The sequence below is a fragment of the Hordeum vulgare genome, chromosome 5H, assembly GCF_904849725.1.
Source record: "Hordeum vulgare subsp. vulgare chromosome 5H, MorexV3_pseudomolecules_assembly, whole genome shotgun sequence".
NCBI lineage: Eukaryota > Viridiplantae > Streptophyta > Magnoliopsida > Poales > Poaceae > Hordeum > Hordeum vulgare.
The window spans coordinates 536,144,415-536,215,825 of NC_058522.1; the positions used below are offsets into that span (position 1 = coordinate 536,144,415).

Sequence of the window (71,411 nt, forward strand, 5' to 3'; positions counted from 1 at the left end):
AATTACTCACTAGCATGACTCTAATATGACATATTCATGTCGCAAAACTGTTGCAAGGAATCAAACATATCATATTCAGTGATCTGCAAGTTTTATGTAGGATTTTATGACTAACCATGTGAATGACCAACTCGTGTTAACTCTCTAAATAGGTATAAGTGAAGCATGAGAGTTTAATTCTTTCTACAAAAGATATGCCCCGCTCTAACAAATATAAGTGAAGCAAAAGAGCATTCTACAAATGGCGGTTTTCTATGTGTAGGGAAACAGGCAATCCAAACTTCAAAAGATATAAGTGAAGCACAAGAAGCATTCTATAAAGCCAACCAAGGACTATCTCATACGAGCATGGTGCATAAAAGAAAAAGGAAAAATAAACACAAAAGACGCTCCAAGCATTGCACATATCATGTGACGAATTAAAATATAATCCGAGTAAAATTACCGATAGATTGTAGACGAAAGAGGGGATGCCTTCCGGGGCATCCCCAAGCTTAGACGCTTGAGTCTTCCTTGAATATTACCTTGGGGTGCCTCGGGCATCCCCAAGCTTAGGCTATTGCCTCTCCTTATTCCTTCATCCATCGTGCTCTCACCCAAAACTTGAAAACTTCAATCACACAAAACTCAACAAAACTTCGTGAGATCCGTTAGTATAATAAAATAAATCACCACTTCAAGTACTGTTGTGAACTCATTCTAAATTCATATTAGCATTATATATAATGTAATCCAACTTCACCATGGTTCATACCCCCCGATACTACCCATAGATTCATCAAAACAAGAGAACAATGCATAGAAAACAGAATCTGTCAAAACAGAACAGTCTGTAGCAATCTGTATATTCCGTATACTTCTGGTATCTCAAAAAAATTGAAAAATTACGAACGTCTGGAAATTTGCATATCAATCAGAAAAAAAAGAATAAACTCAAAATCTCTTCCATAATAAAAATGAAAATTAATTTTGTGAGCAGAAAGTTTCTGTCTTTTCTCAGCGTGATCAAACAACTATCACCCAAACTAATCGTAAAGGCTTTACTTGGCACATTATTTTTAAAAACACAAAGGAATTGTACAAGGGGATAATTATTTTTGTGAGAAACTTCCATGAAAAATTCTACATTGTTTCCATGAGCATGAACACAAGTGTTCAAGGTCGACCCTCACTTCCGCAATGCATCACCTTTCAATCGCTTCTCTTTTTGAAAAAGTTTTAAGTTCCCCTCTATATTTTTTGTTTTTAAACTAAATAAAAGCACTCAACAGAAATAAATGACTCTCTAAAACTTCCGGGTTGTCTCCCAGGCAGTGCTTTCTTTAAAGCCATTAAGCTAGGCATAAAGTGCTCAAGTAATGGATCCACCCGGATCCCAAGGTATATCAAAGCCAATTTTAATTAGCAATGATTTGAAATTTAGTAGTGAGCACAAGGTAAAATATATCATGCAATGACGAAGTCTAACTCTCTTCCTATGCATTGTCATGTCATAAAAGAACAATTCATGCACATCAAGTAAAGGCCAATACATAGCATAAACAGTTTCTTGCAATTTTATCGTATTAGAAACATAGAGAGGTGGAGATGTAGTTCCTCTCTCATAATAATTGCAAGTAGGAGAAGCAATCACATGCATATTATATTCATCAAAATCATCATGTTTAACATAAGGGACTATAGCTAGCTCATCTTCATAAGCATCATTCATATTGGCATCATGGCCACAAGCATAGCAAGCATCAAGTTCATCAAAAAGGGATATTTCAAACGAATCCAAGGGATCATAGCATTCATCCTTCGGTAAGAACGAAGGGAAATTAAATAATGTATGAGTAGAAGAGTTACTCTCATTAGAAGGTGTACACGGGTAGCTAGTCCGCTCTTCCTCCTTTTGTTCTTCGCTCTCCTCTTCATCTTTTTCATCTAATGAGCTCACAATTTTAGCATTGTCGTCTTCCATAGTTTCCTGCAAAATAATAGTCTCTTATTGGGCAGCATAGGATTTCTCCTTAAATCGTTCAATATGGGCATTATATTCATAATTAGTATAACAATAACGAAGCATAGCCAAATTTTCAGATCGGTAAGGAGCATCATCATTATCATCACACCTTTTAAACAGAGCCTCAATTTCATAAGCACCCATAAAAGCAACAAACTCTTCTATTTGATCCACATCATAGTAATCATATATACAATTAGCATAAGAAGCCAAGGTTCTATGATCATTAAATCACAAGAAAAGGGAAGGTGTGGAGCCTTCATCCTAGAGCAACAAGTAACACCATGCCTCTTGCATAGTTCCCAAGCATACCATTTCAACAAATGGATTTGATCCCATAAAAGTTTCCCTTTTTGAGTCAAGCGATAATCCCTAAAGTATTCACGTCGATCCAACGTGTATCCCATTATATAATTGAATGGGGCTTTCTCAGGATTATTAAAGAAGTGCATAATATTTTCCACATAACGAGCCTCGAGGGTTGTAGGAGGTTCCCCATCCCCATGAGTAGCAAGTACACCTAATTTTTTTAGTATTTCGTGTTCCATATCCATAACTAAAGATAAAGAATAGCTTAGAACAGCAAATAAATCTACTTAGTGATAAAGCAAACAAGCACACGCGAGGATATTCACCCCACGCTATCTCTCCCCGGCAATGGCGCAAGAAAAAGGTCTTGATAACCCACAAGTATAGGGGATCAATTGTAGCCTTTCTCGATAAGTAAGAGTGTCGAACCCAACGAGGAGCTAAAGGTAGGACAAATATTCCCTCAAGTTCTATCGACCACCGATATAACTCTATGCACACTTTACGTTCGCTTTACCTAGAACAAGTATGAAACTAGAAGTACTGTGTAGGAGTGATAGGATAGGCTTGCAAGAAAGTAAAGAACACGTAAATAAATCTAGGGGCTGGTTAGAAAAAAAACAACTACGAGTGTCTAACGAGTGTGGAAAAGTGGTGGTAGGAGTTGCGGAATTGTCCCTAAGCAATTGACTACGTTACTAGATCGATAGCAAGTATCATGTGGGAGAGGCCTCTGCTAGCATGACATCCCTTACTTGGAATTCTATGCACTTATGATTGGAACTATTAGCAAGCGTCCGCAACTACTAATGTTCATTAAGGTAAAACCCAATCATAGCAATAAGATATATTGGTCCCCCTTCAATCCCATATGCATCAATTTCTATGCTAGGTTTGAAGCTTCTGTCACTCTAGCTTGCCAATACATAGTCCTATCAACATACAACTAACCCTATGGTGTGATCCACGCGCGCGATCATATGATGGGCACCAAAGGACAGCAACATAACCACAAGCAAATTAAACCAATCATAACAATTCATCAATCACCGATAGGACAACGGTAATCTACTCAGACATCATAGGATAGCAACACATCATTGGATAATAATATGTAGCATAAAGCACCATGTTTAAGTAGAGGGTACAGTAGGTTGCGGGAGAGTGAACCGCTGAATATAGATGGGGGAAGATGATGGAGATGTTGGTGAAGATGACGGAGGTGTTGGTGTAGATCGCCGTCACACGATGATGTCCCGGGCGGCGTTCCGGCGCCGCCGGGAGAGAGGGGGAGAGATCCCCCTCCTTCTTCTTCTTCCCTAGATGGGAGAAGGGTTTCCCCTCTGGTCCATGGTCTTCATAGCGGCGGAGCGGCGAGAACCCCTCCGAGATTGGATCTCTCTGTGTGTCCTTTTGTTTCTGCGCTCCCAGATTCTGCGTTTCACCGTCTCTTAAATTCCCGGAGATCCGTAACTCCGATTGGGCTGAAATTTTAACACGATTTTCTTCCGGATATTATATTTCTTGCGGCGAAAGAAGGGCGCCAACCGCCTTAAGGAGTGGCCACAAGCCTGCCTGCCGCGGGCCCACCCCCTAGTCGCGGCGACAGGGCTTGTGGGCACTCCGTGCATCGCCTCGCGTTGATTCTTCTTCCCAAAAATCATAAATATTCCAAAAAAATCCCCGTAAGTTTTTATTATGTTTGGACTTCGTTTGGTATGGATATTCTGCGAAACAAAAAACATGCAACAAACAGGAACTGGCACTGGGCACTGGATCAATATGTTAGTCCCAAAATAGTATAAAAAGTTGCCAAAAGTATATGAAAGTTGTAGAATATTGGCATGAAACAATCAAAAATTATAGATACGACGAAGACGTATCAGATATCATCATGACTTTGCGCGGTTCTATCAATTGCTCGACAGTAATTCGTTCACCCACCGTAATATTTGCTATTTTGAGAGAAGCCTCTAGTGAACACTATGGCCCCCGGGTCTACTTCACATCATATTTTCCGCCTTACACTTTTACTTCGTTGCACTTTCCGCCTTCAGATCTCACCTTGCAATCAATCGTGAAGGGATTGACAACCCCTTTGTAGCGTTGGGTGCAAGTTTGCTGTTTTTGCGTAGGTACTTTGGAAACTTGGCTTGATAGTCCTAATGGATTGATACCTTGGTTCTCAAAACTGAGGGAAATACTTACTGCTACTGTGCTGCATCACCCTTTTCTCTTCAAGGGAAAAACCAACGCAAGCTCAAGAGGTAGCAATCTCCATCATCATGATCTCCATCAACGTGTCGCGATCGAGGTTGTCGTGCTATCTATGCTATTACTACTAATGCTACGACCTAGCAATATAGTAAACGCATCCGCAGACACAAACATTAGTTTAAAGACAACCCTATGGCTCCTGCCGGTTGCCGTAGCATCGACGTGCAAGTCGATATTAACTATTACAACATGATCATCTCATACATCCAATATATCACATCACGTCATTGGCCATATCATATCACAAGCATACCCTGCAAAAACAAGTTAGACGTCCTCTAATTTGTTGTTGCATGTTTTACGTGGCTGCTATGGGTATCTAGTATGATCGCATCTTACTTACGCAAAAACCACAGCGGAGATGTGCAAATTGCTATTTAACCTCTCCGAGGACCGCCTCGGTCAAAACCAATTCAACTAAAGTTGAAGAAACAGGCACCCGCCAGTCATCTTTATGCAACGAGGTTGCATGTCAATCGATGAAACCTGTCTCTCGTAAGCGTACGAGTTATGTAGGTCCGGGCCGCTTCAATCCAACAATACCGTCGAATCGAGAAAATACTAAGGAGGGCAGCAAATCGAACATCACCGTCCACAAAACCTTTTGTGTTCTACTCGAGATAACATCTACACATGAACCTAGCTCATGATGCCACTGTTGGGGAACGTTGCATGGGAAACAAAAAAATTCCTACGCACACGAAGACCTATCATGGTGATGTCCATCTATGAGTGGAGATTAGATCTACGTACCCTTGTAGATCTCATAGGGGGAAGCGTTAAGACATGCGGTTGATGTAGTGGAATGTCTTCACGTCCCTCGAACCGTCCCACGAACCGTCCCGCGATCCGTCCCACGATCCGTTCTGATCTAGCGCTGAACTGACGGCACCTCCGCGTTCAGCACACGTACAGCTCGACGATGATCTCGGCCTTCTTGATCCAGCAAACAAGACGGAGGAGTATATGAGTTCTCCGGCAGCGTGACGGCTCTCCGGTGGTGGTGATGATCTACTCCTGCAGGGCTCCGCCCGAGCTCCGCAGAAATCCGATCTAGAGGTAAAACTATGTGGTATACGCTAGAGTTGCACGTGGCAAAGTTGTGTCTCAAAAAGCCCTAAACTACCACTATATATAGGAGGGAGGGGGAGGGTCTAGCCTTGAGGGACAAGGCCCTCAAGGTGTGCCGGCCACCAGGAGGAGGAGGACTCCTCCTCCAATTCGGTTTGGGAAGGAGGAGTCCTCCTCTTCCTTCCCACCTCCCTCTTTCCTTTTTCTTTTTCTTTTCTTTTGGTATTTTCTTTATCTGGCGTCATAGCCCTCTTGGGCTGACTCCACCAGCCCACTAAGGACTTGTGGCGCCACCCTAGGGCCTTGGGCTCACTCCCGGGTGGGTGGGCCCCTCCCGTTAACACTCGGAACCCATTCGTCACTCCCGGTTCACTGCCGGAATTGCCCGAAACTTTCCGGTAACCAAATGAAACCATCCTATATATCAATCTTCGTTTCCGGACCATTCCAGAAACCGTCGTGATGTCCGTGATCTCATACGGGACTCCGAACAACATTCGGTAACCACACATATAACTCAACTATACTAAAACATCATCGAACCTTAAGTGTGCACACCCTGCGAGTTCGAGAACTATGCAGACATGACCCGAGAGACTCCTCGGTCAATATCCAATAACGGGACCTGGATGCCCATATTGGATCCTACATATTCTCCGAAGATCTTATCGGTTGAACCTCAGTGTCAAGGATTCATATAATCCCGTAAGTCATTCCCTTTGTCCTTCGGTATGTTACTTGCCCGAGATTCGATCGTCGGTATCCGCATACCTATTTCAATCTCGTTACCGGCAAGTCTCTTTACTTGTTCCGTAATAGAAGATCCCGTGATTTACACTTAGTCACATTGCTTGCAAGGCTTGTGTGCGATGTTGTATTACCGAGTGGGCCCCGAGATACCTCTCCGTCACACAGAGTGACAAATCCTAGTCTTGATCCATACTAACCCAACGGACACCTTTGTAGATACCTGTAGAGCACCTTTATAGTCACCCAGTTACGTTGCGACGTTTGATGCACACAAGGTATTCCTCTCGATGCCAGTGAGTTACATGATCTCACGGTCATAGAAATAAATACTTGACACGCAGAAAACAATAGCAATAAAACGACACGATCCATATGCTACGTTCATAGTTTGGGTCTAGTTCATCACATGATTCTCCTAATTATGTGATCCAGTTATCAAGTGACAACACTTGCACATAGTCACAAAACCTTGACTATCCTTGATCAACTGGCTAGCCAACTAGAGGCTTGCTAGGGACATTGTTTTGACTATGTATCCACACATGTATCTATGTTTTCATTCAATACAATTATAACACGGATAATAAACGATTATCTTGTAACAGGAAATATAATAATAACTATTTATCATTGCCTCTAGTGCATATTTCCAACAATGACCAATACCTTCCGATTCACAACAACAACAAAAAGGCTATGTACACATTAATATTTGGAATAGCACATTAAAGATAGACATCTTGCCAAAATGACAAAACGTAGATCTTACAGTAGTGAGGATAATCTGCAAAGTGCAGTAGATGCCTCATCTATCTTGTGATCCCAAAATTTGAATTGTAAAAAAATGTTGTACTTGAGAATTACATATTCTAAAAAAAATGATGAGGCAATCATATAGAATATGTACAGATAGTCTGAAATTTTATTTTAGACGATACATAGTCTAAATATTCAAACGTATAATACAATACTGAATGGATATGATAAGCAGAGGTTCTTAATACAATAAGAAATCACACTGAAGTAAAAGAAACAGGCTGTTGTGCAATATAGTAATACTATCGTTATCTTCTGTTGAAAACACCACAACGCGCATCCACTTTATTGTAATTCTTGGATGCAGGCCTGTTTGGTGAGGAACGTTAAGACATGGGCTGGCCCATGCATCGACAAAGGAAAGGATAAGGAGCGCACGGACGAGGGTTTCCTCACGTCGTTACTCCCATTCCCCACTCTCAGATCGATCTGGTGCACAACACCTCACCATGCCGGCCCTCCCCTGGCCCATGGCGTCATCTTCAAGGGAGGTGGCATGATCCCCTTGTTGCCGCACCGCCCCCGTCGCTACTGCTTGACCCGAGGACACCGGTGAGGGTGAGGACCGCCGACGACCACGCGCCCCGGACGGCTGCGCGGTTATGCGCCATGGTCGCGGCGAATTGCCACAGGATGCGGCACGCCTCCGATGGAGGCGTCGGGAGGAGGGGTGGCGCTGGAGGCGGCAGTGGAGTCGCCGGTGATGCAGGAGGCGGCGACGTCGACGACGAGCCCTGGCCCTCCATCTCCTCTTCTTCCACCTTGATGGCGATGTCCAGATCGGGGACGGCGGTGTAACCGCCAGTTTCCACTTCTGCCGACGTCGGGGACAGGAGGTCGGGGACAGTGTAAGGATGGATTCGTTGCTCCAATTGCTGGTTGTTGGCCGTTCGCCATCGGGAGCCGCGATGGGAGCGTGTGCAGCGGGCTCTGCTGATCGGTCAAGGCCAAGTAGTGCCACGTCGTTGGGCGCCACATGCCATGGAGTGCTGCGCCAGGAGGAGCAGTGTCGGGCCAAAGGCCGCCACGTTCCATCTCCGTCTCGGCCGTGCACCATAGTCTCGCCGACGGCGAGCATGTCCTCATCGCTGCTTCTCTCTTATCGTGTGGCCTAACTCTCTCGGCAGAGCCGTGCTGATAACGTGTTAGAGTAAAACGAGATTGAATGAAAGTGAATGGACCATTAGTCCTGTTTCTATTGATTCTTAAGTATATATACATCTGTACGAGGTGCGAAGAAAAGACGTCTGTTCGGAGGCATTCCTTCTGAACAGGTGACCGTTGGCGACAGAGAGAAAGAAGAGACATGACTGTTCAGACACCCTTTGCTAATTAATTTCTAACAAAGAGAACCATCAACCTGCTGCTGGTGACCTGTCGAGCTCACTCCTCTGCTTCCCTTCCTAATTACTCATTCAGCAGCAAAAACACCGCTGCATAGCATTGTTAAGCTCACTCACTCGCCATTAATTGACCACTGACTAACCATGCACACGAAAAAATTATGCAAAACACCTTAAAAAATGGTGAAAACAGCCGAGGAACGGTAGCGACCAACCGGTTCTTCTTCCCGGATTTCCTCTGCCTCCCTCCCCAACAGTCCACGCCACCGCCACCAACCACTCCGGCCCGCTCCATTCCACCGACAGCCGGCGCCCGGCGGCCGCATGACGGTGTTCCGGGGCCCACCCGGCCGGCCCTCAGCGCTGGTGAGCTGGTGGAGGAGGCGCCCGCCGCTGGGCTTCGCGGCCAAGGTCTCCATCGCCATCGCGCTCGGCCTCTCCTTCGTCATCACCTGGACCACGCTCGCCCCGACCTCCTCCTCCCAGCAGATCTCCACCGAGCGCACCTACTTCGCCGCCGACGTCGCCGACCCGCCCCCCGGAGCGGCCTCCCGCAACGCCACCGCCCGCGCCGTACACAGGAAGCCCCGCCCCACCAGCCCCCGGGGCCGCAAGAAGCGCCGCTCCCCGCCTAGATCCCGCCGCCCCAATGCCACCCCCTCGCCGGACGCCGCCGCGCTGAAGTCCAACCTCACCGAGCCGGACGCGAGGCCCGAGCAGGGGCCCAATGAGCCGGAGCCGGAGTGGGAGTGGGAGGACGAGCAGGAGCCGGAACTGTCCGTGCCGGAGGACAACGCGGATGCCACGGGGAAGGCGCCCAAGGAGGAGGACGACAAGGCGCCAGCCCTGGAATGGGCCGACGAATCCAGCGAGCTAGATGGCGAGGAGGAGGACCCGGAGGCGGCCAAGAGCAAGGCTTCGAAGAAGAAGAAGAAGCTGCCGCCTCTCTTCAGCTCGGCTGCGCATTACCACTGGAAGCTCTGCAGCGCCAAGAGCGGCCACCACTACACCCCTTGCGTGGATTTCGATGGAGATGGGAGCCAGAAGCACCACGAGCGGAGCTGCCCGAGGTCGCCGTTGACATGCCTGGTGTCGCTGCCAAAGGAGTACAAGCTGCCTGCTCCATGGCCGGAGAGGAAGGAGAAGGTGAGGGGGTCGAGCATAATTTGATGAAAAATCATGATGTTTTCCTTCCTCTGCTTTACTAGGTTGTTCTTGTGTGTCTGAACTCTCAACTGTCGTTATGCACTTACCTCTGCAGGTTTGGTATGGGAATGTTGGACATCCTAGGTTGTCAAGCTATGCCAAGGACCACAACTGGCTGAATCGGACCGGCGAGCACCTTGTTTTCCCGCCGGACGAATCAGAGTTCAAAGGGGGCGCAAGACATTATATCGACACAATTGATGAGGTAACAATTGGTGGATCTTTTACATTTGCTTTTGATGCAAGGTAGTTGTATGCAGAAAGAGCTCTAGCACTCAGACTCAGTTACAGTTTACTACTGGGAAATGATATTAAATCAATTTCTGCACATTGCCAACTGATTGAACACTAAATAAGTGCAGTAACAAATGAGTATTATAATTGTCGATATGGAACAAATTATTTGGGAAATCTATACACATAGCTCTGTTCTTTTTAAAGATTGAACTATTCTGCGTAGAGGATAATTAATGTCTTAGCTGTGATCTGCTCAGATGATTTTCATCTTCAGTCTCTTGGTTCATTTGTCGATAGCTTTCCTGTTTTTTCGAAGGTCATTTACCACTGATCTGCACTGAGTGTCCTGGTATACGGATTCAAAAAATTTATTCTTACACAGTAACGCATAATGGAACAAATTAGTTTACTTTGGCTAAAACTTAAAATGGAAGATTGTTTACATCTTTTGTAATTGAAATACAAATATTCTTATATTTTGTACTCCCTCCATCCCAAAATAAGTGTTGCTGATTTAGTACAAACCAAAATAACGGAGGGAATATTACTTAGTGTGCTTAACACAATTTACATGATATTTTGTTTGTCACGTAGATGGCACCTGATCTTGACTGGGGTAAAAATATTCGCATAGCATTGGACATTGGATGCAAAAGTGCTGGATTTGGAGTTGCTCTACTCGAGAAGGATGTGATTACACTATCATTAGGCCTTACAAATGACCAAACAGACCTTGCACAAGTTGCCCTTGAACGCGGCATCCCTGCAACAATTGGCAGTCTGGGATCAAGAAGATTACCCTTTCCTAGTGGTTCATTTGATATTATCCACTGCAGTGAATGCAACATACCATGGCATTCTAATGGTATGCATATGCTGCTTCATTCCTCTCTTTAGACCCAGCTTGTCACTATTCTGCGTCACTCACATCTTGAACAACACTATGTATTGTATGAATCAGGTGGAAAGCTTCTCATAGAGATGAATAGGATCCTTCGCCCAGGAGGATACTTCATTATATCGAGCAGACATGGTGATCTCGAGAGTGAAGAAGGTATGCCACATTACTGTGTGTGTGGAGAAAAGGCTGGAGTTGCTGAAATACCGATGTCATTATAAATGAACAAGCATGTAAAAATATCACGACTTTCATGGGGCCATTACTAGTCATGTTAGTTTTATTTCCCTTGTCTATGTTTTAAATATCTTGATGAACTTTACAGGAATATCAGCTTCGATGACCGCGGTTTGTTGGAACGTAATAGCTTACAACAGTGATGATGCCAGCGAGCTTGGAGTAAAGATATTTCAGCGACCAGCCTCAAATGATGAGTATGACCTAAGAGCAAAAAAAGACCCTCCATTTTGCAAGGAAGAGCAAAACAAAGCTACTGCATGGTAGGATATTTGAGGATTAATAACTACAGTGTTTCCTGAATTATCATGTACAGTAGAGTTTGTTTGGCTTGTAAAGCTGAAATGTTGGTTTTCCTTTGTAGGTATACTCCAATCAAGCATTGCCTGCACAAAGCTCCTGTTGGTATCGAAGAAAGAGGCAGTGAGTGGCCTGAAGAATGGCCCAAGAGGCTTGAGACCTTTCCTGATTGGCTTGGGGACCTGCAGACAAGGGTGTCTGCTGACCATAGCCATTGGAAGGCTGTTGTTGAGAAATCGTATCTGGATGGCTTGGGTATCAATTGGACTAATATCCGAAACGTACTGGATATGAAAGCTGTATATGGAGGGTATGCTCTCCTTTCTGAATTCCCATTTCCCAATATATAAGCTGAATTTCTCTTAGTTATATGCTTGTTATCTTGCAGATTTGCTGCGGCCTTGTCGTCTGAAAAAGTCTGGGTCATGAATGTTGTCCCTGTGCATGCTCCAGACACCCTACCTGTAATATTTGAGCGCGGACTGGTTGGTGTCTACCACGATTGGTGCGAACCATTTAGCACGTATCCCAGATCCTACGATCTTCTTCATGCTGACCATTTGTTCTCACGCTTGAAGAACAGGTATGTTGTTGGAAGGACTAGACGTACTATAAACTTTGACTCTGTAAAATGCTGGGTGTGCTTACAGTGTTTGGTAATATATGGCTTCCACAATGTAGATGCAAGGAACCCGTTGCCATTTTGGTCGAGATGGACCGGATCCTGAGACCCGGAGGCTGGGCCATCATCCGGGAGAAACTCGAGATTCTCGACCCGTTGGAGGCGATCCTGAAATCGCTGCACTGGGAGATCGTGATGACCTTCAGGAAGGACAAGGAGGGCATCATGTCTGTAAAGAAAACAACGTGGCGACCATGAGCTATCGCGTCGACTCACCAAGCGCACCGGTTTTTGATTGAAACAGTACAGTTTTGATTCTCCCTGGTTGGTTGTTGATCTGGGATGAAGGCACATACACGGTTCGTTCATTCGTTGGCTTCCACGACCATCTACCGCGCACACGATTGTCGTCGGTCGCAGGTGTTACAGTTCGTCTTGTACTCTTGTAACAGCCTCCGTCCAGCTCTAGGTTCAGGCAAAGAAGCCTTTGGATAGATTGTGTAAACAGGGCCAACCAAGCGCCGCGCCGCGTTGTTTCTGAACATTGTAAGTTTGTAACAATGTGTAAAAGGATGTTGTAAAGCTTCTGAACACTGTGAAGGAATCTGTAAAGGATGCAGTAGAAGAGTTGATCAATTGTTTTGGTGCTCCTGAAAGTTGTAAACAACATGCAAAAAATTCCAAAGACTTTGGACTCGTTCTGAAGTTTGGCGTCTCAGTTTCAGTTTCAGCAGCCCCCTCGCGCGGCGCGCAAGGGCACAGCAAAACCCAAAACCGGAAACCAACACCCCACTCCCCCCCAAACCCCAGCCCGCCGCCGCCGCCGCGATGCCACCCTCCCCGGCGGCCGCGGCCGCCTCCGGCACCTCCCACCTCGCGCTCCTCCTCCTGCTCTCCTCCTCCTCCCTCTTCTTCCTCTACAAGTCCATCACCCTCCGACGCCTCCGCCGCAGCCCACGCCCATCCCCTTCCCCATCCTCCTCCCCCCCCGCCGCCGCCACCGCCCCGACCCTCCTCTACGCGTCTGCCACGGGCACCTCCAAGGCCCTCGCGGCGCGCCTCTCGGCCCGCCTCGCGGACGCGGGGCTGCCCGCCCGCGCCACCGACGCCGCGGCCTTCGACCCGGACGACCTCCCCTCGGTCCCGCTCCTCCTGCTCGTCCTCCCCACGCACGACGCCGGAGCGCCCCCGCCCGGCGCCGCCTTCCTCGCGCGCTGGCTCGCGGAGACCGCCGCCGACTTCCGCGCCGGGGCGCTGCTCCTCTCGGGCCTCCGCTTCGCCGTCTTCGGCGTCGGCTCCCGGGCCTACGGCGACACCTTCAACGCCGCCGCCAGGAGCTTCTCGCGCTGGCTCCGCGCGCTCGGGGCCGTCGAGGTGCTGCCCGTCGGGGAGGGCGACGTGGATGAGGGGGACCTTGACCACGTCTTCGAGGAGTGGTGCGGGAGGGTGCTTAGGGTGGTCAAAGGGGAGGAGGTTGAAGAGGAGGACGGGGTCAATGGAGAGGCCAACGGATTTGATGGGATGGAAGGGGAGGAGTCCGATTATGACGACTTTGATGACGAGGATGAGGAAGAGGAAGAGGTGGCTAGTGGGGAGGTTGACATGGAAGACATTGCTGGCAAGGCGACGGCAAAGAAGCAGAATGGGAAGGTGGAGGGTGCTTTGCCAAATGGAGGGCAAAATGGCGCGAGGGCGATGGTCACGCCCATCATCAGGGCCAGCTTGGAGAAACAAGTGAGCATCAGCTTGTTGTTACATTCTTTCTGGTATACTGAATGCTCTTGATTTGCAGATGTAAAAGTGCATCAACCTGAATTTTTGAAAGAGTCCTATGATGCCTAATGAAGATAGAGTATTGCACATTCTGCTATTTTTTTATCTATGCTTACCTGACATACATCATTGGCAAGGAACTAGAGCAGAATTTTAAGATCTCTGTGGGCTGAGGAAGTTTTTAAGCATAGCTAGGCAGCAAATAAATTAGTTTCCCTCTATAAATTTATTGAACTAATATATGTCGTGCTGGTGGAATTAATGCTCTGTGTAGAATACTTTAGTTTGACAATTTGCTATGATAGAATGAGATTGTTGAAGCAACTGTAAAGTAATCAACCAATCATCTTTGTGAAACTTCTGATTAGGATCTAAGACAACTTTTTAATGCCAGACTGATGTCTGTTAACACTAGGGTTGTGTGTATTTGGTACTCAGATCTCTGTGGTCTTTGCCTGTAAGGTAGAACTGTTCTCCAATTCTCTATCTGTATAGATGGGGTTAACTATTTATAGTTCTTGTCTGTAGTTTATGTTTTTTGTCTGTTTATTTTCATTCTACATATGGTATCTAGTGTCCTATTAACAAATCCTTGTGTTTTTTCCAGGGCTACAAAATTGTTGGTTCTCATAGTGGGGTGAAGATTTGTAGATGGACGAAGTCACAGCTTCGAGGTCGTGGAGGGTGTTACAAGCACTCATTTTATGGCATAGAAAGCCACAGGTGATGATTTTTTTTGCTTCTGTGACATTGTATATGGGAATGCTTGCTGAATACATGGTTGGACTGGTTCATACATAATCTATGTCACAGATCGGTTTCATAACATAGATCCACTCTGCAGAACATAATATTTGTATGGTTTACTTCCTTGAGTGTTTGTTTTCTGATTATTAGATGCTCAATTTTGTAGATGCATGGAGGCAACTCCAAGTTTGGCTTGTGCAAACAAGTGTGTGTTCTGTTGGAGGCATCACACAAATCCTGTTGGGAAGAGTTGGAAGTGGAAGATGGATGATCCTCTTGACATTGTTAATACTGCAATTGACGAACACAGGAAGATGGTTAAGCAAATGAAAGGAGTGCCAGGTATGCATTATTATGCCAAATCCTATTAAAGTTGCAGTGAATATTCTAGTGCCGGGACAAAAAAAGTAGATCCATGGCAAAACAACTATAACTGGCCTAAACAGATACAGCCTTTAGAAGGTTTTTAACCCTACACCAGCAGTAATCGTGGCAGAGCTGTTCCATTAAGATATGGCAGGGTCCATCAAATGTGAATTTCTTTTGATCTGTTTATTTTGTGTAATCAGCCTCAGTGCTGAGAACTTACAGCATCTCCGGGCGCTAGCACACACCCCCCACCCCCACCCCCCCGAGCTTGAAATATCGCCTCCTGGGGGCCAGTCGGCGATATTTTTGCCCCTGGGGGGGGGGGGGGGGGGGGCTCTGGTTCCCAGCCGCTGCCCCAAGTTTGCTCCCCAGCGGCCAATTTCAGACGAAAATTACTCAAATTTGGATGAAATTTAGGCGGCTTCCTCATATTTATACAAATTTTAAAATATGCATAATAAAAACCTAAAAAAACTACGCCGCCGTCGCCCTGAGGCTAGTCCATGCCAAGGAGCTTGTAGAAGGCTGTGTAGTTGCCGCCGTCGCCGTCGCTCGGTGGGTCGCCGCCGTCCTTGCTGCAGCCCTGCCCTGGGTCGGCGCTGCGGACGGGCGGGGTCGGCGCGGTTGCCTCGTTGTCGGAGAGGACGATGACGTCGCCCTCTTCGCGGCCGCGGCTCCGCTCGGCGATCTCCTCCAGCGCGCGAATCTGGTGCTTCATCTCCTCCCGCATGTAGTCGTCACGCGACCATTTGAGGCCGGCGTCGAGGTCGGCGGCCATGGCCTCATGCTCCTTCTTCATGATGATGGTCGCTGTGGGCTCCTTCGGCTTGACCAGGCCAAGGTGGCCGCGGGGAGGAGAGGATTAGCGGCGGCCCTCGTTTATGATGAGGTTGCCGCCGCGGCTGTGCCGGCCGAACGACATCTCCTGGGGCTCGGGCTTGACGGCGACGGGAGGCGTCGCCGCACCCAAGCAGTGAGAGCCGGAGGACGATGACGACGTGGCCGCCATGCGCCCGGGTAGCCAAGAGCTCCCATTTCGGTGCAAGGAAGACGGCGGCTCGTTGCTGCCCTCGAGGTGCGTGAGGACGGCATGGAGCGTGCGCCCGGGGATGCCCCACCATTAACGATGGCCGTCGGAGTTGTGGCGCCCCCTCACTGCCAGGGCGCTGTTGGTGGACCCGGCTGCTCTTCGTGGCAGCGCTGGAAGTACGCCGTCCACAAGGGATGGTTGTCGGCGGTGTACCTGGGTTGCTGGCGCGCGTCCTCCGGCAAGGACTCCCGGATCCGTGCGATCTCAGCCTGCTGCTCGGCGCCGGAGGGTGGCGGTGGCACGGGGACGCCGCCGGTGCTTAGACGCCATGCGCTCGACACGCGCATGTCCGGCGGCGTCGGGTAGTTGGCCTCATGGAGAAGCCGTGCCTCCCACTCATGGAGAAAGCGGCAGCCGAAGCCTTTGGCCGTCACTCCGTCGTCGGGGAATCGCTTCGCCATGGCCTCGGGGGAGAGAGATTTTCGGGCGGTGGAAGAGAGAAAGATGGGGAGGGGATGGATGGCGAGTGTGCGGCAAGCGGCGGCGAGGCACGACTTTTATAGCGGGGAGAAGACGTGACCGGGAAAAGACGGGACGCGCGACGGCTCGGCATCACTGCGCTGCCAGACCTTGGAAACCCAACCAGCGGCGCGGGAGCCGAGGCGATGAGAAGGAAGCCTCTCGGCAACGTGCAGTCGCTGACTCGGCGGGTCCACGCGGGAGGAATTTGGTGCAGTTTTGTTTTCGTACCGAATTCCTTTCCCCCGGGCCCCCCAGCGAGCTGGGTTCGTCCTGGGTCCGCCGGCGCCAATTTCTGCATTTTTTTTGGGGGGGGGGGGACGGCCTGTTGGGGGGCGGCTGGAGATGCTCTTAGTCTCTACACGATTAATAAAACCTCATAAATATTCTGTGAAGCTACTAAACAATTGATTGCATAATACAGTGGTTCCGCCAGGACTATTGGTTAGTACCATAATATTTATATCTTCAAGAAGTACACTGCGATCTTTAATTTTGTTGTTTCTTGCTCTCTTACTATCAGGAGTAAAACCAGAGCGACTAGCTGAGGGTCTATCCCCTAGACATTGTGCATTATCTCTTGTTGGCGAACCAATTATGTACCCAGAGATAAATACTCTGGTTGATGACCTACATCGCAGACACATATCTACGTTTCTGGTTACAAATGCCCAATTTCCTGAGAAGATTAAGGCGCTGAAACCTATCACCCAGGTAGCATTCTCAATAGACTGAACTTAAGATCCAGAACTGGGCAAAATGCCCAGACAACGCATTCTTGAGATAATTGTAATGCCTCTATGGTTGCAGCTGTATGTCAGTGTGGATGCAGCTACAAAAGAAAGTCTGAAGGCTGTTGACAGGCCACTCTTTTCAGACTTCTGGGAGCGTTTTCTGGTATATATGCAGAAATATTTGCAGATGCACGCCATGAATATGATTTACAAATACTAACTCCAATATTGTGTCTATTTCTTTGACACTTCACTAGGATTCGCTCAAGTCCCTGCATGACAAAGATCAAAGGACGGTGTACCGACTGACATTGGTCAAAGGCTGGAATGTGGAAGAGATTGATGCATATGCAAACTTGCTAAAGCTTGGGCAACCTGATTTCATTGAAGTCAAGGGTGTAACATACTGTGGCTCGTAAGTGCATTTTAAAGAAAAGAAAATACCACCTGCTAATTCTGGCTTGGCGGCTTCTTGGGTTGCTGATCTTCTCAGCTGATATTCTTTGGTAATGCATACAGGTCAGCAACTTCAAAGTTGACAATGGAAAATGTCCCCTGGCATGCTGATGTAAAAGAATTCTCTGAGGTGTTGGCAACAAAAAGTGGTGGCGTGTATGAATTAGCCTGTGAGCATGTGCATTCCTGTTGTGTCCTGCTTGCAAAGGTAGACAAGTTTAAGATCAATGGCAAATGGCATACATGGATAGATTACGACCGATTCAATGAACTGGTGAGCTTTCCTTCAAGGATAATTAATACTGGGGTTGAGCATTTGTCTTGGTGTAGAAGTTAATATTCTGCATGCATTATCTATTGGTAGGCCACCAAAATGAAATCGTCTTGTACATCCTATGGTTACATGCAAGTATTATTATATGATATGCATTAAAAAAATGCAAATAACATTACTAGATCATCTTATAATATGCATATGTACAAAATTGTGCAAAAAAAAGATCATTAGGTTTGTTGCACACATGCAAAAATATGTGCAAAAATATGGTCATATTTTTGCACGAACTTTTGCCTGTGTACATATCCTAACATGTTCTGGCACTATGTTGCTTTGGGAAATTTAATGCTGCACAAGTATTTTAAATTAACAAATTGGTGCATATGAAGTTATGGTTCATAAATTCCATGTTGAAGATTGTACTATTTTTTAGCCTATATATTTTGCCTCGTGTTTATGTACGTTCCTATCAGATGGCAGGGAGAAATTGTGATGTACTCAACTTTGACGTAGATAGAGATTGAGACGTGACCGATAAAAAAGATAGTTTCATCGGAGTTGACATTTGTTCGCCAATGCAGGTGATGTCTGGCAAGCCTTTCAAAAGCAGCGATTACATGGCCGTGACACCTTCTTGGGCCGTCTATGGCGCAGACGAAGGCGGCTTCGATCCAGATCAAGCTCGCTTCAAGAAGGAAAGGCGCCATGGAGCCGCAGCACTCAAAGGCTAACCTTGACCAATCTTGTCACCAAGCCATATGGATGAGACGGCTCATTTCATCAGAGACTAACATGTCTACCACCACATCCCAGGAGCCAAAATTTTGGAAATCAAGAATTGTGGAGAGTGGGGCTCCGGTGCCATTATTTTGTTTGGCTGCAGTGTTTGCAACATGTACCTCTTTTTTTTTTTTTTTGGGGCCCGACGAACTGTAGTGATGTTTACAACTGAGATTTTGAAAAACAGGTTAAATGGAGACTTTTCTGTCTGATTGCTTAGACTGATGGATATAGGTTGGTACCAGTGACACTTCTCTTCCTATCAAGGCCTACAATGTTGGAAGCAGCCACATTTTTGCCGAAATTGCTCGCCCCATTCAGCCCATACAGTATAGGATGTTGCTAGATAAGTACTCGTGGAGTTACACTTTGTTGTTTTTCTAGAAGACACTTTGGCTTTGTTTACATAGAGGGATCCTGAAGTTAGCAGTACCTCGATGGCTTGACCGGCTTACTCTGTTGGAATTTCCCCTTTTGAAGAAAGAGAACTTCCTCAATGATTTATGGAGTTCTTAGATAAATTGGTATTCAGATGGCACCTGCACCGGGAATATCAGTTCTGATTGCTACTCCCTCCTTCCGGAAATACTTATCGTAAGAATAGATGTATCTAGATGTGTTTTAGTTCTAGATAAATCCATTTTTATTCATTTGTACAATAAGTAATTCCAGACGGAGGGAGTATAAATTTTCAGTTTAGATTGTTGTTAAACCTGAAATATTGTTGTGTCGGTTATTTTGGTCCAGAAGTCTGATTTAGTCATGGCAGTGAGAATATTGAAAGAATTCCTGCGATTATACGTGCACGCTTACTAGCATGAAACCCAATGTCTTTTTAGCACTTGGAGGCAAAACAAATCCCACAACCCTGGACTGGGCGCAAAACAGCAGCAGACATTTGTTACAGACCCGATGAAAAACTGCGAGCAAAGTGAACAAAAGATGCAAGAGGCTGCATTTAAATCTCCCATCCTTCTTGTGAAGTCCCAGCAGTAGAATGCATCAACCAGGCACCTCATTTGCTATTTGCTCGAATAGCGCTACTCCCCAGGTCAGCGCCTCGCGATTCACCTGTTTTATCTGCAAAATAAACCATGAGTTAAGCCAGTATTCAACTAGATGGACCACCACATCAGGATCACCAATCTCATTCTCAAAGCAAGCACGATCCCAGCATTTCCAAATCGTCCACAAAATGGACGCCACCTCAAGCAGCCACAATCAACTTCCTTTCATGCTTCTTAAAACTGGGGAGCCAGGAACCAAAGAGTTCACTCACAGCATCAGAAACTTGGCCAAAGCCAAATGCGCATTTCATTATATTCCATGCCAGGAGCCACAGTAACTAACAGAAACCATCTCCACGCCATCACAATCAGCAAGGTCTGTTTCTGCACAAGGTTCCTGAATACTCTCCCAAAGAGTCGGAGTATCACCCCCCACATAAGGTTCTTCTAAATTTAACATAGTACCATCCATTCTTCAGAACATCTGCAACACCAACATTTTTAGTTAGGCAAATGCTATACAGGTGAGGATAGGATTGCACTAATGGCCTATTACCAATCCACCAATCTTCCCGAAACTCGTGTGTCTGCCATTTAACCACATGGTGTTTGCATAAATAAACAAGAAACCTTTTTTTGTTGGCAATTAACCCAGCCCAGAACTGGGAATCACAAGGTTTAATTTTAACACCGGACAGGCATTGATTCTCCACGTATTTGTTTCTTAACAGAAGCTGCCCAGACAGGGGAAATCACGTCACCAGCAACCAATTCTGCCTATTCATGAGGAACTTTGTAGTGATAATTTTGAAACTCACCTTGAGGAGACAAGCGGGTCTAAACTTTTGTATTCCTTTAGCATCCTTGCATTTTGGGATCAAGGTAACTAAGCCATAACTAAGCCTAGAGATATCTATTTGTCCACTATGAAAGTCATCAAGCAAAGATTTCAAATCCCACTTGATGAGTTCCCAGAATTTTTGGTAAAATTTAGCCGGAACCCATTTGGGCCAGGTGATCCATCTGGAATACCGCAGAGTGCTGATATGTATGCACCATAGACCCGTCGGTTAGATCTGCCAGAATGAACCAACAAACAAAAATTCCTCCTTCCCTGGGAACCAAAAATTCCTCCTACCAATAATCTTTGCACGAGCACAGCCCATCCCTGAAATGGTGGAACCTGGTGGCATCCCGAAGGATGATCTCCCTGTCCGCGACCTTGGAGATGAACTTGATCGCCGTATGGCAGTCGTTGCACACCCGCAGGTTCTTCATGACCCGCAGCGTCATGCCCTCCGGCGTGGCCAGGAGGCCGAACGCGATGGCGAGCTTCTCGCTGTGCCGGCTCAGCATCTCCTCCTTGAGCTCGTCGTCGACGTCGTGCAGGACCGACTGGAGGTCCGGGATGAAGCCTGCCTTCTTGATATCCTGCCACGTCTTGGCAGCCATCCTGTAGACAGCCTCCCTCTGCGGGTGCAGGGTGTCGTCCGCCCCAAAGACATGGACCCTGCCACGCACGTGCGTCCAGCTGAACCCCGTCTCCTTCCTCACAGCCCCGTCCTTCCTCCGCTTCCAGGTCTTCGCCGCGTCGCCCCACCTCCCGCAGGCGGCGTAGACATTGCAGAGGGCCGAGTAGGCACCGCTGTTGCCAGGGTCGATCGACAACAGCTTCTCCGCCGCGAGCTCCGCCAGCTCTGCGTTCTTGTGCACTCTGCAGGCTGAGAGAAGTGCCCCCCAGGCTATCGCGTCGGGCTCCACTGGCATCTGCCGGATGAACTCCTGAGCCTCGGAGAGCAGACCGCTGCGGGCGAGCAGGTCGACCATGCACGCGTAGTGGCTCATCTCAGGCGCAATGCTGTGCTTGTCCTGCATCTGCTGGTAGTACATCCTCCCTTGGTCTACAAAGCCGGCGTGGGTGCACGCCGAGAACACGCCCACATAGGTTATCCGGTCCGGCTCCACGCCGACACGAAGCATTTCTTCAAACAGGCCAACGGCATCTTCTCCCAGGCCATGCTGCGCCAAGGCTACGATCATCGACGTCCATGTCACCGTCTCCTTGCGCCAGCGGACCTGACCAAACACCCTCCTGGCCAATGGCAGGCTGCCTGACCTTGCGTACATGGTGACGATGGCGTTGCTGACGGAGCTGGATTGCTCCTGCAGTGACCTGATGGCCTTGCAGTGGATCTGCTTGCCGTAGTCAAGGCACGCCAGGCTCGCGCAGACGCTAAGAACAGCAGCAAGAGTATAGCTGTTTGGGTCTGGTCCGCTTCTGATCATTGACCTGAAGAGCTCCATAGCCTCGTCGTTGTGACCATTCTGCTCGTAGCCGACGATCATCGCAGTCCAGGCGACGACATCTCGATCACTCATAACATCGAAGATCTCCCTTGCACGCTTCATATCGCCAAGCTTAACATAGCCTTCCAGGAGAGCAGTGAAGGATATCACATTCAGATCGGCCACCACTGCCTGGTCCATCACCCCCCTGGCATTCTCGACACTGCCGGACTTGGCATACATTGAGATGAGCGCATTGGTGACCTGACCGACACACGGCATTCCGCTTGTCAAGATGTATGCGTGCACCTGCTTTCCTATGCTCACCATACGAAGGTTGGCGCAGGCTGACAGTACACTGGTGATTGTGAATTCATCCGGCACCATGGAAGAAGAATCCCGCAGCATCCGCGAGAAGAACCGCAATGCCTTGGCGTCAAGCCCGTTCTGGTTGTACCCCGTGATGATTGCGTTCCATGAGACGATGGTCCGGTCCGGCATGGTCTCGAACAAGGACACGGCAAGGTCCATCCTCCCCAGACGCGCGTCCAGCGACACCATGGCGTTCCAGCTCGACACGCTCCGCAGCGGCATCCTTTCAAACACGGCCCTCGCCGTCTCGGCGTCCCCGCACTTGCCGTACATGTTGAGCACCGAGTTGGCCACAGGCACGCAGCCGCCCAGGCCGAGCTTGACGACGAAGGAGTGCACCCTCCTCCCGGCCCCGCCAGCCTCCACGGCCGCGCACGAGGAGAGCACGTTCGTGAGCGTGAACTGCGTCGGCGCCAGCCCGTCCCCAACCATGTCCAGGAACGCCTCGACGGCCTCCCAGAAGCGGCGGGCGCGGTTGAGCCCCACGACCATGACGGTCCACGACACGGCGTCGCGCTCGGGCATTTCCGCGAACACGGCGCGCGCGTCGGCCAGGCGGCCCGACTTGGCGTAGGCCGACAGCAGCGAGTTCCACGTGAACACGTTCCGCCGCGCCGCGGGGACCTCGTCGAACAGGCGCCGCGCCTCCCGGAGGCCGCCGCCTCCTCCGGCGGCGGCGTAGTAGGAGAGGAGGTTGTTGCAGAGGTAGGCGCTGGCGAGGAGGCCGACCTTGACGGCGCGCGCGTGGACGGCGCGCCCGGCGCCCGGGTTGGCGGCCGCGCCGCAGAGACGCAGGAGGCGCGCGCAGTGGTCGGCGGCGGCGGCCAGCGCCGTCCGCGGCGGCCCGGCGTGGGGCTCCAGGTCCAGGGCGGCGGCATCTCGCATGTCGCGGGAAAGTTAGCGGGCCGCGGCCCACCGGATTAGCAAAACCGGCTCGCTCGCTCGCTCGCTCGCCCCACTTTCCCCAAACCGAAACCGAAACAGCCAGCTCGCCAACAGTTTTGTCCTCTTGTCTCTCTCCGCCGACGACCGAAGTCGCACGGCAGAGCACCGCCGCGCCGGCCGCCGGGGAAGAGGAGGAGGGGGAGATGACGGTGGGGATGATCAACGCGAACCCGGTGGTGCACGAGCGGCCGGAGCGCGCCGCCCACCCCGCGCACGCGGCGCTCGACGCGCTCGACGTCTTCGGTAACTACGGGATCCCCTACTCGGTTCCCCTCTTTCGTTTTTTCCTCCCTCCATTGATTGGCTGGCTTCAGCAACGGGGAGCTAACGGATTTGGGTGTGTGTGTTTGTGTGTGTGTGTGTGTGTGTGTGTGTGTGTGCAGATACGGTGCGGGACATCAAGGACCCGGAGCACCCCTACTCGCTGGAGCAGCTCAGCGTGCTCTCCCAGGAGTCCGTATCCGTCGACGAGAAGCTCGGCCACATCCAGTACGTATGCCTGCAAGATTGTGCTGCCCAACATTTCTAGTGATTGTTAGGGCACCAAGTTGCCAAATTAGTAGGGGCCGGGACTGCGAGGTAGTAGTACTTACTGCTAATTTCGCATGTTATTTGTTTAAGTTCCAGCGTTCACTGATGCCCCTATCAGCCCCTTCCAGTATTAGAAGCCAGAATCATTGTGGGTTTGTAGTGGAAATGTAGAACATATGCCCGGTTCACGCATTCCAGCTAGCCAGGTTTGGATTTACATTCGTGACAAGATAATCGTTGTCACCGATGAGCTACCAAATATGATCCTTTCTCATTTTCCATCTCACTGGAGATTCAGAGTGTGATCTTGAAAGCAGGCTCTACAGCCCTGACTGTTTTCTGTGAAAGGAAAAAAGGCGTGCAGGATTTGACTTGCCTCTGCTTGCTGATTGAGATTTTGACTTTCCACTATCAATCTGATCCGTATATATCTTCATTCTTGATACGGGGTCTGCGAGCTTCAGAATGCATTTTCTTTATTGCAAGCGGAGCATCCTCTGTTCTCTCACTGTACAGTACAGTCTGCTCGTGTACATAATCTGTTTTGTTTCACGCAAGAAATCAAGAACTATCATCCAGCTTCAACTTTTGGGGATCACTGTTCACACCTTACAATTGCTTGCAGGATAACCTTCACGCCAACTGTGCAACACTGCAGTATGGCCACAGTGATTGGTCTGTGCCTCAGGCTTAAGTTGATGCAAAACTTTCCTCCGCATTTCAAGGTGCTTAGCATGTTCCTATATTCATCGATTTCTGATTAAGTCAACTAGTTGAGATGCTTTATAAATCACATTAGGTTTTATGTAGCATATGTGCCATCAGCAGCCATTACCCAATGTTTTAGAGTTTACATGCATGTTCAATTTAGGCAATACTTTTCGTTTCCTCCATCTCTGTTTGGTGATATGCGTCATCAGCAGCAATTATCCGATCTTACATTCATGTTCAGTTTAGACAAAACGGTTTGATTTCTTTTGTCTCTATGCAGTGAAATATTGGATAGATGGAATGTCACAAATACAACCATTAGTTGATACTTGTTTTTTCATCCCTCGAGACACTTGTCACATATGTACACAGATGTGCATGTTTGCAAATTCGTAAACATTGTGTAGATCAAGAGAAGAAGACAGGCATCACAAGCCAAACACTGTAAATTCTGTGCAGTTAGAAGCTCCTATGACCTATAAGAATGTTAATAAACCTACTGAACGCCGTTTATGATGTTTTATTTATCTCCCTAGGAGGAACCATAAATCATCACATAGTCTTTTAAAATTTCTTTCTGTAGAACACTGTTCATGGATCTGTAAGTTATTTGTTCAAGTGCTTGTCTTCGGTAGCATGTTTAAGATTTGGAGCTAGCTATAATCCAAACGATCTCCACACACACAAAAAAACTTCATAATATTTTTGAACAAAACCCCCTTCATAATAATTCCTGATGAATATATTATTCAGCTATTAAGCATTTCAGTGGGAATATGATTCCTTTGTTCTTTCGTGTATGAATGTGCAGATTGACATTAAGGTTGCTCCAGGATCTCTTGCTAATGAGGAATCAGGTGCGTAAGATGACAAATACAGTACCTAACTCATGGCTAAGCTTGTTGCTTTCAGTCCAATCACAGGGCAGCATTATCCACGGAACGATACAATTAGTCCATTTTACTCTGTACCTGCTGAACCATGCAAAACAAGAACGGCAGTTGTATAGCAGAATTTGTGTTTGAACAGCGATGCTTTAGTATATGTATGTTTATATTAACATGCTGGATTGACAGTAAACAAACAGCTGAACGACAAGGAGAGGGTTGCGGCGGCGTTGGAGAACCCCAACCTCCGGCAGCTGGTGGACGACTGCCTCTGCTCGGATCACTCATCCTCCTACTAGCTCGACCCTGATGCCAGACAACCTGCCTCCTGCCTCCTGTACAGCAATAATAGGCAGGCATTTTGTGTTTTGCCGGACACTGTACCTGATTTCGAGAAAAGATAGTGTACCTGATCATGTATTTGCCATTCTTTTCCCTTAGTTGTAGTAGTATATGCTACCTGGAGGAATATCAGCAATGCTTTTCCGTGCCTGCTTATGCGCCGGTCCTTGGAGTAGTTTGTTGCAGCATGATTGATTTGGTCCTATCTTACTGGTTCTCTATTGATTGTTATTATTATCATTGGCTATTGCCGTCAGGGTTTTAGAAGCGGAATGTGATGCGCGGTTAAGTCGTGATTAGTCCCTCCCTTATCCGCTGTCACGTTTTTCTTTTAGACGCATCAGTCGCTGGTCATCAGCTCTGAGAAGAAGGGGAGCCGTGTGGTGCTCTCTCTAACCTATGTAGTCTTTGGCAATGTCAAAAATGAGGCAAAGTTGTGATGTAATAACGTGTGCGGCTTTGCTTGCTGTCCATATGACCATATGTTTATGCACCTCCGTCCATGTCGATCTCCGGTCAAAACATGACTCGGATTTTTATCATCTGTGAACTGGAAGGAACCTTGTCTCATTGACCGCCGCGACGACGAATGGAAATTTTGCATCGGATGCCAGGTTCCGTGCGATCTGGTTGTGCTGCATGTTGTATTGTGCTCGACAGCGTGTGTGCGTCAGAACAGCGGTCGGGCGTAGTACTCCGGTAGTTTTCATTTTGCTTGCGGACGGGGCAACTGACAAGTTCAGACAAGTTTCCGTCCAGCCGCGCCAGCGCAGGCAGACGATGGGATGAATGGTCCTATACCTATGCCTTGCTTGTACTTTCTCCGTTTCAAGATATTTGAAGTTCTATGTTTGTCCTAAGTCAAACTTCTTTAAGTTTGACTGAGTTTGTAGATATATAACAGTATGAAAATATATCTTACAATTCTCATACTGTTTTGCTAAGTCTTTGTTATGTCTCAATCGATGCTATATGCCTTTGATCTTACATGGTGATCAGTATAATTTTTTCTTTTCAAACTTTTCCTTTTTGTTTTTATATACTATATCAGTTGATTGAGACTTGGTTAAATCTCAGTCACTCCAACTCAGCAACTCCAACAGACGCACTAAAAAAATTATAGCACTAAAACGCGCTTTTTTAGGCATGACACGGCGTTCGCTCCAGCAGGCGTCGTAAAATGAGGCGCGGCGCTACCATTCCAACAGGCGCTGCAAAATGCAGACACACTATATTTACAGCGCCGGCGCCTAGCCCAAACATGGTTTCTCTTACCACAATAAAATAAGTCAATAATAAATAGCTCAATTATTATTACAACTCAAGCAAATAGTTTATTTTTCAATACAACAAATAGTTCAACAATACAACATGAAACATAAAAAACTAAACAAAATTTTGGCGGACATGTCGTGCCCATCACTCATCGATTAGATCCTTCTGAAGATCATCATGTGTTTCGGCACGTCGAATGGCATTGATATGATGCAGTAAATCGGGCTACCCTCGCAGACGTCCTCTGCACTCACACACGATGTCCCAACAACTCATACTGGGAATAGTCTAAATTTTGCCCACGTTCATTCTCGATGATCATGTTATGCATGATCACACAAGCGTTCATGATGTATCAAAGGATCTTTTGATCCCAAAATCTTGTCGATCCTCTCACAATAGCAAATTGGGCTTGCAAAATCACAAAAACTCTCTCCACATCTTTTAGCCGCCGACTGAGCATTGTGGAAATCAAGATTTTTCTTACCTCATGGTGCCGTCAAAGGCTTCACATTTGCCATCTGGGATAGATGTCATCCGCAAGGTACTAGCCATAGTTGTATGTATGGTCATTTACTATAAAACCCACCAGTGCAGTTTCACCATTTGCAATCTTATTCATGAGTGGTGACCAATTAATAATGTTGATGTCATTCAAAGATCCACGTATTCCCAAAAAAGCATGTTAAATCCAAGTCTTCTGATCGGCCACTGCTTCGAGGATTATAGTTGAACCTTTTTTTTGCCGTGGAATTGACCATACCATGCCTTAGGGCAATTCTTCCAACTCCAATGCATGGAATCTATTGAGCCAAGCATACCTAGGAACCTCCGAGCTTTGTTCATCTCCAAAACCCTTGTGATGTCTTGAGCACTGGGAGCTCTCAAATACTCCTGATCAAACACTTGCACAATTTCGATTGCGAAGCGCTTGACACACATGATGGCTTGACTCACACCCATTGCCAAGTGGTCATCAACCAGATTCGCCAAAATACCGTATGCCAACATACGCAAAGCAGCAGTGACCTTTTAAAATGTGTTATGCCCGAGTTCTCCGACGACATTCCTCCTTTGCTGAAAAAACCGATCATAGCTCGCCAGTTTCTCTGCAATGTGTTTGAACAGCTAAATGCTCATCCTGAAACGACGTCGAAAGTAGCACTCGGGGTATGTGGCATTCTCCGCAAAATAGTCGCTTATCAATCTATTGTGGGAATCGATCTTATCCCTCCACAATTTTTGACGACCCATGACCGAGTCATCGTGCCTTGGTTTTTTATTGACGTGTATAGCTACGATTATTTAGGGACGACCCTGTGTTTCGGGATGCCCTAGACGAACTCAATGACGTGGGCCCCTATGTACAAAGACCATATATTTTTAGTTTAAAATTTAACTATAATAATTGACTGACTCCATCGACAATAATAATAACAAAATTTCAACTTACTAAATCGACAATAATAATACTAAAAAGATAAATAAATGAAACTAAAATGACATGATTACCTCAAATAAGAACCAAGTTTCGACTGACTTCATCGACAACAATAATAATTTAATTCTTCAGAAAAAGTTTCTTCAGGCGTTTCTTGATGCAAATTAATTAAGAGCACAATCTAGATCAACATTGTCCGAGATATCCTTTTCAATGCAGCACATAGCCAAGTCATTCAATCTATCTTGCAACATAGTAGACCTCAAATAATTTTTCAGCAGTTTCAGTTTAGAGGAACTTCTTTCAGCCGAGGCTACAGTCACATGCACTGTTAAGAGGATCCGATATGCAACAGAGATATTTGGATAGCAATCTACAACCATAACAAACTGAAGAATCTCAAGCGCTGACATCAAACCATCTGGCAAAGTTGCCTGCAACACTTTTAACTCAGACGCAAAATCATCAAGATCAACATCACATGAGTTATAATCAGAAAAAAATCTTTTGCAAAAGTAGTGCAGCATTCCCGTAAATTGGCATCATCCAAGGACTTCCATTTTTTTGAATGGAATAACAAAAACCAAATAACTTTTCAAATTTCTTCAACTGATCAAAGCGAGCGATCAATGAAAAAATTGCCTTGCCAACGATGACTAGAAAGTAAGTAAGTCTGAAGGATTCTATAGCTGAAAACTGTATTTCCTCATCTTGATCATTGGTTTCATCATAATGCCTCTTTCTTTTCCTTTGATGTTTTGTAGGAAATTCTGGCTCTATGTCCATATCAAATGCAATGGCTTTTGCTATCTCAATACTAGCCTGAAAGCCTTCATCTCTGTACTTTTGAAAATATGATATTACAACTTGAATGTGTTTTATAGTAGCATCAATGCACACCATCTTTTCCTTTTTTTTTCAGCACCCGACAATTGCTTATTCTTAGACAACATGGCAGACCCTAAAATTGTGAAGAAAAGATGAATAGAGGATAAAAAGAATTAGGAATTTATAAATTAAATGATTGAAACCCTAGACATACATGGAAAAGTACTTGAATTACTAAATAAAGATGGATGGATGGACTACGTACTGGATGGATGGATGTTGTTGATTCTGTTGTTGATTAGTGATTACTTCTTCTGATTCTACATTTTGATGGATGGATGGGGCATTGGGGCCTTGTACAGCAGGGGCTCCTTCTCCTCGTACAGAATAGATGCAAGAATATTGTTGTCTGCTCCTTCTCCAAGACTCCAACGCTGCTGCTACGGCGCCAGAAATCTTATGTCGTCTCTTGAGCTTGCGTTGGTTTTTTCCTTGAAGAGGAAAGGGCGATGCAGCATAGGAGCAGTAAGTATTTCCCTCAGTTTTAGAACCAAGGTAACAATCTAGTAGGAGAATCACGTCAAGTCCAGAGTACCTGCGCAAACACAAAAGAGCTTGCACCCAACGCTCTAAAGGGGTTGTCAATCCCTTCAAGATTGATTGCAAAGTGAGAACCGAAGGCGGAAAGTGCAATGAAGTAAAAGTGTAAGGCTGAAAATATGGTGTGAAGTAGACCCGGGGGCCATAGTGTTCACTAGAGGCTTCTCTCAAAATAGCAAATATTACGGTGGGTGAACAAATTACTGTCGAGCAATTGATAGAACCGCGCAAAGTCATGACGATATCTAAGGCAATGATCAAACATATAGGCATCACGTCGGAGACAAGTAGACCGATACTTTCTGCATCTACTACTATTACTCCACACATCGACTGCTATCCAACATGCATCTAGTGTATTGAGTTCATGACGAACAGAGTAACGCCTTAAGCAAGATGACATGATGTAGAGGGATAAACTCAAACCAATGATGAAAACCCCATCTTTTTACCCTTGTTGGCAACAACACGATGCGTGCCTCGCTACCCCTTCTGGCACTGGGTGAGGTCACCGCACGGTATGAACCCAAAACCAAGCACTTCTCCCATTGCAAGAATCATAGATCAAGCTGGCCAAACAAAACCCACAACTCGAAGAGAATTACAAGGATATGAACTCATGCATAAGAGATATCAGAAGAAACTCAAATAAGATTCATAGATAATATGATCATAAATCCACAATTCATCGGATCTCGACAAACACACCGCAAAAGAAGATTACACCGGATAGATCTCCATGAAGATCATGGAGAACTTTGTATTGAAGATCCAAGAGAGAGAAGAAGCCATCTAGCTACTAGCTATGGACCCGTAGATCTATGGTGAACTACTCACGCATCATCGGAGAGGTCATGGTGTTGATGAAGAAGCCCTCCGTATCCGAATCCCCCCTCCGGCAGGGCACCAGAACGTGCTCCAGATGGGATCTTGTGGAGACAGAAGCTTGCGGCGGCGGAAAAGTATTTTCGTGGATCTCCTAATTTTTTCTGGGATTTTAGGGAATATATAGGCGAAAGACCTAGGGCAGAGGAGGCCTAGGGAGCCCAGAAGCCTGGGAGGCGCGGGCCCCCCTGGCCGCGGCTAGGGGGCTTGTGGGGTCCCTAGTGACCCCCTGCCTTGGCTCTCAAGTCTCCCGATCGTCTTCTGTTTTGGAAAAAATCTTTTTGGAAGTTTCTTTCCGTTTGGACTCCGTTTAAAATCCTCTTCTGAAAAGGGTCAAAAACACGGAAAAAACAGGAACTGGCACTTGGCACTGAGTTAATAAGTTAGTCCCAAAAAAGATAAAAAAGGCATACAAAACATCCAAAGTTTGACAAGATAATAGCATGAAACCATCAAAAATTATAGATACGTTGGAGACGTATCAGCTGCTTGCCTGCTTCGGATGCAGGTAGATCGAGACGTCGTCGTGCGTTGCTGCATAATAGTGCTGTCTGCTGATGGATGGATGTTGGATGGACGGTCTGTCGGTCGGCCGGCGCGCCGGCGTACTCAGCGGCGACAAGTCGGACAAGACGCCGCAGTAGTGAAGCCGACGATTCATTTGACAAGGGCACTCAAGACGAGGCGTTGAGCCATCGAGATGACCAGAAGACGAAGCCAAGAACAGGTTTTACGACGTGTGCTAAACTGGGCAATTGATCGCAGCCAGGCCTAACCATCTATTTTTTTGCATATTTTTTAATACTCTACAATGTGCATACATACTATATTATGGGCCCCCTCCTGTGTGGGCCCTAGGCCGTCGCCCCGCCGGCTGATAAGTCTCCGTCGTATCTACTTTTCCAAACTATTTTGCCCTTGCTTTGGACTCTAATTTGCATGATTTGAATGGAACTAACCCGGACTAACGCTGTTTTCAGCAGAATTGCCATGGTGTTGTTTTTGCGCAGAAATAAAAGTTCTCGGAATGACCTGGAAATTTACGAGGATTTTTTGTGGAATATATAAAAAATACTGGCGCAATAATCAACCGGAGAAGTGGAGCATGGAGCCCACAAGCCCACCAGGCGCGGCCCCCCCTGACCGCGCCTATCAGGCTTGTGGGGCCCACGGAGCTCCGCCACCTCCAACTCCAGTTCTATTTAGTCCCTTTCGTTCGGAAAAAAATAAAGGAGAAGAGTTCATCGCATTTTACAATATGGAGGCGCCGCCACCACCTGTTCTTTCGTTGGAGGGCAGATCTGGAGACCGTTCTGGGTTCCGAAGAGGGGAGATCGTCGCCATCGTCATCACCAACCTTCCTTCATCGCCAATTCCATGATGCTCTTCACCGTTCGTGAGTAATCTCATCGTAGGCTTGCTGGACGGTGATGGGTTGGATGAGATCTATCATGTAATCGAGATAGTTTTGATGGGGATTGATCCCTAGTGTCCACTATGTTATGAGATTGATGTTGCTACTACTTTGCCATGCTTAATGCTTGTCACTAGGGTCCGTGTGCCATGATTTCAGATCTGAACTTATTATGTTCTCGTCAATATATGTGTGTTCTTGATCCTATCTTGCAAGTTGTAGTCACCTACTATGTGTTATGACCCGGCAACCCCGGAGTGACAATAGCCGGAACCACTCCCGGAGATGACCATAGTATGAGGAGTTCATGTATTCACCAAGTGCAATGCGTTGTTCCGGTTCTCTATTAAAAGGAGAACCTTAATATCCCATAGTTTCCGTTAGGACCCCGCTGCCACGGGAGGGATGGACAATAGATGTCATGCATGTTCTTTTCCCTAAGCACGTATGACTACATATGGAATACATGCCTACATTGTTGGGGAACGTCGCAAGGGAAACAAAAATTTTCCTACGCGCACGAAAACCTATCATGGTGATGTCCATCTACGAGAGGGGATGAGTGATCTACGTACCCTTGTAGATCGTACAGCAGAAGCGTTAGAGAACGCGGTTGATGTAGTGGAACGTCCTCACGTCCCTCGATCCGCCCCGCGAACAATCCCGCGATCAGTCCCACGATCTAGTACCGAACGGACGGCACCTCCGCGTTCAGCACACGTACAGCTCGACGATGATCTCGGCCTTCTTGATCCAGCAAGAGAGACGGAGAGGTAGAAGAGTTCTCCGGCAGCGTGACGGCGCTCCGGAGGTTGGTGATGATCTTGTCTCAGCAGGGCTCCGCCCGAGCTCCGCAGAAACGCGATCTAGAGGGAAAACTATGGAGGTATGTGGTCGGGCAGCCGTGAGAAAGTCGTCTCAAATCAGCCCTAATTGCTCCATATATATAGGAGGAGGTAGGGGGACCTTGCCTTGGGGTCCAAGGACCCCCAAGGAGTCGGCCGAGCCAAAGGGGGGGAGGACTCCCCCCCCCAAACCGAGTTGGACTTGGTTTGGTGGGAGGAGTCCCCCTCCCTTCCCACTTCCTCCCTCTTTTTTTTTCTTTTCCTTTGATTCTTTATTCTTGGCGCATAGGCCCCCTTGGGGCTGTCCCACCAGCCCACTAAGGGCTGGTGTGTCTCCCCAAAGCCTATGGGCTTCCCCGGGGTGGGTTGCCCCCCCCGGTGAACTCCCGGAACCCATTCGTCATTCCCGGTACATTCCCGGTAACTCCGAAAACCTTCCGGTAATCAAACGAGGTCATCCTATATATCAATCTTCGTTTCCGGACCATTCCGGAAACCCTCGTGACGTCCGTGATCTCATCCGGGACTCCGAACAACATTCGGTAACCAACCATATAACTCAGATACGCATAAAACAACGTCGAACCTTAAGTGTGCAGATCCTGCGGGTTCGAGAACTATGTAGACATGACCCGAGAGACTCCTCGGTCAATATCCAATAGCGGGACCTGGATGCCCATATGGGATCCTACATATTCCACGAAGATCTTATCGTTTGAACCTCAGTGCCAAGGATTCGTATAATCCCGTATGTCATTCCCTTTGTCCTTCGGTATGTTACTTGCCCGAGATTCGATCGTCAGTATCCGTATACCTATTTCAATCTCGTTTACCGGCAAGTCTCTTTACTCGTTCTGTAATACAAGATCCCGCAACTTACACTAAGTCACATTGCTTGCAAGGCTTGTGTGTGATGTTGTATTACCGAGTGGGCCCCGAGATACCTCTCCGTCATACGGAGTGACAAATCCTAGTCTTGATCCATACTAACTCAACTAACACCTTTGGAGATACCTGTAGAGCATCTTTATAATCACCCAGTTACGTTGCGACGTTTGATACACACAAAGCATTCCTCCGGTGTCAGTGAGTTATATGATCTCATGGTCATAGGAATAAATACTTGACACGCAGAAAACAGTAGCAACAAAATGACACGATCAACATGCTACGTCTATTAGTTTGGGTCTAGTCCATCACGTGATTCTCCCAATGACGTGATCCAGTTATCAAGCAACAACACCTTGTTCATAATCAGAAGACACTGACTATCATCGATCAACTGGCTAGCCAACTAGAGGCATACTAGGGACGGTGTTTTGTCTATGTATCCACACATGTAAATGAGTCTTCATTCAATACAATTATAGCATGGATAATAAACTATTATCTTGATACAGGAATTATAATAATAACTATACATTTATTATTGCCTCTAGGGCATAATTCCAACATACATTACATTGACGAACTGGAGCTAGTTACATATCTCTCTGTGTTATAACTGTTGCATGATGAATATCATCCGGCATAATTATCCATCACGGATCCAAAGCCTACGAGCTTTTCCTACTGGTCCTTGCTACGTTACTTTGCCGCTATTGTTGTCACTGCTGCTACTGTTACTTTGCCGCTACTGATGTCACTACTGCTACTGTTACTCTGTCATTGTTGTTACTATTACTGTTTCTACTGTTTCTATCACACCACCTTGCTACTGATACTTTGCTGCAGATACTAAGTCTTTCACGTGTGGTTGAATTGACTACTCAACTGCTAATACTCGAGAATATTCTTTGGCTTCCCCTTGTGTCGAATCAACAAATTTGGGTTGAATACTCTACCTCGAAAACTGTTGTGATCCCCTATACTTGTGGGTTATCAAAACTATTTTCTGGCGCCGTTGCCGGGGAAGAGGATCAAGTCAAAAACAGTCTCCCGTCAACGCGCTATTTTCTGGCGCCGTTGCCGGGGAAGCATAGCTCTATTCTCTGAGTCACTTGGGATTTACGTCTGCTGAACACTATGAGGAATCCGAGAGATCCAAAAACTAAAGTCTTGCCCTCAACTACGAGGACAGATAAGGAACTGTCATCTAGCTCTGCACTTGATTCACCTTCAGTTATGAGTAAGTTTGCGACACCACCTCGTGCTAGAAATTCTCATATGTCGCATGTGCTTGATGATGCTACTTCTACTATCCATGATGCTTGTGATGATGCTTTGTTTGATACTGCTTTGCCACTAGGTGCATTCCTTGATGCACAAATTGCTAGAGTTGCTGCTAGATGTGATGATACTTCTGAAACTGCTGAGATTATTGAAGTAGAACCTGCTATTTCGCCTGTTAGAACTAGCTCTCCTAGATATGAATTGCCTGATATGCCTGAGGGTTATGTTATGGAGGGAGAGATAGCTGAGGACTTTCTTGCTTGTAAGGATAGCTACGATCTTGAGAACTTACTGCGCAAGTGGAAACAAAAATCATTGAACGCTAGGATGAAATACGACCCGAAGTTTGCTACTTCGCCTATCTTTGTGACCGATAAGGATTATGAATTCTCTGTCGACCCTGAATTAATCACTCTGGTCGGATCTGATCCTTTTCACGGTTATAAGTCTGAAATGGTTGTAGCAAATCTTACCAAACTGCACAATATAGCCACCCTATTCAAGAGTGAGGAAAAGATCCGCCACTACTATATCCTTAAGCTGTTTCCTTTCTCGCTAAAGGATGATGCTAAGACTTGGTTCACTTCTCTTGCTCCTGGTTGTGTGCGTAGCCCCCAGGATATGATCTACTACTTCTCTGAAAATTATTTCCCTGCCCATAAGAAGCAAGCTACCTTGCAGGAAATATACAACTTTGCGCAAGTTGAAGAAGAGAGTCTCCCACAAGCTTGGGGGAGGCTTGTCCAGCTATTGAATGCTTTGCCTGATCACCCTCTTGAGAAGAATGAAATACTTGATATCTTCCATAATGGACTAACCAATGCTTCTATGGACCACCTAGATAGTTGTGCCGGTTGTGTTTTTAGGGAACGAACCGTAGAACAAGTTGAGATCCTATTGAATAATATCTTGTGCAATGAGAATGCTTGGACGCCGCCCTCCCCGAGTTGCGCCGGATCCGGCTCGAGGGGCCCTCCTCGCCGCCTCCCGAGCCTCAGCCCCGCCTTGCCGTCGCTGGCAACCGCCGCCGCCGCCAGGCTCCCGCACGGGAGGACGAGGGCAACCCCCCGTGACTGCTCGTGCACAACCACCGCTCGGCCTCCGCCCCGCCCGGGCCTTCCCAACCGTCGCGGCCGAGTCGGCCAGCCGGGCCTGCCCAGTCTGCCCTCGCAGGTCCTCCACCTCCAGGCCGGCCCACCGAGGTGAGCCTCTTCCCCCCTGTGTAGCTTTAGGTAAATTCGGCCCGTTAGATTATAGGTTGATTTTTGGAATTAATATGAATTCCAGAAAAATAGGTGATAATAAAACGCGCGTATATTTCTAACCGTTAGTCGGATCGAGGTGATCTTTATATGGATTTGGTGTAGAATTTCGTGTAGTATCCGTTTTTGCAACTTGCATAAATGTTTGATGAGGTTTGACCCACTGTTTGCCTAGATATGCGTGTTGTCCTAATAGGTTTTGACCCGTATCTATTTTTTTCGCACAAGTCTGAATTGCTCGTATGCCGTAGGTTAAATGCCCATGTTTTAGGAACCATTATTCCATGTATTTTAGAGCAGTCATTAGTATTTTTGCGTGAAGGGATTTGCCGGTAGTTTATTTTCCCGTGTATAGGTTATTTTCTCGCATTTTCGTGTGGCATTATATTGTTGTGCAACCCCACATATTTTATATGTTTTCGGGGTAGAAAAATCCCATGGATTTTTCTGTGCAATTAGTTTTAGCTTTCGAGTAAGTTAGTTCGCGTGATATTTTGCTATATTGCCCTCTTGTCATTTTCGTAGGATTTATTCGTGCTTCGTTTGATTAAGTTGTCAACTAGGGAGTTGTTCTTGGGTGTTTAGACTAGCCCCTGGTATTTTTGGTTGCAATAGAAATGCATGTTTAGGTGTGGTTTGATAGCCCTCAAGTTGCTAGAAATAGTGTTGTTTTGGAGGAGCTGAAATATTTCGAAGTCTAGAATCTGTTATATTTTGTTGCTGTCTTGTCTTGCTTGTATCTTGTGATCTGTAGCTCTTTTGAGGTTGGTCCAATGGAGTTAGTTGTATCCCTTGTGTTTCTCTAGCACGCTGTAAATTTTCATGCCATTTGGAGTCCTGTAGCTATAGGTTTTGCTGCTGTCAATATGGCTTCAGATCGAAAACTGCACTTTCATGAGGTGTAATTTTCACTAAGTCTGAAATAGTGTGTGAGATGCCATTTTTTGTCTTCTTTCCCTAGTGATCCATGATGCCATGCTAGTTGTTGATAGTTGTTTGTAGTAGTGCTTCTTGCCCTCTTTCGTGCCATGCCTTGCTTGAGCATACCGGAGATGTGTAGCTCGTAGTTGTGGGGCGTAGAAAATGCTATGTGGCTGATTTTGGTAGATTGTGGTGATATCTTGCGGTGCTTGTATCTTTTGAACCGTAGCTCCATTGGAGATGATCTCTATGTCTAAATTTCCTGTCTCGATGCGTAGAATCACGTGAACCTATTTGTTTTGCTGTTTAACAATTAACTAAATGTGTTAGTTCAGATCTGGACAGAATTGTAAATTAACATATGAGGTCGTTTCGGAGGTGCTATATGTCATTTCCGACCTCATTTAAAATGCCTAGATAGGTAGATTAGTTGCGCTTCACCTCTTGCCATGTTTAATCACATTTAATAATGTCGTGTATCTAATCGGGATAGAACAAAATAATTAACGTGGAGTTTCATCAATATGCAATTCGTTGCATATTGAACTTCACTTAACGTGTAGTGTTTGATTGTGTGAATTGTCTTGCCGGGTCTTGCATGTATTCAGCTGCTCATGCATCATATGTGTTGTGCATCGTGTGGTGAATTCCGTGTGTTGATTCTTGTTTCCGGTTTCCTTCGTCTCGATAGAGTTCCGCAAGCGTGTCGGATTGTGAGGACCCGTTCGACTACGTCGGTTCGTCTGCTTCATGGAGGTATTCTTATTTCAAGTGGGATCTCAGGCAAGATGACCATTTCCCTAGATACCATTACTATCATTGCCATGCTAGTTTACCGTTTCTACCGTTTATGTCTCGTTGCCTACCACATGTTAAATATCAGCCTCTCAACAATGCCATGATTACCTTCAACCTGTTCGACCTAGCAAACCACTTATTGGCTATGTTACTGCTTGCTTAACCCTGTTGTTAGCGTTGCTAGTTGCAGGTGCAGGTGCTTCCATGTGGAGCATGGGTTCCTTGCTATATCACCATATTTAAATGCTATTTAATTTAATGCACCTATATACTTGGTAAAAGGTGGAAGGCTCGACCTTTCTAGCCTGGTGTTTTGTTCCACCTTTGCCCCCTTAGTTTCGGCTACCGGTGTTATGTTTCATAATTGAGCGCTCCTAACACGATCGGGGTTGTTATGGGGACCCCCTTGATAATTCGTTTTAGATTAAAGTTGGTCTGGCAAGGCCCAACTTTGGTACTACATTCGCCTAAACACCTAATAAAATTGCATAGGGACTTTTTGGACCCCGAGGATAATTTAATCAACCCCCGGGCCAGTGCTCCTCATGAGTGTTGGTCCCACCTGAGCGATGTCCGGCGCCCCTCTGGTCACCTAGAGGTTTAGCGATCCCGACGTCTAGCTCATCCACCGTGTCCTGAGAATGAGGTACACGACTCCTATCGGGTTCGTCGACACGTCGGGCGGCCTTGCTGGATTAGTTTTACCTTTGACGAGATATCTTATGCATCGGGATTCCGGTGATGCTTTGGGTAATCTCAGAGTTGAGGTTTTCCACCAGGGAATCCGACGAGATCGCGAGCTTGGTGATTGAGGATTTCTATGCGGCTTGTGGTAATTTGTGATGGACTAGTTGGAGCACCCCTGCAGGGTTAAATCTTTTCGGAAAGCCGTGCCCGCGGTTATGTGGCAACGTGGAAGATTTGTTTAACACTGGTTCTAGATAACTCGAAGTTAACTTAATTAAAATATGCCAACTGTGTGCGTAATCGTGACTGTCTCTTTCGTGAGTTCCTTCTCCGATCGAGGACACGGTGGGGTTATGTCTGACGTAGGTAGGTGTACAGGATCATTCATTTGATCATCAGTAGTTTACGTCCGCTATGCGTAGATCTTCCCCCTCTTATTTCTTGTACTCGTAAGTTTAGCCACCAAATATATGCTTAGCCACTGCTGCAACCTCACCACTTAACCATGCCTCACCCATTAAGCTTTGCTAGTCTTGATACCTTTGGAAATGAGATTGCTGAGTCCCCTGTGGCTCACAGATTACTACAACACCAGTTGCAGGTACAGGTAAAGGTTACTTGACGCGAGCGCGTTGATTGTTCATTTGGAGTTGCTTCTTCTTCTTCTTCTTCTTCTTCTTCATCGATCTAGGATGGGTTCCAGGCCAGCAGCCTGGGATAGCAAGGATGGACGTCGTTCTTCTTTTGTCGTTTGTTTTCGTCCGTAGTCGGACCCTGCTCTTACTCTTGATGATTATGTAATGTACTGATGTGACTCTGATGTAGCTTGTGGCGAGTGTAAGCCAATTCTATTTATATATCTCTTCTTTTCAGTACTTGTACTTGTAACGATATCCATTCTTGCGACACGACGAGATGCGCTTCTATCCCTGACGAGGCCTTCGTGCCAAATTGAGGATAGGGTCGCATCTTGGGCGTGACAAGTTGGTATCAGAGCAGTACCGACCTAGGAGCTGTTGGAAATATGTCCTAGAGGCAATAATAAATTAGTTATTATTATATTTCTTTGTTCATGATAATCGTTTATTATCCATGCTATAATTGTATTGATTGGAAACACAGTGCATGTGTGGATACATAGACAAAACACTGTCCCTAGTAAGCCTCTAGTTGACTAGCTCGTTGATCAAAGATGGTCAAGGTTTCCTGACCATAGGCAAGTGTTGTCACTTGATAACGGGATCACATCATTAGGAGAATCATGTGACGGACTAGACCCAAACTAATAGACGTAGCATGTTGATCGTGTCATTTTGTTGCTACTGTTTTCTGCGTGTCAAGTATTTGTTCCTGTGACCATGAGATCATATAACTCACTGACACCGGAGGAATGCTTTGTGTGTATCAAACGTCGCAACGTAACTGGGTGACTATAAAGATGCTCTACAGGTATCTCTGAAGGTGTTCGTTGAGTTAGTATGGATCAAGACTGTGATTTGTCACTCCGTATGACGGAGAGATATCTCGGGGCCCACTCGGTAATACAACATCACACACAAGCCTTGCAAGCAAAGTGACTTAGTGTAAGTTGCGGTATCTTGTATTACGGAACGAGTAAAGAGACTTGCCGGTAAACGAGATTGAAATAGGTATGCGGATACTGACGATCGAATCTCAGGCAAGTAACATACCGAAGGACAAAGGGAATGACATACGTGATTCTATGAATCCTTGGCACTGAGGTTCAAAGGATAAGATATTCGTAGAATATGTAGGATCCAATATGGGCATCCAGGTCCCGCTATTGGATATTGACCGAGGAGTCTCTCGGGTCATGTCTACATAGTTCTCGAACCCGCGGGGTCTGCACACTTAAGGTTCGACGTTGTTTTATGCGTATTTGAGTTATATGGTTGGTTACCGAATGTTGTTCGAAGTCCCGGATGAGATCACGGATGTCACGAGGGTTTCCGGAATGGTCCGGAAACGAAGATTGTTATATAGGATGACCTCATTTGGTTACCAGAAGGTTTTCGTGCATTACCGGAAAAGTTTCGGGCTCATCGGTAGTGTACTGGGAGTGCCGGGAGGGGTGCCGGGGACCATCAGGAGGGGTGTCACACCCCAAGGGGTCTCATGGGCTATGGGAAGAGATAAACCAGCCCCTAGTGGGCTGGAATAAGTTCCCACTAAGGCCCATAAGGTTTGAGAAGGAAAAAACACAAGGTGGAAAGAGTTTCCAAGTGGGAAGGTGGAATCCTACTCCAAGTAGGATTGGAGTAGGACACCTCCACCACCAATTTCGGCCAAACCTTTAGGTTTTGAGGCTGCCTCCTCCCCTCCCCCCCTCCTATATATAGTGGGGTTTTAGGGCTGATTTGAGACAACTTTTGCCACGGCAGCCCGACCACATACCTCCACGGTTTTACCTCTAGATCGCATTTCTGCAGAGCTCAGGCGGAGCCCTGCTGAGATTAGATCACCACCAACCTCCGGAGCGCCGTCACGCTGCCGGAGAACTCATCTACGTCTCCGTCTCTCTTGTTGGATCAAGAAGGCCGAGATCATCGTCGAGCTGTACGTGTGCTGAACGCGGAGGTGCCGTCCGTTTGGCACTAGATCAGAGCGGATCGTGGGACGGATCGCGGGACGGTTCGTGGGACGGTTTGCGGGGCGGATCGAGGGACGTGAGGACGTTCCACTACATCAACCGCGTTTCTTAACGCTTCTGCTGTGCGATCTACAAGGGTACGTAGATCGGAAATCCCCTCTCGTAGATGGACATCACCATGATAGGTCTTCGTGCACGTAGGAAATTTTTTGTTTCCCATGCGACATTCCCCAAGAATGGCATCACGAGCTAGGTTCATGCGTAGATGTAATCTCGAGTAGAACACAAAAGTTTTTGTGGGCGGTGATGTGCGTTTTGCTGCCCTCCTTAGTCTTTTCTTGATTCCGCGGTATTGTTGGACCGAAGCGGCTTGGACCGACATTACTCGTACGCTTACGAGAGACTGGTTTCATCGCTACGAGTAACTCCGTTGCTCAAAGATGATCGGCGAGTGTCGGTTTCTCCAACTTTAGTTGAATCGGATTTGACCGAGGAGGTCCTTGGATGTTGTTAAATAGCAATTCATACATCTCCGTTGTGGTGTTTGCGTAAGTAAGATGCGATCCTACTAGATACCCATGGTCACCATGTAAAACATGCAACAACAATTAGAGGACGCCTAACTTGTTTTTGCAGGGTATGCTTGTGATGTAATATGGCCAATGATGTGATGTGATATATTGGATGTATGAGATGATCATGTTGTAATAGTTAATATCGACTTGCACGTCGATGGTACGGCAACCGGCAGGAGCCATAGGGTTGTCTTTAAACTAACATTTGTGCTTGCAGATGCGTTTACTATATTGCTAGGACGTAGCTTTAGTAGTAATAGCATGAGTAGCACGACAACCGATGGTGACACGTTGATGGAGATCATGGTGTGACGCCGGTGACAAGAAGATCGTGCCGGTGCTTTGGTGATGGAGATCAAGAAGCACATGATGATGGCCATATCATGTCACTTATGAATTGCATGTGATGTTAATCCTTTATGCACCTTATCTTGCTTAGAAAGACGGTAGCATTATGAGGTGATCTCTCACTAAAATTTCAAGACGAAATTGTGTTCTCCCCGACTGTGCACCGTTGCGAGAGTTCTTCGTTTCGAGACACCACGTGATGATTGGGTGTGATAGACTCAACGTTCACATACAACGGGTGCAAACCAGTTGCACACGCGGAACACTCGGGTTAAGCTTGACGAGCCTAGCATGTGCATACATGGCCTCGGAACACATGAGACCAAAAGGTCGAGCATGAATCGTATAGTTGATATGGTTAGCATAGAGATGCTTACCACTGAAACTATTCTCGACTCACGTGATGATCGGACTTGAGATAGTGGATTTGGATCATGTACCACTCAAATGACTAGACAGATGTACTTTTTGAGTCGGAGTTCTTAAGTAATATGATTAATTGAACTAATTGTCATGAACATAGTCTAATGGTCTTTGCGAATTACGATGTAGCTTGCGCTATACCTCTACTATTTTTATATGTTCCTAGAGAAAATTTAGGTGAAAGTTGATAGTAGCAAACTTTGCAGACTGAGTCTGTAAAACCGAGGATTGTCCTCGTTGATATATAGGATGACCTCATTTGGTTACCGGAAGGTTTTCGTGCATTACCGGAAAAGTTTCGGGCTCATCGGTAGTGTACTGGGAGTGCCGGGAGGGGTGTCACGCCCCAAGGGGTCTCATGGGCTATGAGAAGAGATAAACCAGCCCCTAGTGGGCTGGAATAAGTTCCCACTAAGGCCCATAAGGTTTGAGAAGGAAAAAACACAAGGTGGAAAGAGTTTCCAAGTGGGAAGGTGGAATCCTACTCCAAGTAGGATTGGAGTAGGACTCCTCCACCTCCAATTTCGGCCAAACCTTTAAGTTTTTAGGCTGCCTCCTCCCCTCCCTCCCTCCTATATATAGTGGGGTTTTAGGGCTGATTTGAGACAACTTTTGCCACGGCAGCCCGACCACATACCTCCACGGTTTTACCTCTAGATTGCGTTTGTGCGGAGCTCGGGCAGAGCCCTGCTGAGATTAGATCACCACCAACCTCCGGAGCGCCGTCACGCTGCCGGAGAACTCATCTACCTCTCCGCCTCTCTTGCTGGATCAAGAAGGCCGAGATCATCGTCGAGCTGTACGTGTGCTGAACGCGGAGGTGCCGTCCGTTCGGCACTAGATCGGAGCGGATCGTGGGACGGATCGCGGGACGGTTCGCAGGGCGGATCGAGGGACGTGAGGACGTTCCACTACATCAACCGAGTTTCTTAACGCTTCTGCTGTGCGATCTACAAGGGTACGTAGATCGGAAATCCCCTCTCGTAGATGGACATCACCATGATAGGTCTTCGTGCGCGCAGGAAATTTTTTGTTTCCCATGCGATGTTCCCCAACAGGAGCCCCCTTGATTGATCGAACTTGGCCGAGTCGAGTCTAGTGAAAAACTGCTTTGAGTCTAGTTATATATCGGAGAGTAGGATTCTTTTTTATCCTCTTCTATGCTCTGGTGAGGAATCTTGACGCAATAATTTAATTCTACTCCTCTTCTCACTCAATTTTTTTTAGGATCACGCGGATATTCTTGGGATCTATATGATGCCGATGTGACGGAGTTCTGTCTTGGTGCCTCCTATCTGCTTTAAGTTTCAGGGGAGTTGAGCTCCAGGGGACTCTTGAGCACATCGTTATCATTCAGATTTCTTAGTATCTCAGAACGAAGGATGTTCGTAATTGCTTCAATACTAGTAGTGGCGAGATAACCCCGATGTCCCTAGTACTGGTGCAGATTGTTCGGGAGTACTGCCATACTTTGTATCGTTGTGATCGCGAGGGTCTGTTGTAGATGAAGGTCCGAGATTCTGGTCGTGTGTTGACGGATATGATACAGGTGACGGGTTAGTATAGGAGTTGTGTGAATATTACTCCTTGTATCCGTGTACCAGATTGCATGACCAGATATTTCGGGAATTCTTAGGTGGGAATTCAAGTAGTTGTTTATAGGACAATCTTCCAACAAATGCATGATGTTAGGTTGGGGTTCGACATCTAGTGGATTCCTGTCCACGAAAATATCGGACGAAATCTTCCTCATGAGTTTGTTCTGGCTTGTTTCATAAGCCGCACCCTTTGTGTTGTTGCAATATGGTAATTCGAGTTCCTTCAATGTCAAGTGGTGATTTCAGATATTTCCTAAGAGGTGTTCTCATATTTTTATGGGAGAATGCAAATTCTTTTGTTCGTTCAATTGACATATCAATTTTTGTCAACCAGAGTCATCTTATCAAATCCATTCAACCGGTGTGCTTCTCTGCAACTAAATTCCATCCTCTCCTATTTTGCAAGATCAGTATCTCATTTTATTCCGGAGTTCATCTAATCTGTCCCATGTTGTCTTTGTTTTTCCCGCCCTCCCACCTTTTTCTTCAGTGATTGGATTTCATCCAAGTGCATTTCATTCCAAGTAATGCTTCCGCTATCTTTTCTTCTGTGTCCTATCCGGTGATTCATTGTGAAGATTCTCAGCAGATTCGTGTCATATTTGTTCATTCTTGTCATCCTTACCGGTGAATTTAATTCAGTTCTCCGTGTTCATCATATTCCTTTCGTCCTTGTAATTCTTTCCTGTGTTGGAAATTCTTATCTAGTATTCTGTTGTCATTTATCTCTATTCTTTCCGGAGCGTTGAAGTTATCCCAGAAGTTTCTTGTTCTCAATTCTGTAATTATTTCGAGGTGCTAACCTCATCTAGTTCTCTTCATACCGGTGCATTATCTCTCTTCTAAGCAATCTTTTCTAACGGTGGTTTCTTTGATTGGGCCCATAACCCACAGGTTTTTCCCAGGTTCTTTTAACTCTTGTAATCTTTTCGGGAGATCTTTAATTCTTTTCTACTATGACGTAAGTATGAATTTCATCAGTCATATCCCTTCTCCAAGGCCTATTCGAATTAATTCTCATATTTGGCTCAACCTTTCATTCTTCATTATTCCGGAGTGTCTCGGTATTCTTGGTGTTGTTTCTCATCATCATTCTCAGTGTGCAAATCTGAAGGAGTGTTTCTCTCAATATTGGTTCATTCTCTTGGAGATTCATCATTTCAGCTTTGTGCCACCATCTTAATTGTTGTCATTCATGAGAATCCATTTCTCGCTATCCGGTGCTTTTTTGAGTTGTTTTCATTCTCGTTCCTTCGAAGGCCATCATTTTAGAAGATTCTTCGTTCTCAGCTTTCAGCTTTCATCCTCAATTCTTCTCAATTGTTGTCCCTTCGTTCGTCTCTCGATTATCCGGTGCCTTGTTCAAGTTTTCTCTCACGTGGCTTATGATCTCTTCATTCTCATGTATCTCCATTAATTCATGGTGTTTCCATTCAATTGTGAATTCTTACTGGTGCTTCCTTAATTTTGCCTCAAGTGGTGCTTATCTATCTGCCTCTTCAAGATTCATTTCTAGTAGAATAAGTGATATGCTAAATCCGTTGCTTGTCATCAATTTAACTTGATGAAGGATAAGCATAACATAATTCTTATTCTTATTCATAGTAATCTGAATTCTTCTTCCAGAGTGGCTCATGGTTTCAATTCTTTTCTCGTGTGCTTATCTTTATTTTTTTCCGGAGTTCCAAGTTCTTTTAGTATCTCTTTGTGAGGCTTCATCTAAATCTTGGTAAGGTCATAATCTTATTCTTGTCTACCTTCATATCGTTGCATCGTTCATTTGTATACGGAGGTCCTTCATGGTGGTTCATCAAGGTTTCAATTCATTCTCAAGTATTCTTCAAGATTCTTGTTGGAGAACCTCAAGTATCCTTTCTCTTGCATTCCTATGTGCAATTGTTCTTCCTTTATCCTTTGAGGTGGTATTATAGCATTCTTGTTAGTGTAGGAGCCTCGAAGAGTTTTCCTTTCAAGAATGAGATAATTAAACCCACCAATTCTATGATCATGAGATATTGTCAACCCATGACTTCTTCATTGAGCTATCTTGGTTTGGATTTCACCTAAATATTTTCCTATGGATTGTTGCTATCATGGTGCTTGTCATTAATCCAAGTTCTCAATGTATCCTCTTGGTGTAAGTAATTGTTCATATCTTGTTTCTCGTAATCAATCCTTGTTCTGTTAGTGGCTGGTTGTCACTTCATTAGTGTGAAAGGTTTCCATAAGCCCACTACTATCTTGTTCTTTTCGCTGTTGGTTTTCCAACTACTAAATCAATTCTCTGTCCAGAGGCTGTTCAATTCTATTGTGATGATAGTTGTCATTCTTTTCTTCATTCTCTTCTTCCGTATGAGCTAGTTCCTATTTTATTGTTCCGGAGGCTTTGTGATGTTGCTCCTTGGGTCTATTATCTTGTTCTGTCAAGATCATGGTGTTCCCTTGCTCTATTTAGTTGTTTGTTATGTATATTGTCTATTTTTTCCATCTTATCGAATTTTTTGTCCCATTTTCCTACCGAAGTGTTGCCGAAATTTTCCGTGAATTCTTGCTTCTTGCTCATATCATTCCTCATCGACTTGCAACTTTCAAGGATCGTTGGTTTCACTCGTTTGTCAAAGAAGCGACTAAGTTTTTACCTCTTGTTCTTTCTTATCCTCTCCCCCTTTCATTCTTGGATCTCGGGGCGAGATCCTCTTGTAGTGTAGGAGAGTTGTGACAGCCCGATGCCGACGTTCCAGAAGATTCCCTTTCCTTGTCGCATCATCATCGCATCATGCGCATCATCTGCATTGCATCGGCGTCTCCGTTGCCGTCTGTTTTGAAAACTTGTATCCGTTGTTAGTTGCCGGTTCTCGACGTTGCCCGTTCTGAGTCCGACCGCACTCGCACGCGCCCGCGGCATCGTCAAAACCCTGTTTTAAAAATGTGCGTAAATCTTTCTCTGATCGGGGTGAGATTTGACGTGCGGTAGTATTTTTATATAGGTAGGCCGCCTGTCAAGTTTCGTCGCAATCGGAGTCCGTCTGGTACCCGAACGGTCAACGTAGCGGCACCGTATCCGGTCTATCGTCGGACGTTTTTCGGTGTTGTAAATCGTGTTGCCGCGCCGCACCGTTTCCCTCTCACCTCCGCCTAGCCACTCTGCACAGCGACCTTGACCCTTCCGCGTCCGTGACCATTCGATTGCGATCGTGTGGTCGAAATCGGGGCGGAAAACCCAAACCCTAGCTACCCCGGCTATAAAAGGAAGGTAGCCCTTACTAATTAGACAACAATCCTCTCTCTCCCTCGTTTTCCGTGCCTAGCCGCCAGCCCCACCTCTCCACGCTCTCTCCTCCCACCTCCAGCCTCCTCTCTCCTCCCGCGGGCCCGCCCAGGCCCTTCTGGAGCCCGCCGGGGCCTGGATCCGCGCCGCCGCTCGCGTGCGCCCGAGGCTCCCGCAGCCGAGCCGGCGTCCCACCGCTTCTCCTCCCGAGCTCGCTCCTCTTGCCCAAGCCGGTCCTCGCCGGAGTCGCTCCCCGCCGGCCACTGGCCACCGGCCGCCGCCGCTTGCGCCGCCCAGCCACGCTGGTTCCCCTCGCGCGCCCCAGCTCGCCGCCAAGCTAGCCCCGCCGCCTGCAGCCGCTCGTCGCCAGCCGTGTGCTCGGTTCCCGTCGCCCGATCGGCCTCCGGCCATGCGCGCCGCCGCCCTCCCCGAGTTGCGCCGGATCCGGCTCGAGGGGCCCTCCTCTCCGCCTCCTGGGCCTCAGCCCCGCCTTGCCGTCTCTAGCAACCGCCGCCGCCGCCAGGCTCCCGCACGGGAGGACGAGGGCAACCCCCCGTGACCGCTCGTGCACAGCCACCGTTGGGCCTCCGCCCCGCCTGGGCCTTCCCAACCGTCGCGGCCCAGTCGGCCAGCCGGGCCTGCCCAGTCTGCCCCCGCTGGTCCTCCACCTCCAGGCCGGCCCACCGAGGTGAGCCTCTTCCCCCCTGTGTAGCTTTAGCTAAATTCGGCCCGTTAGATTATAGGTTGATTTTCGGAATTAATATGAATTCCAGAAAAATAGGTGATAATAAAACGTGTGCATCTTTTTAACCGTTAGTCGGATCGAGGTGATCTTTATATGGATTCGGTGTAGAATTTCGCGTAGTATCCGTTTTTGCAACTTGCATAAATGTTTGATGAGGTTTGACCCACTGTTTACCTAGATATGCGTGTTGTCCTAATAGGTTTCGACCCGTATCTATTTTTTTCGCGCAAGTCCGAATTGCTCGTATGCCGTAGGTTAAATGACCATGTTTTAGGAACCATTATTCCATGTATTTTAGAGCAGTCATTTGTATTTTTGCGTGTAGGGATTTGCCAGTAGTTTATTTTCCCGTGTATAGGTTATTTTCTCGCATTTTTGTGTGGCATTATATTGTTCGTCTGCTTCACAGAGGCATTCTTCTTTCAAGCGGGATCTCAGGCAAGATGACCATTTCCCTAGATACCATTACTATCATTGCCATGCTAGTTTACCGTTTCTACCGTTTATGTCTCGTTGCCTACCACATGTTAAATATCAGCCTCTCAACAATGCCATGATTACCTTCAACCTGTTCGACCTAGCAAACCACTGATTGGCTATGTTACTGCTTGCTTAACCCTGTTGTTAGCGTTGCTAGTTGCAGGTGCAGTTGCTTCCATGTGGAACATGGGTTCCTTGGTATATCACCACATTTAAATGCTATTTAATTTAATGCACCTATATACTTGGTAAAAGGTGGAAGGCTCGACCTTTCTAGCCTGGTATTTTGTTCCACCTTTGCCCCCTTAGTTTCGGCTACCGGTGTTATGTTCCATAATTGAGCGCTCCTAACACGATCGGGGTTGTTATGGGGACCCCCTTGATAATTCGTTTTAGATTAAAGCTGGTCTGGCAAGGCCCAACTTTGGTACTACATTCGCCTAAACACCTAATAAAATTGCATAGGGACTTTCCGGACCCCGAGAATAATTTAATCAACCCCCGGGCCAGTGCTCCTCATGAGTGTTGGTCCCACCTAAGCGATGTACGGCGCCCCTCTGGTCACCTGGAGGTTTAGCGATCCCGACGTCTAGCTCATCCGCCGTGTCCTGAGAACGAGGTACGCGACTCCTATCGGGTTCGTCGACTCGTCGGGCGGCCTTGTTGGATTAGTTTTACCTTTGACGAGATATCTTGTGCATCGGGATTCCGGTGATGCTTTGGGTAATCTCAGAGTTGAGGTTTTCCACTAGGGAATCCGACGAGATCGCGAGCTTCGTGATTGAGGATTTCTAAGAGGCTTGTGGTAATTTGTGATGGACTAGTTGGAGCACCCCTGCAGGGTTAAATCTTTTCGGAAAGCCGTGCCCGCGGTTATGTGGCAACGTGGAAGCTTTTTTTAACACTGGTTCTAGATAACTCGAAGTTAACTTAATTAAAATATGCCAACTGTGTGCGTAACCGTGACTGTCTCTTTCGTGAGTTCCTTCTCCGATCGAGGACACGGTGGGGTTATGTCTGACGTAGGTAGGTGTTCAGGATCATTCATTTGATCATCAGTAGTTTACGTCCGCTATGCGTAGATCTTCCCCCTCTTATTTCTTGTACTCGTAAGTTTAGCCACCAAATATATGCTTAACCAATGTTGTAACCTCACCACTTAACCATGCCTCAGCCATTAAGATTTGCTAGTCTTGATACCTCTGGAAATGAGATTGTTGAATCCCCTGTGGTTCACAGATTACTACAACACCAGTTGCAGGTACAGGTAAAGGTTACTTGACGCGAGCGCGTTGATTGTTCATTTGGAGTTGCTTCTTCTTCTTCTTCTTCTTCATCGATCTAGGATGGGTTCCAGGCCGACAACCTGGGATAGCAAGGATGGACGTCGTTCTTCTTTTCTTGTTTGTTTTCGTCCGTAGTCGGACCCTGCTCTTACTCTTGATGATTATGTAATGTACTGATGTGACTCTGATGTAGCTTGTGGCGAGTGTAAGCCAATTCTATTTATATATCTCTTCTTTTCAGTACTTGTACTTGTAACGATATCCATTCTTGCGACACGACGAGATGCGCTTCTATCCCTGACGAGGCCTTCGTGCCAAATTGAGGATAGGGTCGCATCTTGGGCGTGACACACTTCTACTAAGCGGGAATACTGCTTGTGCATCCACTTCCAAAAACCCAAAGTTGTTACATATGAGTTCACCATACCTACCTATATGCGGTATCTACCTGCCGTTCCAAGCAATTTTGCATGTGCCACTCTCTAAACCTTTAAGAAATAATCTAATTTGCTTTCCCGAACCGCTCATGTGGCGACAAGGGGCGATCAGTATCTTCCATGCTAGGCATGTTATCCTTGATATGTGTTTATTCACTATCATTCACGAGAAAGGGGCCGGTAATTGGAATGCCCAGTTCCATGCTCAAATCGAAAAGATAATTGCAAACAAAACTCCCCCTGGATTGTTGTTGGTATGGACGGCACCCGAGTATTCGGCTAGTCGTGGAGTGTGATTGATCGGTGGTGGGGGAGTCAAAACTTTACTTTTCTGTTTGGGAACCGCCTATAGTATGTGTAGCATGGAAGATGGTGAAAACTCTTGGCCATTGCGTTGACAATGAAAGCATGCCACCCAAAATTATTATCTCTGTTTTCAAAGCTTGAGCTCTCGCACCTCTGCAAATCAATGCTTCCCTCTGCGAAGGGCCTGTTGATGACCCACAAGTATAGGGGATCAATCATAGTCCTTTTGATAAATAAGAGTGTCGAACCCAACGAGGAGCAGAAGGATCTGACAAGTGGATTTCAGCAAGGAAATATCTGCAAGCACTGAAATTGTCGGTAACAGGTGATTATTTAGTGAGATTATTCGTAGCGAGCAACAAGTAACAAAAGTAGCAACGGTACAACAAAGTGGCCCAATCCCTTTTGTAGCAAGGGACAAGCCTGGACAAAGTCTTATAGGAGGAAAAACACTCCCGAGGACACACGGGAATTCCTGTCATGCTAGTTTCATCATGTTCATATGAGTCGCGTTCGTTACTTTGATAGTTTGATATGTGGGTGGACCGGCGCTTGGGTACTGCCCTTACTTGGACAAGCATCCCACTTATGATTAACCCCTCTCGCAAGCATCCACAACTACGAAAGAAGAATTAAGACAAAGTCTAACCATAGCATTAAACTAGTGGATCCAAATCAGCCCCTTACGAAGCAACGCATAAACTAGGGTTTAAGCTTGTGTCACTCTAGCAACCCATCATCTACTTACTACTTCCCCATGCCTTCCTCTAGGCCCAAATAATGGTGAAGTGTTATGTAGTTGACGTTCACATAACACCACTAGAGGAAAAACAACATACAACATATCAAATTACCGAACGAATACCAAATTCACATGACTGCTATTAGCATGACTTATCCCATGTCCTGAGGAACAAAAGTAACTACTCACAAAGCATAATCATATTCACGACCAGAGAGGTAATGAGTAGCATCAAGGATCTGAACATAAACTCTTCCACCAAATAATCCAACTAGCATCAACTACAAAGAGTAATTAACACTACTAGCAACCTTACAAGTACCAAATCGGAGTCGCGAGACCGAGATTGGTTACAAGTGATGAACTAGGGTTTGGAGATGAGATGATGTTGATGAAGATGTTGATGGTGACGAGTCCCCTCTGGTGACAGGAGTGTTGGTGATGACGATGGCGATGATTTCCCCCTCCGGGAGGGAAGTTTCCCCAGCAGGATCGTCCTGCCGGAGCTCTAGATTGGTTCTGCTCAAGTTCCGCCTCGTGGCGGCGGCGAATCCACGAAAAAGCTCCTCCTTAATTTTTTCCTGGACGAAACCCTTCATATAGCAGAAGAGGGGGCCTGTGGGCCAGCAGGCTGCCCATAAGCCCTCATGGCGCGGCCTGGGGGGTGGCCGCGCCGTGTAGGCTTGTGGCCACCTGCTGGCGCCCCTCTAGCGCTTCTTCGGCCCAATATATTTTTATAAATCCGGAAAAAAATCCTCGTTGATTTTTACGGCGTTTGGAGTTGCGTAGAATAGGTATCTCAACTTTGCTCCACTTTCAGGCCAGAATTCCAGTTGCCGGCATTCTCCCTCTTCATGTAAACCTTGCAAAATAAGAGAGAAAAGACATAAGTATTGTACCATGAAGTGAAATAACAGACCAAGAAGCGATAAATATCAACATGAAAACATCATGCAAAATGGACGTATCAACTCCCCCAAGCTTAGACCTCGCTTGTCCTCAAGCGGAAGCCTAGCTCAATAAATATGTCCATATGTTTAGGGAGAGAGGTGTCGACAAAACAAGATACGAACATGCATGCATCATGATCATGATCAAAACAGCAATACCAACATATAATCTTTCATGCTAAAGTGATAATTCCTTCACAAAGTAAAGCATGGATCAAGAACCTTACTGAGAAGTAACAACCGACAGCCTTTAGTCATTGAAGCAATTGCAATTTATCACAACATCAGAAAGAGTCAAATAAGAGCTTGTAAAGCAAATCCACATACTCAATCATTCTTTCGTTCTCTACAATTGCTACAACTCACGTGGTACTCATGAGATCAAAGTTTCAGCTGGACACAAAGAAATATAGGGGCTTACAGTTTTGCCTCCCAACTGCTTACCTCAAGGGTAATGTCAACAATAATAATTCATGAATACTTACCTCCAAGTTGACATATGAATATAGATCTTTCCCAAGCATATGACGCTAGCCAAGACAAAGGCGAAATAGGGAATTGGTGAAGATCACCATGACTCTTTCAAGGGCAAAAAGTAAAGGTACAAGATAAGCCCTTCGCAGAGGGAAGCAGAGGTTGTCATGCACTTTTGAGGTTTGGATGCGTGTACTCTTAGTGCGGAGGAACGTCACTTTATATTGCCTCCTGTGATAAAGCACTTTATTATGCAGTCTGTCGCTTTTATGTCTTCCTCATCACAGGTTCGTACAAAGATTATTTTCCAGACACTAATAGATCATACATATTAGAGAGCAATTTTTATTGCTTGCACCGATGACAACTTACTTGAGGGATCTTATTCAATCCATAGGTAGGTATGGTGGACTGCTAATTCTCAAACAACAGCGCCAGAAATTGACACGTTGACGGAGATTGGGCTTGCGTTGGTTTTCCCCTTGAAGAGGAAAGGGTGATGCAGCACAACAGCAGTAAGTATTTCCCTCAGTTTGAGAACCAAGGTATCGATCCAGAAGGAGGGTCTCGTCAAGACCAGAGTACCTGCGCAAACACAAACAAGCTTGCACCCAACGCTTCAAAGGGGTTGTCAATCCCTTCAAGATTGTTTGCAAAGTGAGTCTGAAGGCGGAAAGTGCAACGAAGTAAAAAGTGTAAGGCTGAAAATATGTTGTGGAGTAGACCCTAGGGGCTATACTGTTCACTAGAGGCTTCTCTCAAAATAGCAAGTATTACGGTGGGTGAACAAATTACTATCGAGCAATTGATAGAACCGCGCAAAGTCATGACGATATCTAAGGCAATGATCTAGCATATAGGCATCACGTCCGAGACAAGTAGACCGATACTTTCTGCATCTACTACTATTACTCCACACATCGACCGCTATCCAGCATGCATCTAGTGTATTGAGTTCATGACGAATAGAGTAACGCTTTAAGCAAGATGACATGATGTAGAGGGATAATCTCAAACCAATGATGAAAACCCCATCTTTTTACCCTTGATGGCAACAACACGATACGTGCCTCGCTACCCCTTCTGTCACTGGTGAGGTCACACACAGTATGAACCCAAAACCAAGCACTTCTTCCATGGCAAGAATCATAGATCTAGTTGGCCAGAAAAAACCCACAACTCGAAGAGAATTACAAGGATATGAAATCATGCATAAGAGAGGTCAGAAGAAACTCAAATAAGATTCATAGATAATCTGATCATAAATCCACAATTCATCGGATCTCGACAAACACACCGCAAAAGAAGATTACATCGGATAGATCTCCATGAAGATCATGGAGAACTTTGTATTGAAGATCCAAGAGAGAGAAGAAGCCATCTAGTTACTAGCTATGGACCCGTAGGTCTATGGTGAACTACCCACGCATCATCGGAGAGGTCATGGTGTTGATGAAGAAGCCCTCCGTGTCCGAATCCCCCCTCCGGCAGAGCACGAGGACGTGCCCCAGATGGGATCTTGCGGAGACAGATGCTTGCGGCAGCGGAAAAGTGATTACCATGCTCCCTTGATTTTTTTGGGAATATTTGGGAATTTATAGGCACAAGATCTAGGTCAGGGGACCTCCAGGGGGGCCACAAGCCTGCATGGCGCGACCCCCCTGGCCGTGGGGTGGGGGCTTGTGGGGCCCTTGGGGCTCTTCTGGCTTAGCCCCCAAGCTCTCCGATCTTCTTCCATTCTAGAAAAAACCTTTTCAGGGATTTTCTTCCGTTTGGACTCCGTTTCAAAATCTCCTCTGAAAGGGGTCAAAAACATGGAAAAAACAGGAACTGGCACTTGGCACTGGATTAATAAGTTAGTCCCAAAAAATAAATAAAAGGCATGCAAAACATCCAAAGTTTGACAAGATAATAGCATGAAACCATCAAAAATTATAGATACGTTGGAGACGTATCAAGCATCCCCAAGCTTAACTCCTGCTCGTCCTCGAGTAGGGAAGTGATAAAGAATGAATTTTTGATGTGGAATGCTACCTAGCATAGTTGTCCTTTGAAACTTCTTTGACGTGGCATGAATGTTCAGATCCGTACGATTCAAAACAATAGTTTGCTATTGACATGAAAACAGTAATACATCAAGCAAACTAGCAAAGTAATCATGAACTTTCAAAATAACAAGGCCAAAGAAAGTTATCCCTACAAAATCATATAGTCTGGCTATGCTCCATCATCCTCACACAACTAATGTAAATCATGCACAACCCCAAAATTGGCCAAGTAATTGTTTTCGCACTCTTACTTTCTCAAACCTTTTATAACTACCACGCAATACATGAGCACGAGCCATGGATATAGCACTATATGTGGAATAGAGTGTGGTGGTGGTTGTGAGACCAAAGAGCAGGAGATGGTCACATTGACTCGGCGTATCAATAGGCTATGGAGATGCCCATTAATAGATATCAATGTGAATGAGTAGGGATTGCCATACAAGAGATGCACTAGAGCTATAAGTATGTGAAAGCTCAAAAGGAAAAATAGTGGGTGTGCATCCAACTTGCTTGCTCACGAAGACCTAGGGCAATTTTGAGGAAGCCCATCATTGGAATATACAAGCCAAGTTATAAAAAAGATTTCCACTAGCATATGGTAGTGACAAAGCAAGAAGCTCTCAATCATGAAGAACATGGTGCTATTATGAAGCACAAGTGTGGAAAAAGATAGTAGCATTGTCCCTTCTCTCTTTTTCCTTTTTTTTATTTGGGCTCTTAGGCCTCTTTTTTTCTTTTCTCTTTTTTTGGGCTCTTTGGCCTGTTTTTTTCCTCACATGGGACAATGCTCTAATAATGATGATCATCACACTTTTGTTTACTCACAACTCAAAGATCACAATGATGATGACTCCATAAGAAATGCCTCCGGCAGTGTACCGGAATGTGCAACGATGTAGTATGATCATGCAATGGCAATATGAGAGTGACGTCACAAGTCATGAGACGGAACGGTGGTAGTTGCATGGAAATATATCTCGGAATGGCTATGAAAATGCCATAGTAGGTAGGTATGGTGGGTGTTTTGAGGAAGGAATTTGGTGGGTTTGTGCACCGGCAAGAATTGCGCGGCACTAGAGAGGCTAGCAATGGTGGAAGGTGAAAGTGCATCTATACCATGGACTCAACATTAGTCATAAAGAACTCACATACTTATTGCGAAAGTTTTTATTAGTGATCGAAACAAAGTGCTAAACGCATACTCCGAGGGGAAGGGTTGGTAGGTGTAAACCATTGCGCGATCCCGACCTCAACACAAAGGATGACAATCAATAGATCAATTATGCTCCGACTTCCTAACATAGCGTTTCACCATACGTGCATGCTACGGGAATCACTAACTTCAACACAATTATTTCCAGATTCACAACACCCTACTAACATAGCTTTTAATATTCCCGAATCCATGTCTCCAAACTAATTGAGAGGAATCGAAACTTTTCTTTCTACTCAATGCACATGAAGATGGAGGTTTTTGTATCCTCTTTGGGTACCTAGCACATGGGACTACTTTCATAGCATAAGCCAACTACCAAATCACACATCTCCATGCTCTAAAGATATAAGTGAAGCACAAGAGCAAAAGTATCTAGCTCAAAAAAGATATAAGTGAAGCACTATGAGCATTCTAGCAAAATCACGATGAGTGCATGTCTCTCTCTCTCAAAAAGGTGTGCAACAAGGATGATTGTGACACAACAAAAACAAAAGACTCCTAAGATACAAGACGCTCCAAGCAAAACACATATCATGTGATGAATAAAAATATAGCCCCAAGTAATGTTACCGATGGATTGAAGACGAAAGAGGGGATGCCTTCCCGGGGCATCCCCAAGCTTAGGCTTTTTGGTGTCCTTGAATTTGGCTTGGGGTGCCTTGGGCATCCCCAAGCTTGAGCTCTTTCCACTCCTTATCTCTTGTCCACGAGAACATCACCCAAAACTTGATAACTTCACAACACAAAACTTAAACAGAAACTTGTGACAACATTAGTACAAGAAAACAAACTACCACTTCTTTTGGTACTATAGCAAACTTGAGTTCTATCTATATTGATGATGGGCTACTGTATTCTCACTTTCCCATGGCTAGTACCCCCCCCCCCCCGATACTAACCATAGTTTCATCAAAACAAGCAACCAACTCAACAAAAATAGAATCTGTCAAAAACAGACCAGTCTGTAGCAATCTGTGTACTACGTATACTTATGGTACCTCAAAAAATCTGAAAACTTACAAAGGTCTGGGGAAAAAGCATATCAATCAGCAGAAAAAAGAATCAACTCAAAATCTCTTTCTGAATAAAAATGGAAAATCATCTCGTGAGCGAACAGTTTCTGTCTTTTTCCACCAGGATCAAACAACCATTACCAAGACTGGTCATAAAGGCTTTGCTTGGCTCAAACACAAAAAGAAACACAAAAAACACAATCACAACAGAATTATGAAAGTGTGGACGCAACAAAACAGAAAAAAAAGATTCATTGGGTTGCCTCCCAACAAGCGCTATTGTTTAACGCCCTTAGCTAGGCATTGATAATTCAATGATGCTCACACAAAAGACAAGAATTGAAGCACAACGAGAGCATCATAAAGCATGTGAAAATCACATCTAAGTCTAACATACTTCCTATGCATAGGAATTTTATAGGAAAACATATTGTCAAGACAATCAATAGTTGCCATTGTTGGGGAACGTCGCATGGGAAACAAAAAAATTCCTACACGCACGAAGACCTATCATGGTGATGTCCATCTACGAGAGGGGATGTGTGATCTACGTACCCTTGTAGACCGTACAGCAGAAGCGTTAGTGAACGCGGTTGATGTAGTGGAACGTCCTCACGTCCCTCGATCCGCCCCGCGAACCGTCCCGCGATCAGTCCCACGATCTAGTGCCGAACGGACGGCACCTCCGCGTTCAGCACACGTACAGCTCGACGATGATCTCGGCCTTCTTGATCCAGCAAGAGAGACGGAGAGGTAGAAGAGTTCTCCGGCAGCGTGACGGCGCTCCGGAGGTTGGTGATGATCTTGTCTCAGCAGGGCTCCGCCCGAGCTCCGCACAAACGCGATCTAGAGGAAAAACCGTGGAGGTATGTGGTCGGGCTGCCGTGGAAAAGTCGTCTCAAATCAGCCCTAAAACCTCCTTATATATAGGGGGAAGAGGGGGAGCCTTGCCTTGGGGTCCAAGGACTCCCAAGGGGGTCGGCCGATCCTAAGGGGGGAACCCTCCCCTTCCAAACCGAGTCCAACTAGGTTTGGAAGGAGGAGTCCTTCCCCCTTTTTCCACCTCCTCTTTTTTTCCCTTTTCTCTTTGATTTTCTTCCTATGGCGCATAGGGCCTTCTTGGGCTGTCCCACCAGCCCACTAAGGGCTGGTGCACCACCCCCAAGGCCTATGGGCTTCCCAGGGGTGGGTTGCCCCCCCCGGTGAACTCCCGGAACCCATTCGTCATTCCCGGTACATTCCCGGTAACTCCGAAAACCTTCCGGTAATCAAATGAGGTCATCCTATATATTAATCTTCGTTTCCGGACCATTCCGGAAACCCTCGTGACGTCCGTGATCTCATCCGGGACTTCGAACAACATTCGGTAACCAACCATATAACTCAAATACACATAAAACAACGTCGAACCTTAAGTGTGCAGACCCTGCGGGTTCGAGAACTATGTAGACATGACCCGAGAGACTCCTCGGTCAATATCCAATAGCGGGACCTGGATGCCCATATTGGATCCTACATATTCTACGAAGGATTCATATAATCCCGTATGTCATTCCCTTTGTCCTTCGGTATGTTACTTGCCCGAGATTCGATCGTCAGTATCCGCATACCTATTTCAATCTCGTTTACCGGCAAGTCTCTTTACTCATTCCGTAATACAAGATCCCGCAACTTACACTAAGCCACATTGCTTGCAAGGCTTGTGTGTGATGTTGTATTACCGATTGGGCCCCGAGATACCTCTCCGTCACACGGAGTGACAAATCCGAGTCTCGATCCATACTAACTCAACTAACACCTTCGGAGATACCTGTAGAGCATCTTTATAGTCACCCAGTTACATTGCAACGTTTGATACACACAAAGCATTCCTGCGGTGTCAGTGAGTTATATGATCTCATGGTCATAGGAACAAATACTTGACACGCAGAAAACAGTAGCAACAAAATGACACGATCAACATGCTACGTCTAATTGTTTGGGTCTAGTCCATCACATGATTCTCCTAATGATGTGATCCCGTTATCAAGTGACAACACTTGCCTATGGTCAGGAAACCTTGAGCATCTTTGATCAACGAGCTAGTTGTTGGAAATATGCCCTAGAGGCAATAATAAATTAGTTATTATTATATTTCTTAGTTCATGATAATCGTTTATTATCCATGCTATAATTGTATTGATTGGAAACACAATACTTGTGTGGATACATAGACAAAACACTGTCCCTAGTAAGCCTCTAGTTGACTAGCTCGTTGATCAAAGATGGTCAAGGTTTCCTGGCCATAGGCAAGTGTTATCACTTGATAACGGGATCACATCATTAGGAGAATCATGTGATGGACTAGACCCAAACTAATAGACGTAGCATGTTGATCGTGTCATTTTGTTGCTACTGTTTTCTGCGTGTCAAGTATTTGTTCCTATGACCATGAGATCATATAACTCACGGACACGGGAGGAATGCTTTGTGTGTATCAAACGTCGCAACGTAACTGGGTGACTATAAAGATGCTCTACAGGTATCTCCGAAGGTGTTCGTTGAGTTAGTATGGATCGAGACTGGGATTTGTCACTCCGTGTGACGGAGAGGTATCTCGGGGCCCACTCGGTAATACAACATCACACACAAGCCTTGCAAGCAATGTAACTTAATGTAAGTTGCGGGATCTTGTATTACGGAACGAGTAAAGAGACTTGCCGGTAAACGAGATTGAAATAGGTATGCGGACACTGACGATTGAATCTCGGGCAAGTAACATACCGAAGGACAAAGGGAATGACATACGGGATTATATGAATCCTTGGCACTGTGGTTCAAACGATAAGATCTTCGTAGAATATGTAGGATCCAATATGGGCATCCAGGTCCCGCTATTGGATATCGACCGAGGAGTCTCTCGGGTCATGTCTACATAGTTCTCGAACCCGCAGGGTCTGCACACTTAAGGTTCGACGTTGTTTTATGCGTATTTGAGTTATATGGTTGGTTACCGAATGTTGTTCGGAGTTCCGGATGAGATCACGGACGTCACGAGGGTTTCTAGAATGGTCCGGAAACTAAGATTGATATATAGGATGACCTCATTTGATTACCGGAAGGTTTTCGGAGTTACCGGGAATGTACCGGGAATGACGAATGGGTTCCGGGAGTTCACCGGGGGGGGCCACCCCCCCCCGGGGAAGCCCATGGGTGTCTGGGGTGCCGCACCAGCCCTTAGTGGGCTGGTGAGACAGCCCAAGAGAGGCCTATGCGCATAGGAAAGAAAATCAAAGAGGAAAGGAAAAAAAAGGAGGTGGGAAAGGGAAGAAGGACTCCACCTTCCAAACCAAGTAGATTTCGGTTTGGGAGGGGGAGACCTTCCCCCTTGGCTCGGCCGACCCCCCTTGGGAGTCCTTGGACCCCAAGGCAGGTCTCCCCCCTCCTCCTCCTATATATAGTGGGGTTTTGGGGCTGATTTGAGAAAACTTTGCCACGGCAGCCCGACCACATATCTCCACGGTTTCACGTCTAGATCGCGTTTCTGCGGAGCTCGGGCGGAGCCCTGCTGAGACAAGATCATCACCAACCTCCGGAGCGCCGTCACGCTGCCGGAGAACTCTTCTACCTCTCCGTCTCTCTTGCTGCATCAAGAAGGCCGAGATCATCGTCGAGCTGTACGTGTGCTGAACGCGGAGGTGCCGTCCATTCGGCACTAGATCGTGGGACTGATCGCGGGATAGTTCGCGGGGCGGATCGAGGGACGTGAGGACGTTCCACTACATCAACCGCGTTCACTAACGCTTCTGCTGTACGGTATACAAGGGCACGTAGATCACACATCCCCTCTCGTAGATGGACATCACCATGATAGGTCTTCGTGCGCGTAGGAAATTTTTTGTTTCCCATGCGACGTTCCCCAACAGTGGCACCATGAGCTAGGTGCATGCGTAGATGTCTTCTCGAGTAGAACACAAAAGTTTTTGTGGGCGGTGATGTGCGTTTTGCTGCCCTCCTTAGTATTTTCTTGATTCCGCGGTATTGTTGGATCGAAGCGGCTCGGACCGACATTACTCATACGCTTACGAGAGACTGGTTTCATCGCTATGAGTAACTCCGTTGCTCAAAGATGACTGGCGGGTGTCAGTTTCTCCAACTTTAGTTGAATCGGATTTGACCGAGGAGGTCCTTGGATGAGGTTAAATAGCAATTCATATATCTCCGTTGTGGTGTTTGCGTAAGTAAGATGCGATCCTACTAGATACCCATGGTCACCATGTAAAACATGCAACAACAAAATTAGAGGACGTCTAACTTGTTTTTGCAGGGTATGCTTGTGATGTGATATGGCCAACGATGTGATGTGATATATTGGATGTATGAGATGATCATGTTGTAATAGATAATATCGACTTGCACGTCGATGGTACGGCAACCGGCAGGAGCCATAGGGTTGTCTTTATAACTAACGTTTGTGCTTGCAGATGCGTTTACTATTTTGCTAGGACGTAGCTTTAGTAGTAATAGCATGAGTAGCACGACAACCCCGATGGCAACACGTTGATGGAGATCATGGTGTGACGCCAGTGACAAGAAGATCGTGTCGGTGCTTTGGTGATGGAGATCAAGAAGCACGTGATGATGGCCATATCATGTCACTTATGAATTGCATGTGATGTTAATCCTTTTATGCACCTTATTTTGCTTAGAACGACGGTAGCATTATGAGGTGATCTCTCACTAAAATTTCAAGACGAAATTGTGTTCTCCCCGACTGTGCACCGTTGCTACAGTTCGTCGTTTTGAGACACCACGTGATGATCGGGTGTGATAGACTCAACGTTCACATACAACGGGTGCAAAACAGTTGCGCACGCGGAACACTCGGGTTAAGCTTGACGAGCCTAGCATGTGCAGACATGGCCTCGGAACACATGAGACCGAAAGGTCGAGCATGAATCGTATAGTTGATATGATTAGCATAGAGATGCTTACCACTGAAACTGTTCTCGACTCACGTGATGATCGGACTTGAGATAGTGGATTTGGATCATGTACCACTCAAATGACTAGAGAGATGTACTTTTTGAGTGGGAGTTCTTAAGTAATATGATTAATTGAACTAATTGTCATGAACATAGTCTAATGGTCTTTGCGAATTACGATGTAGCTTGCGCTATAGCTCTACTGTTTTTATATGTTCCTAGAGAAAATTTAGTTGAAAGTAGCAAACTTTGCAGACTGAGCCTGTAAAACCGAGGATTGTCCTCGTTGCTGCACAGAAGGCTTATGTCCTTAATGCACCACTCGGTGTGCTGCACCTCGAGCGTCGTCTGTGGATGCTGTGAACATCCGACATACACGTTTGTGATGACTACACGAGAGTTCAGTACAAAAATACTTAATGGCTTAGAAGCAAGGCGCCGAAAACGTTGTAAAACGTCACGGAACATAAGTGATGTTCTAAAGAGATGAAATTTTGATTTCATGCTTGTGCCCTTGTTAAGAGGTACGAGACCTCCGACAAGATTCTTTGTCCACAAAGTAAAGGAGAAAGGCTCAATCGTTGAGCATGTGCTCAGATTGTCTGAGTACGACAATCGCTTGAATCAAGTGGGAGTTAATCTTCCAGATGAGATAGTGATAGTTCTCCAAAGTCACTGCCACCAAGCTGTGAGAGCTTTGTAATGAACTATAACATATCAAGGATACATACAATGATCCTTGAGCGATTCGCGATGTTTGACACTGCGAAAGTAGAAATCAAGAAGGAGCATCAATAGTTGATGGTTTGTAAAACCACTAAGTTTCAAGAAGGGCAAGGGCTAGAAGGGATACTTCGTGAAACGACAAAACAGTTGCTGCACTAATGAAGAGACCCAAGATTAAACCTAAACCCGAGACTAAGTGCTTCTGTAATGAGGGGAACAGTCACTGAGGCGGAGCAACTCTAGATACTTGGTAGATAAGAAGGCTGGCAAAAGTCGAAAGAAGTGTATTTGATATACATGATGTTGATGTGTACTTTACTAGTACTCCTAGTAGCATGTGGGTATTGGATACCGGTTCGGTTGCTAAGTGATTAGTAACACGAAATGTAAGCTACGGCATAAACGGAGACTAGCTAAAGGCGAGGTGACGATACGTGTTGGAAGTGTTTCCAAGGTTGATATGATCAAACGTCGCACGCTCCCTCTACCATCGGGATTGGTGTTAAACCTAAATAATTGTTATTTGGTGCTTGCGTTAAGCATGAACATGATTGGATCGTGTTTATTGCAATACGATTATTCATTTAAAGAGAATAATGGTTACTCTATTTTCTTGAATAATCACCTTCAATGGTTTATTGAATCTCGATCGTAGTGTTACACATGTTCATGATATTGGTGCCAAAAGATACGAGTTGATGATGATAGTACCACTTAGTTGTGGCACTGCCGCTTGAGTCATGTTAGTATAAATTGCATGAAGAGGCTCCATGCTGATGGATCTTTGTACTCACCTGATTTCGAATCACTAGTGACATGCAAATCATACCACATGAGCAAGGCCTTGTTTTCATTGAGATGAAATAAGATAGTAACTTGTTGGAAGTGATACATTTTGATGTATGCAGTCCAATGGGTGCTGAGGCACGCAGTGGATATCATTATGTTCTTACTTCACTGACGATTTGAGTAGATACAGGAGTATTTACTTAATGAATCACAAGTCTGAAATGTTGAAAAGTTCAATTCCGTTTCAGAGTGAAGTTCGTCGTAACAAGAGGATAAACCGTCTACGATATGATCATGGAAATGAATATCTGAGTTAAGAGTTTTGGTACACAGTTAAGACAATGTGGAAATTGTTTCGCAGTTCATGCCACCTGGAACATCATAGTGTGATGATGTGTGTGAACGTCATAGCCACACACTATTTGGTATGGTGCATACTATGATGTCTCTTATCGAATTACCACTATCGTTTATGGGTTATGCATTAGAGACAACCGCACTCACTTTAAATAGGGCACTGCGTATTTCCGTTGAGATGACACAGTATAGACTGAGGTTTAGAGAAATCTAAACTGTCGTTTCTTGAAAGTTTGGGGTTTCGACACTTATGTGAAAAAGTTTTAGTCTGATAAGCTCGAACCCAAAGCGGATAAATGCATCTTCATAGGATATCCAAAACAGTTGGGTACATCTCCTATCTCAGATCCGGAAGCAAAGTGTTTGTTTCTAGAAACGGATCCTTTCTCGAGGAAAGGTTTCTCTCCAAAGAATTGAGTGGGAGGGTAGTAGAACTTGATGAGGTTATTGAACCATCACTTCAACCAGTGTGTAGCAGGGCGCGGGAAGTTGTTCATGTGGCGCCTACACCAATTGAAGTGCAAGCTGATGATGATGATCATTGAGCTTCGAATCAAGTTACTCCAAACCTCGTAGGTCGACAAGGTCGCGTACTGCTGCAGAGTAGTACGGTAACCCTGTCTTGGAGGTCATGTTGTTGAGCAACAGTGAACCTACGAGTTATGGAGAAAGCGATGGTGGGCCCAGATTCCAACAAATGGCTGGAAGCCATGGAATCCGAGAGAGGATCCATGTGTGAAAACAAAGTGTAGACTTTGGTAGAACTACTTGATGGTCATAGGACTATTGAGTAAAAAAAATGGATCTTTAAAAGAAGACAGACGATGATGGTGATAAGTCACTATTAAGAAAAGCTCGACTTGTCGCAAAGATGTTTTCGACAAGATCAAACAGTTGACTATGATGAGACTTTCTCACTCGTAGCAATGCTAAAGGTCTGTTAGAATTATGTTAGTTGTTGATGCATTATTTATGAAATATTGCACGTAGGATGTCAAAACATTGTTTGCTCGACGGTTTCCTTGAGCAAACATTGTATGTGATACAACCAGAAGGTTTTGTCGATCCTAAAGATACTAGCAAGTATGCAAGCTCCAGTGATCCTTCAATGGACTGGTGCAAGCATCTCGGAGTTGGAATATACACTTTGATGAGATGATCAAAGATTTTGGGTTTGTACAAGGTTTATGAGAAACTTGTATTTCCAAAGAAGTGAGTGGGAGCACTATGGAATTTCTGATAGGTATATGTGGTTGACATATTGTGGATCAGAAGTAATGTAGAATTTCTGTAAAGCATACAAGGTTGTTTGAAAGAAGTTTTCAAAGGAGTACCTGGATTACGCTACTTGAACGTTGAGCATCAAAGATCTATGGAGATAGATCGAAAGCGCTTAATAGAAGTTTCAACAAGATGCATGCCTTGACAAGTTTTTGAAAGAGTTCAAAATAGATCAGCAAAGAAGGAGTTCTTGGTTGCGTTGTGAGGTGTGAATTTGAGTAAGACTCAAAATCCGACCACGGCAGAATAAAGAGAATAGACGAAGGTCGTCTTCTATGCCTTAGCCGTAGAATCTAAAGTATGCCATGCTGTGTACCGCACCTGATGTGTGCCTTGACTCAAAGTATGTTGAGAGGTACAGAGAGTGATCCATGATTGAATCACTAGCAGCGGTCGAAATTTATCCTTAGTAACTAATGGACTAAGGAATTTTTCTCGATTATGGAGGTGGTTAAAGAGTTTGTCGTAAAGGGTTACGTCAATGCAGGCTTTGACACTAATCCGAATAACTATGAGTAGTTAAACGGATTCGTATAGTAGAGTAGATATTTGGAGCATTTCCGAATAGCACGTAGTAGCAGCATCTATAAGATGACATAAAGATTTTTAAAGAACGCACGGATCTGAAAGTTTCAGAACCGCTGACTAAAACCTCTCTCACGAGCAAGACGTGATCAGACCCCATAACTATATGGGTGTTGGATTCGTTGGAATCACATGGTGATGTGAACTAGATTATTGACTCTAGTGCAAGTGGGAGACTGTTGGAAATATGCCCTAGAGGCAATAATAAATTAGTTATTATTATATTTCTTAGTTCATGATAATCGTTTATTATCCATGCTATAATTGTATTGATTGGAAACACAATACTTGTGTGGATACATAGACAAAACACTGTCCCTAGTAAGCCTCTAGTTGACTAGCTCGTTGATCAAAGATGGTCAAGGTTTCTTGGCCATAGGCAAGTGTTATCACTTGATAACGGGATCACATCATTAGGAGAATCATGTGATGGACTAGACCAAAACTAATAGACGTAGCATGTTGATCGTGTCATTTTGTTGCTACTGTTTTCTGCGTGTCAAGTATTTGTTCCTATGACCATGAGATCATATAACTCACGGACACGGGAGGAATGCTTTGTGTGTATCAAATGTCGCAACGTAACTGGGTGACTATAAAGATGCTCTACAGGTATCTCCGAAGGTGTTCGTTGAGTTAGTATGGATCGAGACTGGGATTTGTCACTCCGTGTGACGGAGAGGTATCTCGGGGCCCACTCGGTAATACAACATCACACACAAGACTTGCAAGCAATGTAACTTAATGTAAGTTGCGGGATCTTGTATTATGGAACGATTAAAGAGACTTGCCGGTAAACGAGATTGAAATAGGTATGCGGACACTGACGATTGAATCTCGGGCAAGTAACATACCGAAGGACAAAGGGAATGACATACGGGATTATATGAATCCTTGGCACTGAGGTTCAAACGATAAGATCTTCGTAGAATATGTAGGATCCAATATGGGCATCCAGGTCCCGCTATTGGATATTGACCGAGGAGTCTCTCGGGTCATGTCTACATAGTTCTCGAACCCGCAGGGTCTGCACACTTAAGGTTCGACGTTGTTTTATGCGTATTTGAGTTATATGGTTGGTTACCGAATGTTGTTCGGAGTTCCGGATGAGTTCACGGACATCATGAGGGTTTCCGGAATGGTCCGAAAACGAAGATTGATATATAGGATGAGCTCATTTGATTACCGGAAGGTTTTCGGAGTTACCGGGAATGTACCGGGAATGACGAATGGGTTCCGGGAGTTCACCGGGGGGGGGGCCCACCCACCCCGGGGAAGCCCATGGGTGTTTGGGGTGCCGCACCAGCCCTTAGTGGGCTGGTGAGACAGCCCAAGAGAGGCCTATGCGCATAGGAAAGAAAATCAAAGAGGAAAGGTAAAAGAAAGGAGGTGGGAAAGGGAAGAAGGACTCCACCTTCCAAACCAAGTAGATTTCGGTTTGGGAGGGGGAGACCTTCCCCCTTGGCTCGGCCGACCCCCCTTGGGAGTCCTTGGACCCCAAGGCAGGTCTCCCCCCTCCTCCTCCTATATATAGTGGGGTTTTGGGGCTGATTTGAGACAACTTTGCCACGGCAGCCCGACCACATATCTCCACGGTTTCACGTCTAGATCGCGTTTCTGCGGAGCTCGGGCGGAGCCCTGCTGAGACAAGATCTTCACCAACCTCCGGAGCGCCGTCACGCTGCCGGAGAACTCTTCTACCTCTCCATCTCTCTTGCTGGATCAAGAAGGCCGAGATCATCGTCGAGCTGTACGTGTGCTGAACGCGGAGGTGCCGTCCGTTCGGCACTAGATCGTGGGACTGATCGCGGGATAGTTAGCGGGGCGGATCATGCATGCATTGTGTTTCCAATCAATACAATTATAGCATGGATAATAAACGATTATCATGAACAAAGAAATATAATAATATCTAATTATTATTGCCTCTAGGGCATATTTCCAACAGTCTCCCACTTGCACTAGAGTCAATAATCTAGTTCACATCACCATGTGATTCCAACGAATCCAACACCCATATAGTTATGGGGTCTGATCACGTCTTGCTCATGAGAGAGGTTTTAGTCAATGGTTCTGAAATTTTCAGATCCGTGTGTTCTTTACAAATCTTTATGTCATCTTATAGATGTTGCTACTATGTGCTATTCGGAAATACTCCAAATATCTACTCTACTATACGAATCCGTTTCACTACTCATAGTTATTCGGATTAGTGTCAAAGCTTACATCGACGTAACCCTTTACGACGAACTCTTTAACCACCTCCATAATCGAGAAAAATTCCTTAGTCCATCAGTTACTAAGGATAATTTTGACCGCTGCTAGTGATTCTATCATGGATCACTCTCTGTACCTCTTAACTGACTTGCCGCAAGGCACACATCAGGTGCGGTACTCAGCATGGCATACTTTAGAGTCTACGGCTAAGGCATAGAAGACGACCTTCGTCTATCCTCTTTATTCTGCCGGGGTCATGTTTTGAGTCTTACTCAAATTCACACCTCACAACGCAACCAAGAACTCCTTCTTTGCTGATCTATTTTGAACTCCTTCAAAACTTGTCAAGGCATGCATCTTGTTGAAACTTCCATTAAGCGCTTTCGATCTATCTCCATAGATCTTTGATGCTCAACGTTCAAGTAGCTCAATCCAGGTATTCCTTTGAAAAACTCCTTTCAAACAACCTTGTATGCTTTACAGAAATTCTACATTACTTCTGATCCACAATATGTCGACCACATATACTTATCAGAAATTCTATAGTGCTCCCACTCACTTCTTTGGAAATACAAGTTTCTCATAAACCTTGTACAAACCCAAAATCTTTGATCATCTCATCAAAGTGTATATTCCAACTCCGAGATGCTTGCACCAGTCCATTGAAGGATCGCTGGAGCTTGCATACTTGCTAGTATTTTTAGGATCGACAAAACCTCCTGGTTGTATCACATACAATGTTTGCTCAAGGAAACCGTCGAGGAAACAATGTTTTGACATCCTATGTGCAATATTTCATAAATAATGCAGCAACTACTAACATAATTCTAACAGACTTTTAGCATCGCTACGAGTGAGAAAGTCTCATCATAGTCAACTGTTTGATCTTGTCGGAAACATCTTTGCGACAAGTTGAGCTTTTCTTAATAGTGACTTATCACCATCATCGTCTGTCTTCCTTTTAAAGATCCATCTTTACTCAATAGTCCTATGACCATCAAGTAGTTCTTCCAAAGTCTACAATTTGTTTTCATACATGGATCCTCTCTCGGATTTCATGGCCTCAAGCCATTTGTCGGAATCCGGGCCCACCATTGCTTCTCCATAACTTGTAGGTTCACTGTTTCTCAACAACATGACCTCCAAGACAAGGTTACCGTACCACTCTGCAGTAGTACGCGACCTTGTCAACCTACGAGGTTTGTAGTAACTTGATCCGATGCTCGATGATCACCATCATCAGCTTTAACTTCAATTGGTACAGGCGCCACAGGAACAACTTCCTGCGCCCTGCTACACACTGGTTGAAGTGATGGTTCAATAACCTCATCAAGTTCTACCACCCTCCCACTCAATTCTTTCGAGAGAAACCTTTCCTCGAGAAAGGATCCGTTTCTAGAAACAAACACTTTGCTTTCGGATCTGAGATAGGAGATGTACCCAACTGTTTTGGATATCCTATGAAGATGCATTTATCCGCTTTGGGTTCGAGCTTATCAGACTGAAACTTTTTCACATAAGTGTCGAAACCCCAAACTTTCAAGAAACGACAATTTAGATTTCTCTAAACCTCAGTCTATACTGTGTCATCTCAACGGAAATACGTGGTGCCCTATTTAACGTGAATGCGGTTGTCTCTAATGCTTAACCCATAAACGATAGTGGTAATTCGATAAGAGACATCATAGCATGCACCATACCAAATAGTGTGTGGCTATGACGTTCAGACACATCATCACACTATGATGTTCTAGGTGGCACGAACCGCGAAACAATTTCCACATTGTCTTAACTGCGTACCAAAACTCATAACTCAGATATTCATTTCTATGGTCATATCGTAGACAGTTTATCCTCTTGTTACGACGAACTTCACTCCGAAACAGAATTGAACTTTTCAATATTTCAGACTTGTGATTCATTAAGCAAATACTCTAGTATCTACTCAAATCGTCATTTAAGTAAAAACATAATGATATCCACTGCGTGCCTCAGCACCCATTGGACTGCATACATCAAAATGTATCACTTCCAACAAGTTACTATCTTATTTCATCTCAATGAAAACAAGGCCTTGCTCATGTGGTATGATTTGCATTTCACTAGTGTTTCAAAATCAAGTGAGTATAATGATCCATCAGCATGGAGCCTCTTCATGCAATTTATACCAACATGACTCAAGCGGCAGTGCCACAAGTAAGTGGTACTATCATCATTACCTCGTATCTTTTGGCACCAATATCATGAACATGTGTAACACTACGATCTAGATTCAATAAACCATTGAAGGTGATTATTCAAGAAAATAGAGTAACCATTATTCTCTTTAAATGAATAATCGTATTGCAATAAACACGATCCAATCATGTTCATGCTTAACGCAAGCACCAAATAACAATTATTTAGGTTTAACACCAATCCCGATGGTAGAGGGAGTGTGCGACGTTTGATCATATCAACCTTGGAAACACTTCCAACACGTATCGTTACCTCGCCTTTAGCTAGTCTCCGTTTACGCCGTAGCTTTCATTTCGTGTTACTAATCACTTAGCAACCGAACCGGTATCCAATACCCTCATGCTACTAGGAGTACTAGTAAAGTACACATCAACATCATGTATATCAAATATACTACTTTCGACTTTTGCCAGCTTTCTTATCTACCAAGTATCTAGAGTTGCTCCGCCTCAGTGACCGTTCCCCTCATTACAGAAGCACTTATCCTCGGGTTTGGGTTTAATCTTGGGTCTCTTCATTAGTGCAGCAACTGTTTTGCCGTTTCATGAAGTATCCCTTCTAGACCTTGCCTTTCTTGAAACTTAGTGGTTTTACTAACCATCAACTATTGATGCTCCTTCTTGATTTCTACTTTCGCAGTGTCAAACATCGCGAATCACTCAAAGATCATTGTATCTATCCTTGATATGTTATAGTTCATCACGAAGCTCTCACAACTTGGTGGCAGTGACTTTGGAGAACTATCACTATCTCATCTGGAAGATTA

General features: G+C 45.7%; 4 protein-coding genes across 5 annotated transcripts; 3 read left to right on the top strand and 1 right to left on the bottom strand.

Moving 5' to 3' along the window:
- The first annotated feature begins 8,700 nt into the window (after window positions 1–8,700).
- On the top strand, window positions 8,701–12,707 carry LOC123452457 (probable methyltransferase PMT28). Its single transcript, XM_045129108.1, has 8 exons — window positions 8,701–9,717; window positions 9,833–9,982; window positions 10,609–10,879; window positions 10,976–11,068; window positions 11,238–11,412; window positions 11,514–11,759; window positions 11,838–12,032; window positions 12,131–12,707. The coding sequence occupies exons 1-8, from the start codon at window positions 8,896–8,898 to the stop codon at window positions 12,327–12,329; spliced, it is 2,151 nt and encodes a 716-aa protein (XP_044985043.1). The 5' UTR covers window positions 8,701–8,895; the 3' UTR covers window positions 12,330–12,707.
- Window positions 12,708–12,808: 101 nt separating this feature from the next.
- On the top strand, window positions 12,809–18,975 carry LOC123452458 (S-adenosyl-L-methionine-dependent tRNA 4-demethylwyosine synthase). Its single transcript, XM_045129109.1, has 8 exons — window positions 12,809–13,805; window positions 14,452–14,567; window positions 14,758–14,933; window positions 17,033–17,223; window positions 17,320–17,406; window positions 17,501–17,658; window positions 17,763–17,973; window positions 18,558–18,975. The coding sequence occupies exons 1-8, from the start codon at window positions 12,900–12,902 to the stop codon at window positions 18,705–18,707; spliced, it is 1,995 nt and encodes a 664-aa protein (XP_044985044.1). The 5' UTR covers window positions 12,809–12,899; the 3' UTR covers window positions 18,708–18,975.
- A 556-nt stretch (window positions 18,976–19,531) lies between these two features.
- On the bottom strand, window positions 19,532–23,321 carry LOC123452456 (pentatricopeptide repeat-containing protein At2g22070). 2 transcript variants are annotated; one of them, XM_045129107.1, is made up of 3 exons: window positions 20,582–23,321; window positions 20,036–20,247; window positions 19,532–19,836 (listed from the first exon to the last, which is right to left on the bottom strand). In XM_045129107.1, exon 1 carries the CDS (start codon window positions 23,304–23,306, stop codon window positions 20,898–20,900), a length of 2,409 nt encoding a protein of 802 aa, XP_044985042.1. In that variant the 5' UTR covers window positions 23,307–23,321; the 3' UTR covers window positions 19,532–19,836; window positions 20,036–20,247; window positions 20,582–20,897. The 2 variants fall into 2 exon arrangements, with proteins under 2 accessions (XP_044985042.1, XP_044985041.1); XM_045129106.1 differs by having other exon boundaries at window positions 19,532–20,247.
- A 61-nt stretch (window positions 23,322–23,382) lies between these two features.
- LOC123452459 (protein AE7-like 1) lies at window positions 23,383–26,028 on the top strand. The gene is made up of 5 exons (XM_045129110.1): window positions 23,383–23,609; window positions 23,750–23,855; window positions 24,523–24,622; window positions 25,420–25,465; window positions 25,685–26,028. The coding sequence occupies exons 1-5, from the start codon at window positions 23,510–23,512 to the stop codon at window positions 25,792–25,794; spliced, it is 462 nt and encodes a 153-aa protein (XP_044985045.1). The 5' UTR covers window positions 23,383–23,509; the 3' UTR covers window positions 25,795–26,028.
- The last annotated feature ends 45,383 nt before the right edge of the window (window positions 26,029–71,411 follow it).

Coding starts and splice junctions, on each gene's coding strand:
- LOC123452457 (XM_045129108.1), top strand. CDS start 8,896: ATGACGGTGTTCCGGGGCCCACCCGGCCGGCCCTCAGCGCTGGTGAGC. Junction 10,880..10,975: donor CATACCATGGCATTCTAATG/GTATGCATATGC, acceptor TGTATGAATCAG/GTGGAAAGCTTCTCATAGAG. Junction 12,033..12,130: donor TTCTCACGCTTGAAGAACAG/GTATGTTGTTGG, acceptor TCCACAATGTAG/ATGCAAGGAACCCGTTGCCA.
- LOC123452458 (XM_045129109.1), top strand. CDS start 12,900: ATGCCACCCTCCCCGGCGGCCGCGGCCGCCTCCGGCACCTCCCACCTC. Junction 13,806..14,451: donor GGGCCAGCTTGGAGAAACAA/GTGAGCATCAGC, acceptor TGTTTTTTCCAG/GGCTACAAAATTGTTGGTTC. Junction 17,224..17,319: donor CGCTGAAACCTATCACCCAG/GTAGCATTCTCA, acceptor CTATGGTTGCAG/CTGTATGTCAGTGTGGATGC.
- LOC123452456 (XM_045129107.1), bottom strand. CDS start 23,306: ATGCGAGATGCCGCCGCCCTGGACCTGGAGCCCCACGCCGGGCCGCCG.
- LOC123452459 (XM_045129110.1), top strand. CDS start 23,510: ATGACGGTGGGGATGATCAACGCGAACCCGGTGGTGCACGAGCGGCCG. Junction 23,610..23,749: donor CGACGCGCTCGACGTCTTCG/GTAACTACGGGA, acceptor GTGTGTGTGCAG/ATACGGTGCGGGACATCAAG. Junction 25,466..25,684: donor TCTTGCTAATGAGGAATCAG/GTGCGTAAGATG, acceptor CTGGATTGACAG/TAAACAAACAGCTGAACGAC.